Here is a 72,089-nt window from a genome sequence, read left to right on the forward strand (position 1 = left end):
CACCAGAAGGAGAGCTTCCTCCATCAGCTGCAGTGGGGCAGCTTTGACTGAATGAGGAAAAAAGAGGAGTGAATCCTTTCTGAAAATCTCATCTTCCAAAAGGAGAGACATTGGGATAGTTAAACTTGATTAGGTGAAAGCCAAGGACAGCATGAAGAAATCTTTCTGCAATGCACCATGCTCAAAATTTGGTAGGTGTGAATAAGCTAGCAGTGAATAATTTTATGGGGAGGCCAATAAAGGTGTGTGTGTGTGTGTGTGTGTGAATGAGAACATAGTTAGTGATCTGTGTGTAAGAAAAGGTCAGGGAGAAATGCATTCCTTTGTATGTTAATAATAGCATTATGAAGACGTAAAGAATATGCAGGAGACAGTGTGGCCTTGCATTCTTTCCAGCTCCCATCCTGGTCACCCCACAGTCCACTGTGCTTTCCACAAATTCACTCAAGCCTCATACCAGATTTCATTCTTCTGTTTTCTAATTGTTTGACACCAGGAATCACTCCAAAAGGAGATGCAACACAGCCTTAGCTATGACTTTCCCTTTTTAATGGTGGGGAAATGAGAGCCCAGAAGCAGAAAAAGTGGAGTGAACAGGACAGACAAAGGTTCAAGGCCTTTAGCCTGAGGGTCTCTAAGTCATGTGCCCCCTTTCACCCTCTCTGTCCTGTCTGTAGTGTCCCCATAGGGGAATGGATGCCTTGATAACACAACAGCTACTGAAATTGTCCAAGGAAGGACAAGCCTCTGTTCAGGGCGTAAACAGTACAGTGGTGGCAGTGGAGGTTGGGTGGGGTTTGATAAATTAGAAGCCACTTCTGAGACTCTCAAACTAGTTTTGGTTTTTATTTCCCTGTTGGTGTAGGATGCCAAATTCTTTCTTTTTTAAAAAGTTTCTTTTCTTTTCTTTTATGTATTGACTCTACATTCTGCTCACTGTTCCGTCCTGGTCCTGGTCACCCCTCCCACAATCCTTCCTCTATTTCCCCTCCCCTTCTCCTTTGAGGGCCAGGGTCCCTCTGTGTCTCCCTTCACCCTGGCACTTCAAGTCTTTGAAAGGCTGTGCACATCCTCTCCCACTGGGGACGGACAAGGCAGCCCAGCTGGTAGAACACATCCCACGTGCAGGCAACAGCTGTTGGGATAGCATCTGCTCCAGATGTTCAGAACTCACATGAAAACCAAGTGCACATGTGCTACCTATGTGCAGGGAGGCCTAGGTTCAGCCCCTGTAAGTTCTGCTTATTAGATACTTGTTTTTTCTTTCCTTTTTTTTTGAGAACTGTCTATTCAGTTCATTTATCTATTTATTGTTTGACAAATTCTTTTCCCACCCATTATACATATCTGCTCTTCACTTTGCCAACTGTGCTTCATGCTAGGCAGAAGCTCTCTGAACTTCATATAATCTTATTTTTCATTTCTGGACATTATTTCTCTCTCTATCTCTGAATTCATTACACTGAATTTAATATGTATATATCTATATGTAATAATTATATTATAGCGAGTTCTTGGATATATTGATAATTCAGTGTCCTCTCCCTACATTTTCTTTTAGAAGTCCAGAATTTGTTATTAAAAATATTGTATTACAGTTTTGAACTTGTGCATGTGTGTGTGTGTGTGTGTGTGTGTGTGTGTTTGTGTTAAAAAGACCCGGTTTATGTGTGTGTGTGTGTGTGTGTGTGTGTGTGTAAACTCTAGGAAAGCTGTGGAAGTCAGTTCTTTCCTCCTGAGGACTAACGCACCATCATGCCTGCTGCAAGCTTCTTTACCCACTGTGCCATTCCATTGGAGTTTACAAATATGCTGAGTCCTACCATAAGGATATTTAGACATCCATATTTATTTTATACATGATCCTCATGGAGACAACCTACGTGTCCCCCCAGAAGAAGAAAATGAATCCATGGCAACGATAGGAACATGGAAGAACCTAGACACTACTAAGTTTAAGCAAAGTGTCGCAGACTCACAAAGACCAGAGTTGTGCCCCTTGTATGAAGAAACTCTAGACTTGTGTGCACATATAGGGTTGTAGATCTTGGAAGTAGAAAGAAGAGACACAGCTGTCGTGAGAGAACATTGGCAATGGGGGAGAAAGACTAAGAGAATGTGTGTTCTGTACCAGGAGTGGGGAAGGACGGAGCAGGAAGATAGAGGGGATGGGTAGAAGAGTGGAGAGGGAGACCAGTGAGCGCAAGCTGTGTGTGGCTGTGCCATAGTGAAGCTCGTTATTTTGTGTGCTCAGTTTTTAGTTACACTCTTCTTTATTCTTGAGAGGGAATGTATACATGTGTAATGAAATATGATCACAACAACTCATTTTCTTCTTCCAAATCTTACCAAATTTCCTTTCCCAACTTCATGTCTTCTTTTTTGATAACCCATTAAATTAGAGCTGCTCATGTGTGACTGGGTGAGGAGGGGGCCATTCACTAGAACATGGGAATCCCACCAGTGGGAACACCCCTCCCCAAAGAATGGTTAGCTCTCTCCATCAGCTCTCAATTGCCAATAGCTCTTCATTAAGTCATAGGGTTTGGGGTGCACTTTCACCATTTATGCCAGAGTTGGCTGAGTTGACCTTGTCCAGGTCTTCTGTAAGTGACCCAGCTTTTGTGAGTTTATGAATGCAGCCACTGTGTCACATCTAGAAGACAGCACTCCACAGTCCTCCTTCTCATCCTCCAGCTCCCACGTTCTTCCTGCCTCTTGTGCAAGATTTGCTGAGCCATTGTGGTGGTGGGAGGTCATTGGTTAAGACTTTCCAATTATTTAGGGCTGACCCTCCATCTCCTGTTCCTAGCACTGTGACCAATTGTGCGTTTCTGCACTGATTTCTGTCTATTGCCTAAGGAGATTTCTCTGACTAAGGCTGAGAGCTGCCAGGGCTCCAAATATAAACCTAAATCCTTCAAAGGAAATTTGACAATGTGACCATTGTGTAAGCAATTTTAAGATCTAAGTTAACTTACAACTAATTAGGAAGTTTTGGGCCAGTTGGGGTTTTCCTCTGTGTTGGTGGTTGGTATTACTGCTTTATAAAACCAGCTCAGGCCTTCTGACAACTGAGATTTCCCCTGCTTTTCTCCTCATCCTAAGCAATGTCCCAGGGACATGAGGACCTGGCTGTTTTCCCCTTTTCCATGCCACATGTGGGAATGGAATGTCTTGCTTATATGGTTATATGGTATCAGTCCTGGTCTCACTTTGAGGCTTCCTTAAGAATTCTTGGTATTGGGAGACAGCATAGGGTCAAAGAAAATGCAAAAGCTGGAATCCAGTGCTGGCTGCAGGATCCTACTGGACATTCAATACACTTCCCCTGCCAGGAACTCCAAATCCACAGGTCTGGATCCTCCATTAACCCCACATCTTCAGATCACAACTCCAGAATCTCCCCTCTAAGGTACTAACTTTCTATGCATTCTCACTAGAGGGTCCTGAATCCACAGCAACATGTCCTGTGCAATCAAATAAAAGTCCCAAGCCCCTGGATTATTTTTAAAACCATAAATCCATGTCCCCGTGATGTTCTTTCTCTGTCTGAGACCCTCTACCTTGTATCTGCATGCTTCCTTCACATGCAGATGTTACCATGTCTTCAATTATAGAAATGTCCTAATCCATACTCTCATCTCATTATGCAAACTTGGTACACTTTTCTTCTGTCCTAACATCCACTACATGTGAACCCCCTTCCTCTTCTCTTGTGCCAGTTTCATAACCAAGGCAATGTCACCATGGGCAATAGCTGGGAGGAAAAAATGAGATAATTATTAAACAGGAGCTAGAGCCATCCTTCCAGCCTAGAGTATAAAGATACACCATCCCAGAGATAACCACCTGCATGTCCATCCCACTGCCTCCATGTTGGCCTCTGGGATGCTCCTGGTGACTGTGCTGACCTGCTTCAGTGTCATAATCATAACATCTGAGTGGAGGCAGAGGAAAATCTTGAGGAAGATGCCTCAAGGACCTACCCCATTACCCTTCCTTGGCAACTTTCTGGACACAAAGAAGTTTTATGATTCCCTCTTAAAGGTAGTACTGGGCAGAGAGATGGTGCATTTGAGCTGTGGAGCATGCCCAGTGTGGCTCAGATTCTGAGGCAGAAGACTGACTAGGCCAGGATGCAGACATAGTTTAGAGGTTTGATACATCACCGCAATGCATCTATGTACCTGACATCAGGACATGGGATGTTGCAGGAATGGCCTCTCTAACTTGACCCTTTACCTGATCAAGGAGCAGTATGTTCCTGTGTTCAACACTCCTCTGGGGCCTCGTCCTGCTGTGGTGCCATGGGGAAATGATGCCATGAGGGAGGCTCTGGAGAACTAGGCTGAGGAAGTCAGTGGTCGTGGAGAGCAAGCTTTCTTCACCTGGTTCTTCAAAGGCTATGGCGAGAATCACAGCACATGGGGAACTAGGCCTGACAGATGTGTAGTGGCAGGTTCCATGGCCTTCCCTGAGTGCCCTTTCGAAGCCCTTTCTGCCCTGGATCCACTTTCCTGTTTACTGTTAATTTTCTCTTTGGCCTTTTTGAGATTGTTTTAGAATTCTGTTCTCCCTGGATTTCTGTGGTTCTCTAACTGTCCCCCAGGTATCCTGCTTGGTATCCCTTTCTATTAGTTTCAGTGTGTCTGGTTTTATGTGGAGGTCCTTGATCCACTTGGAGTTGAGCTTAGTACAATGAGATAAGAATGGATCAGTTGGCATTCTTCTGCATGCTGACCTCCAGTTGAAGCAGCACCATTTGTTGAAAAGGCTATCTTTTTTCCACTGGATGTTTTTGGCTCCTTTGTCGAAGATCAAGTGACCCTAGGTGTGTGGATTCATTTCTCGGTCTTCAATTCTATTCCATTGGTCCACTTGCCTGTCACTGTGCCATTGCCATGCAGTTTTTTAACACTATTGCTCTGTAGTATTGCTTGAGGTCTGGGATACTAATTTCCCCAGAAGTTCTTTTACAGCTAGGTTCGAGAGCAGACCCTGCCTCAAATGAATAGGGCAGTGACTGATAAAAGATATGCAATGTTCTCTTCTGGCTGCCTCATATATACTTATGGGTGTGGACACCCACAGGCGCACTTGTACCCAGAAATAATCAGCACACAGATGTGCATGCACACACACACAGACACACACAGACACACACACACACACACACACACACACACGCGCGCGCGCGCGCACACACACACACACACACACATACACACAGTGAGAGAGATGCACTCTGGCACTCATGCTCATTTAGGCACATACATGTGTTCAAAAACACATGCAGGCACCTTCACAAATGCACACCTGCAGGGGAAGAATTTCCTCCAAGGGCATCTTCAAATTGTGAAAAAGTAGGCTGTTCTCATTGCCAATTCTGATTCTCCATCTTGCAGAAACTCCTCCCTTTGTCATCTCTTCATTTCTATCTTCTCTACTTCTCTCCCCTTTCTTACCCTCTCCACCATCTCTCCTCTTTTTAAAAATATCATTACTATTTTAAATAAATTCCAACCAGGTTGATAGCAAAAGTACAGAGATTCACCAAGGGAAAGACCAAGGAAGAAGGATTTTATGTTTGTTTCTTGCAGGGTATGAGGGAAGCCAGCACTTGGGGAGGGCCTTGATTGGTTAGACTCTCCCTTCCCACCTTCAATCTGAACCCAAGAAAAGTGAATCCTGGGAAAACTCCCAGTAGTGTCTAAAAGAGTGCTAAGTGGAATTAAGATAAATGTCCCTCTCCCTGTAGGAGAAGAACCCCCAAATTCATTTTCCCAAGAGGAATCTGTTGATGACCACACTGAACCTTTTCTTCGTGGGCACAGAGATGGACAGCACAGCCATGAGCTTCAACTTCTTGCTCCTCATGAAGCACCTGCCGTTGCAGGTAAAGTTGAGGGAGACAGGGACGGTAGAGGCCACAGACCACTACACCTTGCTGGACATTGGCTATCCCTACCCCAGTTCTCCCAGATATCAGGGATTTAAGATAGTCTCTGAAGGAAGCTGATCTGATAGGCACCCATGTGAATGCTGGTCACCATCTGACTGGTTTCTCCAGGTTCTTAGCATATTTTTAAGCTACTTTCAGAATTCTGAAGAAATGCAACAAGTGGAAAAGCTGTGGGGTATTTTTCCTAATCAAGGAGAAAGTAAGGAATAGCTACAGTGTAAAGGAGTGGAGGGTTGAGCAGGATTTGCTGAGGAGCCCAGGCGATTGTCCAGGGTTTCCTTTTATGAGTTCAGAAAGACAAAGGGTTGATTGCTAAAGGCAGGGTGTGTGTGGTTTTGGGTTTTGATTGACAGGCTTGAGTTATGTAAGCCTTTGCTAACTGGGCATGCCATTTCCCACAATGCAAGTACTTATATAATCATGAGCATGTCTAATTTCAGGCAGACATAAGATGGCAAATGGTTGATTGCTCAAAATTACAATTTGCCTTATTCAGCATGCACCTAAGACCTGCTTAGGCTAGAATGGTCCAATGTCTCTAGTTCTGAGATATATTCAATGGTATTGCTATGGTGATGTTCCATATGGTAGTGTGCCTTGTCTAGTGTGTCTGGGGCTCAGTGTTGGAGGGAATCCTGGCTTACTAATTTATCGCTGAAAACTTCCGATCTCATGCTGAGCCTCACTTGTATTTAAAAAATGAAAAGGCCTGAACGTATTTGGAAACTGCTCCTCTCAATCATAGAATGTACTTTGCTTTTTTTTCTCTTACCAATCTGTAAATGTCTCCTGCTAATGCCTCTGATTCTAGCCCAAGAAGGTTAATGGGATCCTTTTCCAGCACCATATATAGCTAGCATCTACTGCAAATGGTCTATAACATTTCACCCATAATTCCACAACACCATATTTTTGCATATTTAATGCATCTTCCCTTTCTAAATGTATAAACACATCTTTTCTTCTCAGCTATAGTGCATGAGGAGATTGACCAGGTGATTGGCAGGAACCAACAGCCTCAATATGAGGATAGAATGCAGACACCTTACACCAAGGCTGTGATCCATGAGATCCCAGAGATATGGAGACATAATTCCTCTTGGTGTGGCTTGTAGAACTACCAAGGACATCAAGTTTTGGGGCATCCTCATCCCCAAGGTACTTCCCTGCCGAGCCTAAGAGTCTTCATTCCAGTCCTCTTGACTCAGCAGGCCGTCCCCAGTCAGAGGTTTACACACTTCCTTCTCAATGAAAATTTTGCTCCTTCACCATGGTGTTTAAGCTGTCCTCAATCCTGGGTCTCCCACTTTTTCAGGCATCAACCCCATGTTTAGCAAACTCTCATGGTAAGGACCATGACTCTGTTTCTTTAGAATTTGTTACTTATGTTGAAGAGGCTCACTTCCTCCATACAGCCTGCTGAGGCACACAAACCCCAAATTGCTGTACCAGGGAGTGTGAACTTCTTCCTGGGCCCACAACCTCCTGAATTGACAGGCATGGGCTTGCTCATTCCCTAACATTCTGTTCCAAGAGATTGTGAGTCTCTCAAGAGACCTTCCTCAGAGAACTCGAACCACCACTGCTCCAAGAGAACCTGTCACATTGGCCAACACTTCCCCCTTAGCTCAGCCCCTCTCCTTTTCTCCTCTTCCTTCCAATCTTGTGAGCCCTGAGGATGCTCATCTATCACCTTGCCTAATTAGTCCCATGGCTCCTGTCTTCCAGGGCACTGATGTATTGCCTATACTGGGCTCTTTGCTGAAAGATCCCAAGTACTTCTCCAATCCCAATGACTTTAACCCTCAGCAGTTTCAGCACAACAGGGGGCAGTTTAAGAAGAGCAATCCATTTATGCTCTTTTCTGTTGGTAAGAGGCCCCTCCTCACACACACAGGACTAACACTTCCTGGCTCCCCTTCTGAAGAGTAGTCTTATATCTTTCTCCCCCTTTGATCTTACTGTTGGAGTCTCCCTTCCAGACAACCAAGTGGACTGGGGTCAAAGGAAAGGCATGGTCAAACTCCTTTCAGAGATGGGAAAAATCATGGCTCAGGCTGAATCTGAATTGTTCCCAGGTCACACAAACAGGTCTTCTCACTCTTTGGATGTAGAAACAGAGCAGCCACATTTGAGAGCCTATTTGTTAGAGGAGGATGTAGAGTTCCCATTGTGCCAGCCAATCATGTGTCCCCTTATCTCACATACAAGGGCAATGGAGAATCAGAAAGTTTATTCAGATTACAGTGCTGTGCAGGGGGCCAGACCAAGCAGGAAGTGATTGTCTATCTTGTAAGTTCTTCTTGAGGCAGAGGAGGGGGAAGAGTGTTGGAGGGTGGGTAAGACTCGGTCTTATGACATATTTAGAGTTGCTGTATAATAAAAAGTTTACTTATCTACATTTAATTTGCTATGCTATTATAATTGAACTGCCTTCTGTGTTCCTCTGAGGTCAGAGACTGCAGTCTCAGGTACTTAGCACCTCATCCTAAAACAACAGGAGATTAAGAAAATCACCTTTGCTTGGGTTCTAACTTTCAACCTGCTACTTGGAAGTAGCAGGAAGAAAAAGGGACACTTAAAAGAGTTATAATATCATTTATTATTAAGTTGTAATAAGTTTCCTATAAACATAGTGGAGCATCAGAAACAATGAATTCATGAAATTCTTAGACAAATGGATGGAGCTGGAGAACATCATACTAAGTGAGGCAACCCAGTCTCAAAAGAGCAATCATGATATGCACTCACTGCAAAGTGGATATAAGCCTAGAAACGTGGAATACCCAAGACATAATCCACATATTAAATGATGTCCAAGAGGAACTGTGGAGTGGCCCCTGGTTCTGGAAAGGCTCAGTGCAGCAGTATAGGGGAATACCAGAACAGGGAATTTGGAAGTGGTGGATTTGGGAATAGGGGGAGGGAAGAGGGCTTATGGGACTTTCAGGGAGTGGGGAGCCAGAAAAGAGGAAATCATTTGAAATGTAAATAAAGAATATATCGAATAAATAAAAATAAAAAAGTTTCCTATAAAAGCTATCTATGGGGAAGAGCAGGAAGATCCTATGTGAAGGGAAAAGGAAAAATTCTTCTAAGTGGGAAAGGATAAAAAGTTCCCGTTCAAAGTGGGGAAAGGCAAAAAGAGAAAGTCCTTTCTTCTTTGTCTTCAGTACATCTTTCAGAATACATGATACCGTGGTATGATGTTCATCACAAGTTCACAGAAAATATCAAATCATAAATTGAGATAGAAGTAGGCAACAGAGAATGTTTACATGCATATCCATTAGGAGTAATTATCTAGCTAAGATTTATTACTTGTCTCTGCTCCACAGGTTCACTGAAGGTTTAAAACCATAAGTAAGTGAATGTTTGCATAGATAAACCCAGTCAACATTTTATCTGCTGTCCTAGCATCTATGATAAATCTTTAGTTCCCTTTTCATGACCTCTGGTTAATTGTTTAACAACCTCTTGGCATGTGCTCTGAGTAGGAGAAGGTCTGGTTCCCATCTAAGAGCAATTAACTTGTGACACTTGGAAGACTGACAGAGTTCTCATTGCAGTTTTGACTATCAGAAAAAGGGCCCAATTGCATTCCTATTACAAAAGAGCTTCATAATTACAGATATAATTTTAGGAATTCTTATAGATCATCATTAAAAGTTAAGTCATCTGTTTGTCTATGTAGCGTCACTATAAGACAGTGCGTCTTCATGGATCTGCAGCAATCTGCTCCAAAGGAGTGTGCTATTATTTATTGATTATTATATATGTTTAAGAATAACAAGAGGATAAGCATATTAATAGCAGGAATCTTTCCTAAAATGAGTCCCTTCCAGCCTTGCTTCATAAGGGCTCACCTATTGCAGATTGCAGATTATATAATAATCTGAAGCAGGTCAGGAACCACCTATTCCATCCCCCTCCGCCTACTTCTTTGAAGGTGTTTTTCTATCCATCCACTCCCACCTCTCCTACCTTGCATTCCCCTACACTGGGGTATCGAGCCTTCACAGGACCAAGGGCCTCTCATACTATTCATGCCCATCCTTTGCCATCCTCTTCTACATATGCAGCTGGAGTTGTGGGTCCCTGCATGTATACTCTTTGGATGGTGGTTTAGTCCCAGGAGCTCTGTGGTTGGTCTGGTTGGTTGATATTATTATTCTTCCTAGGGGGTTGCAAAACTTTAAGGTCCTTCAGTCCTTTTTCTCACTCCTCCATTGGGGACGCCATGCTCAATCCAATGGTTGGCTGAAGCATTTGCCTCTGTTTATGTCAGGCTCTGACAGAGCCTCTCACCATACAGCTATATCAGGTTCCCTGATCTACAGAGCCATCTCGGTCTACAGAGCTAGGTTCAGAACAGACAGGGCTACACACACATTCTCCCTTTGTGTCTGTGTCTGTGTGTGTGTCTGTGTCTGTGTGTGTGTCTGTGTCTGTGTCCGTGTCCATGTCCGTGTCCATGTCCATGCCTATGCTCATGCCTGTGCCCGTGCCCATGCCTGTGCCTGTACCCGAGCCTGTGTGCCTGTGCATGTATCTTTGTGTGTCTGTGAATCTCTCTTTCTCTCTCTTTCTTCCTCCCTCCCTCCCTCTCTCAAATTAATCAATAAATCAAACAAAAACACCCAAATCCCCAAAACTAAAAATGAAACAACAGCAGCAGTAGCCACTAACACAACAATACCCAATAGAATGAGAACTGAAAAGCAGAAGTTGGAGTGGGACTTAGAAACCCCCACATATCATGGGTTATTGAGAAGGCTATTGTATTGATGCTCTATACAACCAGAATTAAAGTTCCTATTTTAGGAGGTAACACTTCTGTCATCAAAGAGGGATGTGTTGAGCTGGTACCTAACAATCTGATAGGTGGTAGGCTCTGGAGGAGTAAAGAGTAACTTCTAATGGCCACAGGATTTCTTCTCAAAGATAAAAATGTTTTTAAAACAAATAGGGTGATGGGTGCACAATTTTAATGACATACTAAGAAAACACTACTAGATTGTGTACTTTCAAAGAATGAGCTTAGTACATAAGTGTATTAGATACCTGGCCTCCAACCACTGAAGAATGGAGCATGTGTGCATAGAACATTAACATAGCACCATTGTGACCTCACAGCATGTAACAGTGGTGGTTCTAGCATAGCAGTACTGCTGTATACTGAAGTATAGTTCAGTTGATACTGAACGTGCTGGACTGTTTAGTGTTTTGTTTGCAAGAGTTTTAAATCTGTTTTGTTTTATTATAGAATTTGGGAAGCAGTGATCAGCTAAAGGGAAGGGAAGAGAGGGAAAGTAGATCTTGGGTGGCCCTCAGGGGGCCCTGAGGCCCTAGGCCTCAATAATGGAGGAAGATCTTAGATATGATGTCCAGACAAGAAACGTCCCCCAAAGGAGACGCTGGTACACCCGTCTGTGGCATTCATGTTTGGGCTGTACATGCATAAATCGTCAGAGAAGGCACAAATTTACCCTCTTCTATATCGGATATGACCCTACGGGTCCTTTGCAGCGAGCAGCCAGTGTGGGTGACCTGGACAAAACTGAACGATTAATACATTCCAGTCGACATCATGTGGATGAATCTGATAGGAGGAACAGGTAATGGGCATTGGAGTTGGTGAGGGGGAGGGGGTGGACAGTAGAGTAGGACCTGTCAGGCATACTCAGAGCCAAGCAGGGAGAAAATCAGCTTCCAGGGCTCCATCCTAATGGAGGAGAGATGGTGTACTTAGGTTCATTTCCATTGGGTCCCTGCATGGTCACTTGTTTAGTGCTCTGAGGCATAGGAGACCTGCACACCCTGGAACAGCAGCTCCTAGGCCTTAACCAAACTGCATCATTTTATTTTTATGTTTACACTTAAATTTTGTAGACAAACACACACAGCAAAACACATACCCCCTCTCTCTTTCACACACACACACACACACACACACACACACACACACACACACACACACAGAGAGAGAGAGAGAGAGAGAAATAAACACACACAGGTGTTGTGCCTATGTGCATTTTTGAAGCAACATGTGTGATGGAATCAAGTGCTTGATCCCCTGGAACTGGAGCTACACACAGTGCTGAAATGTGTGTGCTAGCAACAAAAACTGAGTATCTGAGAAAACACAACTAGAGCTGTTAACTAACAAGCCACCCGTCTAGATTTGTCTTAATATATAAGTCATTAATAAATACTATTATTCAACAATGGAAAATTTATCATAAGATAAATCATCCACTTTAATGCAAAAAATCACTGAGAAATCTTAGGTCAATATGACCTGTGTTTGCGAATGGATCATACAAAGACATTTTGAACTCTGACCCTGTACCCCCATACTCACCCTAGGTACATGTTGTGCATGCATTGATACACATGTGAAGGAAAGAGATGGGCATTGTCTTCCTCTCACTCTCCCTTGTCCCACACATGTGGAGCTAAGTGTGTGATGGTCCGAGGACTCGCCACTGGACACTTGTCTTCTGCCCCACTGTGTGTTCTAGGGACTGACCTCAGGCCATCAGGCCTCCCTATGGGTTCCAGCATGTGGTCCCTCAGTTTTAGAGAGACATGGTCATTCAGCCAAATCCCTGGAATGTTTAAATTACTCTCTTGGAACACATTGATTCTCAGACTTTGGGTAAGTAAGTAGCTTTGGGGATCCCCTTATCCACATATCTGCACTCAGGTTTTCAGGGAAAGTGATTTACCAATTGAGTTCTTCCAATCACCCCAGCCCCTCATTCTTTTTTTTTATTCGATATAATTTATTTACATTTCAAATGATTTCCTTTTTTCTAGCCCCCCACTCCCCGTAAGTCCCTTAAGTCCCCTTCTCTTTCCCTGTCCTCCCACCCACCCCTTCCCACTTCCCTGTTCTGGTTTTGCCCAATACTGTTTCACTGAGTCTCTCCAGAACCAGGGGCCAGTCCTCCATTCTCCTTGTACCTCATTTGATGTGTGGATTATGTTTTGGGTATTCCAGTTTTCTAGGTTAATAACCACTTATTAGTGAGTGCATACCATGATTCACCTTTTGAGTCCTGGTTACCTCACTTAGTATGATGTTCTCTAGCTCCATCCATTTGCCTAAGAATTTCATGAATTCATTGTTTCTAATGGCTGAATAGTACTCCATTGTGTAGATATACCACATTTTTTGTATCCACTCTTCTGTTGAGGGATACCTGGGTTCTTTCCAGCATCTGGAAATTATAAATAGGGCTGCTATGAACATAGTAGAGCATGTATCCTTATTACATGGTTGGGAATCCTCTGGGTATATGCCCAGGAGTGGTATAGCAGGATCTTCTGGAAGTGAGGTGCCCAGTTTTCGGAGGAACCGCCAGATTGATTTCCAGAGTGGTTGTACCAATTTGCAGCCTCACCAGCAGTGGAGGAGTGTTCCTCTTTCTCTACACCCTCTCCAACACCTGCTGTCTCCTGAATTTTTAATCTTAGCCATTCTGACTGGTGTAAGATGAAATCTCAGGGTTGTTTTGATTTGCATTTCCCTAATGACTAATGAAGTTGAGCATTTTTTAAGATGCTTCTCCGCCATCCGAAGTTCTTCATGTGTGAATTCTTTGTTTAACTCTGTACTCCATTTTTTAATACGGTTGTTCGGTTTTCTGGAGTCTAACTTCTTGAGTTCTTTATATATATTGGATATTAGCCCTCTATCTGATGTAGGATTGGTGAAGATCTTTTCCCAATTTGTTGGTTGCTGATTTGTCCTCTTGATGGTGTACTTTGCCTTACAGAAACTTTGTAATTTTATGAGGTCCCATTTGTCAATTCTTGCTCTTAGAGCATACACTATTGGTGTTCTGTTCAGAAACTTTCTCCCTGTACCGATGTCCTCAAGGGTCTTCCCCAGTTTCTTTTCTATTAGCTTCAGAGCCCAGCCCCTCATTCTTATTTCCTATTTTTACTCCGTTCTAGTTTATGAAGGGGAACCAATGACACAACAGAAGATTTTCTGTCGTCTACCTGATTCTTGATCATTTTGTAATTGTATTTTTTTATTCCATATATTTTTATTTACATTTCAAATGATTTCCCCTTTTCTAGTCCCCCACTCCCCGAAAGTCCCATAAGCCCTCTTCTATCCCCCTGTCCTCTCACCCAACCCTTCCCATTTTCCCGTTCTGTTTTTCCCAAATACTGTTTCACTGAGTCTTTCCAGTACAAGGGGCCACTCCTCCGTACTTCTTGTACCTCATTTGATGTGTGGATTATGTTTTGGGTATTCCAGTGTTCTAGGTTAATATCCACTTATTAGTAAGTGCATACCATGATTCACCTTTTGAGTCTGGGTTACCTCAGTATGATGTTCTCTAGCTCCATCCATTTGCCTAAGAATTTCATGAATTCATTGTTTCTAATGGCTGAATAGTACTCCATTGTGTAGATATACCACATTTTTGCATCCACTCTTCTGTTGAGGGATACCTGGGTTCTTTCCAGCTTCTGGCAATTATAAATAGGGCTGCTATGAACATAGTAGAGCATGTATCCTTATTACATGGTTGGGAATCCTCTGGGTATATGCCCAGGAGTGGTATAGCAGGATCTTCTGGAAGTGAGGTGCCCAGTTTTCGGAGGAACTGTCAGACTTATTTCCGGAGTGGTTGTACCAATTTGCAACCCCACTAGCAAAGAAGGAATGTTCCTCTTTCTCTACATCCTCTCCAACACCTGCTGTCTCCTGAATTTTTAATCTTAGCCATTCTGACTGGTGTAGGGTGAAATCTCAGGGTTGTTTTGATTTGCATTTCCCTAATAACTAATGAAGTTGAGCATTTTTATAGCTGCTTCTCTGCCATTTAAAGTTCTTCAGGTGAGAATTCTTTGTTTAACTGTGTACCGCATTTTTTAATAAGGTTGTTTAGTTTTCTGGAGTCTAACTTCTTGAGTTCTTTATATATATTCGATATTAGCCCTCTATCTGATGTAGGATGGGTGAAGATCTTTTCCCAATTTGTTGGTTGCCGATTTGTCCTTTTGATGGTGTCCTTTGCCTTACAGAAACTTTGTAATTTTATGAGGTCCCATTTGTCAGTTCTTGATCTTAGAGCATAAGCTATTGGTGTTCTGTTCAGAAACTTTCTCCCTGTACCGATGTCCTCAAGGGTCTTCCCCAGTTTCTTTTCTATTAGCTTCAGAGTGTGTGGCTTTATGTGGAGGTCCTTGATCCATTTGGATTTGAGCTTAGTACAAGGAGACAAGGATAGATCAATTCTCATTCTTCTGCATGCTGACCTCCAGTTGAACCAGCACCATTTGTTGAAAAGGCTATCTTTTTTCCATTGAATGTTTTCAGCCCCTTTGTCAAGGATCAAGTGGCCCTAGGTGTGTGGGTTCATTTCTGGATCTTCAATCCTGTTCCATTGATCTGCCTGCCTGTCACTGTACCAATACCATGCAGTTTTAAACACTATTGCTCGGTAGTATTGCTTGAGGTCAGGGATACTGATTCCCCCAGAATTTCTTTTGTTGCTGAGAATAGTTTTAGCTATCCTTGGTTTTTTGTTATTCCAGATGAATTTGATAATTCCTCTTTCTAACTCTGTGAAGAATTGAGTTGGGATTTTGATGGGTATTGCATTGAATCTGTACATTGCTTTTGGCAAAATGGCCATTTTAACTATATTGATTCTACCGATCCCTGAGCATGGGAGGTTTTCCCATTTTTTGAGATCTTCTTCCATTTCCTTCTTCAGAGTCTAGTAGTTCTAAGGGGTTAATTAGTCTTCAAGTTCAAGGTTCATGAAGAATAAATTATAAATTATAGTTTCAAGATATTCTCTTGCTTACTGATTGTTTTCTTTAAAAAGATTGAATTGTCCAATTGTAGATTTTCAGTTGGGCCATTTATTCCCCACACATATATTAGATATCTACTGTATAAAATACACATTCTACTCTCTTAACAGATCTTCCCATTTTTAAACGATTATGTTTTTCTGCCCAAAATTTCCTTATATTCTAAAATTTAAATATGAAATGAAATGAACCATACTGTTTGAAACCCTAGTTTTTTTAATATTTTTATTTTCTATATTCTTTGTTTACATTCCAAATGATTTCCCCTTTCCAAGATCTCACCTCCCCATATGTATCATAAACCTTCTCCTCTCCATCCATTCTCCAATCACCTCCCTCCTTTTTCTCTGTCCTTATATTCCCCACCAATACTAGATCAGTCCTTTCCAGGATCAGGACCCTCTCCATACTTCTTCATGGGAGTCAGTTATTATGAAATGGAGTCATGGGCTTCTTAGAAATCCCAGATAGTAGAGTAGGATTTAAATTCAAGCTGAGATAATTTAGTGGGAGCTTTTCTATGATCCAGACAGGCTGCTTTGTGCAGGATGAGAGCCTTGATAGAACTCCTGCCTTACGCAGATCAGCCGTGCATTATATCCCTAGCACAGCAAATGAACACCTGGGTAGACTTAACTAAGTAAGGAAACTCCAGTTCCTTGCTTACATCAGATGGAAATTACCTCCATACTATGTAGCACTTAAAGGTGATGGGGCTCTTATTTAGCATTCAGAAATGTTCCTAAATGTCCTTTCCTTTTGCAGGACATCACTGCATTATGCATGTGCCCACAACCATCCAGACGTGGTATTACTATTATTAGAAAATAACTCCAGCGTTAACATCCGGGATGATGAAGGCTGCACACCCTTGATTAAGGTAGCTATTGGACATATGTTGCGGTATGAAATGGATTAGAGGTTGTCCTTGTTTGGTTTCTGTGGCAGTAATAAAACACTGACCAAAAACAAGTCAGGAAAGGAAATGGTTATTTGGTTTATATATACATGTCACAGTTCATTCTCAAGGGGAACCAGGGCAGGAGCTCATAATCAGGAACTGGAGGGAAGAGCTAAACTAGAGATCATGCTCGAATGCAGCTTTTCCATGACTTTTACCAGGGCTTGCACAGATTATTTTCATACATCTGAGAATATTCTCCCAGCTGTGCCTCCAACCCTAAGACCCTGGGCTTTCCTACTTCCATCAAAATCAAAAATATATTACACATAGTCGCCCAGAGGGAACTCTGATAGGGGAAGTTCCTCAAGTGACAATCTTTCCAGGTGTGTTAGCCTATGTCAAACTGGCAAAGAGAACAAAAACTAACCAAACAACTAATCTCTGCACTGTAACAGCAAACCAGCACAGACCAGAATTCTTAGAAAATCTGGGTGCATTCTACCTTTAAATTCTACCGCTTGTAAAAAGATGTTGTGGGGAGATTCTAAAATCAGGTGAGTCTGGAGTACTTAAGACTTTGTGTCAAAATAGATAATATGCATAACTGAAACTCTGTGTTTGCTTTAAGGGGAACTATTCAGTGTGATGGTAGAAATGTCTCTCTTGGATTCCTTGAATTGAAGATGTATTTTTTTTTTTTGTCCAATTTCTACAGGCTGCCCAGCGAGGCAATATACATTGTGTTTCTGTATTGCTCGACTACAATGCTGATCCAAATGTGATGGATTTTATTGGGAATACAGCCTTACACCATGCTGTATCCACGGGTAACCTACCCATTGTAAAACTTCTTCTAAAGCACAATGTAGATATTGAAGCCAAAACAAAGGTAAAGATCACTCAACTTCTTTCCCAGTGCACTTCTAGCAGTGACACTCACATCTGTTATCTATGTGCAGAAGTTCAAGCATTCTCAATATATCTGTTTACAGGAACGCTGCTTTCTCCAAACATGTTTTTCATATTTTTGGTAGTTAGTTCAGAAGAACACAGCATAGCATATTTTGTCTCAGAATTGGCCTTGATTTTAACATTCAAAAATAAAGGATTTAGGACTACACATACACATCACATATACACAGACAATAAAAATAAATTCATTTCACGTTATATGATTATAGAATAGATAGAAGTGTGTTGTTGCAAAGAAGGTACTGATGTGGGTTTGACTCGAGTATGAGAGTGCACTGGAAAGTGAGAGAGGTGACAGAAAAATTAGGAAATTTGATCATTGGAGAAAAATAAAAAAAATTATTTAATTTTTAAGAACTTTGATATACATAGGAAATGCTGTTGAGCTTGCAAGGTAATTCTTAGTTTAGCAAATAAATGTATTTCACACACAGATTGAGAAACGCTGCTCCACACCTTTCTGGAGCCCAGTTCTTCAACAGGGACATACCAAACTTTATGTATCAGGGCTGTGTCAATGGAGGGCCTACTCCATGGAGCTAAGTAGACTGGAAACATTGAGTGTTTGGGGAGAGTTCTGGAAGGGAGTGTTGTTCACAGATAATGTTGGGCAGGGAAAAGGTGTGTCATAGGGAAAAAGCTGTGTGTGGGAAAGGGCAACTGGTGTTGTAGGATAAATGAACCCTTGTAACACTTTACAGTATATTTATGCTTACAAAATCTGTGATGAATTTTCATTGAGAAACAATTCATTTTGTAAAATGCAATATTCTTTCCTTTACAGTATGGCTTGACCCCCTTACTGCTTGCTACATATGAACGGAAACCTGAAATGGTAGAATTTTTAGAAGCAATGTGTGCTAAAGCACATGCACCGGTAGAGATAAATGGGTACAGTTTCTTCTTTTCTTCAATCTTAGTGCTGTTATTGAGAGTGACAATTGCTTAGGTCAGGAATATTAAAATGACAGGAAGATTTTGAGAAACTCAGAGGCACATAGTTAGAAACCTTAGCACACATGAAGTGGGAGCTAGAAAAGAGACTGTTTCAACACAACACAAGAACAGCACACACCAGGGATCACTACCTAGTTCAGGAGTTCAACTCATGAGCCTTCAACCAAACCAAAGGATAAGGTAGAACAATTGTTGCTCGACCATCATATTTTTGCTTTTGACAGTGTTTGTCACTGAATTAAGGTCCATAGGTGTCATTGGCAAGTGTTTTATCATGGATAAACACCGATAGTCCCTAAGCCTGAAATTTTATATTCTATGACCCTAAAGATGACATCATAATCACAGGTAACAAATAGTGTTTCCTAATGATCTGTTTAAGTTTGAAATGTCCAACTCAGCAGGAAACGAACTTTCGCTAGAAGATGTACTTTAAGAGACATAGTACAAGTACCCAGCTAGTTTGGTAATTCCACAGGTCAAGACATTTTTCTTCCCCATTTCAGATGGAGCTTTCAAAGTGGATATATAAGTAGTTCATTTCTTTCCACAGAGTCTGGTACTTTAGCATTTTCAATCTTGTCCTGAATTCTGTGAATGTTTAGCTCTGAAACAGCTTGTTCTTACAATGCTATATGCCCTTTCCATATGAAATACACTTATGTATGCTTGAATTTTCTGTTTAGACCATATGTATACCTGTTTATTTTGAGCCATTATTCCCACATAATAGCTCTGTGTTTTACGATGAGCCTTGGTAGAGGTAGCTTACTCTCCTTTCAAATCTTTAATGCCTTTTGTAAAAACTTATTTTATTTTATTCTATTTTATTTTATTCACATTACATCTAGCTTAACTGACTCCCTCCTGGTCATCCATCCTACATTTCCTGTTCCTACATTTCTTTCTCTGTTCCATCCCATATTTCTTTCTCTGTTCCTCCTCCACTTCACCTCTGATCAGTTGGGGATCCCCTGTATGTCCCTACCATGGCAGTTCATTTCTGCAACGGTAGGCACTTCCTCTCTCTCTGAGTCCAGACAAAACAGCGCAGCTAGAAGGATATACCCCATGTACAGGCAACAGCCTTATGGGTAGACCGAGTCCCAGTTGATTGGTATCTGTGTGAAGACTTAGCTGTATATCTGCTACATATGTGTCAGGAGGTGTCCGTCCAGTGCATGTTTGTTTTAGGACAGGTGGTTCAGTCTCTGAGAACCCTAAGTGTCCAGTTTATCTGCTTCTGTTTGTCGACCTCTGGGGTTCCTATCTCCCTCAGGCCTCGATTCCTTCCTCCTAGTCTTCCATAACTGTCAACAGACATATTATATCAAGCACGTCTAATTTTGTCTTTAATGCTTTTGAAAAGTGTATTTGTGTGTGGTGGGGGTTTGTCTGAGCACTTTTGTTTGTGTTTGATTAAGTGCTTAGTATTCCTCATGTTTTCTCTTGAGAAAAGCTGGAAAGGATAGCAGTCAGCAATCACAGTCAATTGCTGAAAAGCAAATTCAACAGTGTTTGTCTATTCCTGTTGGCCCATGCATTTTATCCCGGAACTGTGGAAGTAGAAGATACACAGATCTCTGTGAGTTAAGGCCATCATGGTCCATAGAGCAGATTTCAGAGGAGCATGCCTACATAGTGAGATCCTGTTCCAAAAAATACTGTTAGTAACCCTCTAGAGTAAGATAGAGTAGAGACTCAAATATAAAGTGCTTAATACACTTGCCAAATGTTTTTATGAATAGCACAATAATTATAACTTTTAAACCTATGTCACAGGACAGAGACACCAGCCCAGAAAACCGGAGTGAAGCATGTCAGCTTCAATGAAAGTAAGGTTTTTATAATGATTATTAATATAGCATATAGTAGCTGGTCCTATTACCTTAAATAAGAGTAGAGATTTTAGCTCCTTCTCCACTGAGACCAGAGAAAGCAGCTCTACTAGCAGAAAGGAATCCAAATGCATCCAACAGTGTGAAACAGTCCTCACTTCAGGTTTTAGAGAACCCACATAAAGACCAAGATGCACATCTGCTCCTTATGGGGAGGATGCCTATGTGTACCCCATTTGTGCTCTTTCATGGGTGGTTCAATCTCTGTGAGCCCTCATGGGCCCAGTTTAGTTGATTCTTTAGGTTTTCTTGTCCCAGAGCCCTCAATCACACTGTTGGCCTTTGTGTTCAATGTCCTTCCCCAATTCTTCCACAAGACCGTCCAAACTCTACTTGATGTTTGGATGTGGGTACATACATCTCTTTCCATTCTGTGCTGGATGTATCCTCTCATAAGAGTTATCCTTGGATCCTGTGTGCAAGAATAGCAGAATATTATTAATGGTTTCAGTTTGAGCCAGATAATGGGTGGCTATTCCCTTAATCTATGTTCCATTTTAATCCCTGAATATCTTGTAGGTAGGATGAATTTTGGGCTGATGTTTTTGTGAGTGCATTGGTATTCTCCTCCTTTCCCTGGAGGATACCTCCAGGTATCTCTTGTCCCTGATACTACCTACACTTGCTCCCACATCAGTTCCCTTCCCCATCTCCCAAAATTTTCCCTGCCTAAATGGAAACCTGATTTCTATGTTTTCGCCTCTGAGTGAGATTAAAGCTTCTACCCTGGGGCCCTCATGTTTTAGCCTTTAGGTCTGTGGATTTTAGCATGATTATTCTGTACTATATGGGTAAAGAAGTACTCACTTCTAAGTGAGTACATACTACATCTGCATTTCTGGGTTTGGATTGCCACACTTACGATGAAATTTTTAAATCCCATTCATTTGATTTCAAATTTCATTAATTCCTTGTTTTTAAATAAATGAATGGCATTTCATTTTGTAAATATATCAAATTTTCCTGAACCATTTTTCAGTTGAAGTCCATCCTGGTTGTTTTCTGTTTCTGGCTTTTACAAATCAAGGTTTTATGAACATAGTTGAACAAGTTTCCTTGAGGTGGCATGGTGAAGCATCTTTTGGATATATGCCCAGGAGTGGTATAGCTGCGTCTTTGCTTTTGTGATGTTTGTAGAATGGAATCTCAGAGTTGATTAAGCAGCTCTTGGTTTTGTTGATTCTTTGTATTGTTTTCTTTGTTTCTCTGTTGACTATTTCGTGCCATCTACTCCTCTGGAGTGTGCTTGCTTCTGTTTCTTCTTCAGGTTGCAGATGTGTGCTGTTAAGTTAGTAGTGTGAAATCTCTCCAATTTTTTGAATAGACAAAGTTCTATGAACATTTTGTTGTGCATTGCTTTGATTGTGTCCCATAAATTTGGATACTTTGTGCCTTCATTTTCATTGAATTCTAGAAACTCTGATTTCTTCTTTCTCCGGAGGTCACTGAGCATATAGCATAGAACACAGAGAGCATAGGATTATTATTTTTTGGGAACACCAATCAACTTGGTTGATAGGCATTTTTTCTTTAGGTTGGGTGAATTTTTTCTATGTTTTTTCTTTCAAATATTTTCTTGTCCTTGCAGCTGGAACTGTCTTCACTCTTGTTCATTCCCATTACTCTTAGTAGGATTTTACAGTGACTCAGAATTTCTGTATACTTTGAGTCAGTAATTTTTTTAGGTTTAACATTTTCTTTGGTTGATGTGTTAGGTTCTTTTTTCATATCATCTATACCCGAGATCGACTCTTCCATTATTTTCATTCTGTTGTCTGTGCTTCTGTTCCTGTTGTCTTTCTTAGATTTTCCATCTCCATGGTTCCCTCTGTGTTTTCTTTACCACTTCTTTGACCATTTGCAGGTATTGAATTGTTTTATTCATTTTCTTCACTTGCTTGATTGTATTTTCCAGTTTAATTAAGGCATTTGTTAATTTTTCCTTTAAATTTGTTTACCATCTTCTTAAGATTGGATTTAATGACATTTTATTGTGCTTGGATCATGATAGGATATCCAGAGATTGCTATAGTAGGATACCTGGGCTCTGGATGTGTCATATTGAATTAGCACTTGTGGTTAGTGTTTTCATTGTGACCTTTAGGCAACTGGTTATCCATGGGTGTTTCTGGTGCAGGAGTCCTGAGGTTGGCTGCCTTTGCCTGGACATTGGAAATCAGGGCATGGTGTATGTCTTCTGGAAAATGGGCAGAGCATTCAATGAGAAGAGGTCAAACTTTTAAGTTCCTGGTACAGCAGGCCTGCTTATGTTGGGTTAAATTGTGGCCAGAGAATGGCACTCAAGGGACAGCTTTCAGCTCAGTTCTGGGTTTAACTCTTTTAACAGTGGGGTTGAGACATGGTCTCACTAAATGTAGCTCTGTTTGTCTAGGAAATCACAGCAATCCATCTGCTTTTGCCTCCTAAGTTTTGATATTCATATGATATGCGGCCAGACTCAATCTATAATTCTTCCCAGAACCATCAGCCTAGGTTTAAAAAGAATCATAAGAATTCATTTTCAAAACAATTGACTTTTTTCTGATCAGTTTTGTGCTCTCTATCAGTATGAGAGAGTTCATTTTACACACAATTATGTGTGTGAATTTATATTTAGGCATTAATGTTTGATAAACTATTGTCATCTTTGATTTAAAATATAACAGTTCTTCATGAAGTCATTTGCTACAAATGAATATTTCTTCTAGAATAGTCTCTAGAATTGTCTCATAGAAATTGATACTAACATTGAATCTGATCATTTTTATAGGTAAGGTTTTTCTCTAGTTGTAATAAAATATATTTTGTTTTTATTTTCAGAAGTCTTTTATTTTAACGATGAAAGACCTTTGTCCTGGTAAGGTTTATTAACTATACAGTAATAGTAGATAAGTTCAAAGAGAGGAAGCAAATTCTTGTTGGGAGTACTTTGAGACCTTTGTCTTACAAGTTTCACAGTATAATGCATGCTTATTCACTTGAGAACGTTCTCAGTGTGGTTCCTATGAACATGCCCATCACATTCCCCCACCATTTCCAAGAACCAACTCTGCAGTTTGGAAAAAGAGCCTGCTGGGATTAGCTAGGAACATGGCTGTCCATCTAAGCTTCCTTGACTTTCCAAGCCTTACTGAATTCAATTTGTGAACTAAGACCCACACTAGTAGCTGTCATTTCAGGCATTTCTCTTGTCAGTACGTTTACATAAATTGGGGTGGTTCTCCATTTTCAGTCATTACTACAGGATGCCAATGCATTTCTTTCCTCCTCTGACAACCAGCTTTACATGCAAAGGACCATTTTGTCAGGTGTAGCGTCTTTCGTAGTTGTTGGAAGGCACCCATGTCTTCCAGAATGCTCCATCCATCAATGATCTGTTCACATCTGTTTTCCACAGAAATGAATCCTTTCACTCTCAATCGATTATCTGAATGATAGTGTAACTAATATTTACCTCTCTACAACGGGGGCTTTTGTCTTCCACCTCATTTGGACATGAACATAAAGGCCAAGGCCTATCCATTCCTGTTTAGAAAATGGTTTGGTAGAAAATTTAAAGTTGTATTTCAAGCCAATTCTGTGCTCATTACGATTAATTACTTCCACAAGAGAGGAAAATAATATTGAAAATGTTTGAAAATTTCCCAAATCATCAAAGCTAATGTTGAAAATGAATATTCAAAACTTTTCAGTACTCAAAACTATTCAGACTCCTTTCAAATTACACATGTTAACTTCTATTTGGAATTCTGAACAGTTCCACAGTAAAACCACAAGTGCCCACTAGGTTTTATTGTCCTTTGCTCTTGTCATTATCTTACTAAATCATAGAAATGCTTGTTTGTCACAGAAACAGGAAGATTGTGATTTCAGGATTCATCCATGAATGAGTTATGAAGGAATGGCTTGAATAATGTGAAAGCTGTGGTGGGATTTTAAGAGTTCTAGAAATCTATTTGATGGTCCAGAAATCAACCTTTTGGGTGCTAACATCATAGTCAGTGAAACATGCACAAGGTACCATGAGAGAAGGTGCTGTGCTGCTCCAGGGCCAAAGACTGACATTGAGTCTATAGAGTAAAAATACCAGTCAGTACAACTATCAAAACAAAGGCTGAAGAGGTACTAGTAATTGTGTGTGTGTGTGTGTGTGTGTGTGTGTGTTCATGAGTGTGTGTGCATTTTTCTGTATCTGTGTATGTTTTTTTGGGGGGGGGGCTAATTTTTGTGGGCTAAATTCTCCCCTATATTCCACATTAGGAAAAGTTGTAAAGAAAATGTCTCCAAATGTAATCAACTGGTTGAAGAACAAATTAATAGTTTTTTAATTTGTAATGTAATATAAATTAGGAAATCAAACAACAAAGAAATCAAAGCCTTTCATTAATGTTTTATATGACTATTAAAATAACACTCTTAAAATATACCTCAGTGGAGTAAGACCACGAGGACAGCCGAAATCCATCCTGAAAAAGTCTTCCCAGGATAATATAGGTAAGAATATTGGCAAGTATTAATACTGATTCTATCCTAATTAGAAAAAGAGTTTTGTTCCTGCTAGAATAGTAAGGTAATCAAGATTTCCAGTATTTATATCCTTTCTTAATTTGCTGCCAAACACTTTTTTTTCTTTTTTTTTCTTCGATATATTTTTTATTTACATTTCAAATGATTTCCCCTTTTCTAGCCCCCCACTCCCCAAAAGTCCCATAAGCCCCCTTTTCTCCCCCTGTCCTCCCACCCACCCCTTCCCACCTCCCCGTTCTGGTTTTGCCCTATACTTCTTCACTGAGTCTTTCTAGAACAAGGGGCCACTCCTCCTTTCTTATTGTACCTCATTTGATGTATGTATTATGTTTGGGGTATTCCAGTTTTCTAGGTTAATATCCACTTATTAGTGAGTGCATACCATGAGTCATCTTTTGAGTCTGGGTTACCTCACTTAGTATGATGTTTTCTAGCTCCATCCATTTGCCTAAGAATTTCATGAATTCATTGTTTCTAAGATGCCAAACACTTTTAAGAAGCAGATTTATTTAAGAAATTGTTTCTAAGAAATTTTAAATACAATTATATCTGTATTTGTAATGATATTACAATTACATACAATTATTATATGTTTGTCTATTTAAAACAATGTACTGATGTATCAACTTTTTATAAGTTAAAAGATTTTTTTTCACCTATTCCATGAGGTGGGTCCTCTCTAGTCACATAACAGCAAGTTGATTTTTACAGAATGGATGTTATTTTATTTTATTTTTTTTATTTTTTAAAGGGAAGTAAAAACACTTTATGATCAAATTAAAGATTTACATGGAAAATATTTCAGAAAAACATGTTAAGATTGGCAATTTTCATGGAAAATTAAGGAGTAAAGAGGTAGATATGTAAACATTGCTAAATTAATTGAAATATGGGAAAGAAACATTTTATGACAGAATTGAAGATTTACATGGAAAATATTTCTGGTAAATTTGTAGAAAAATGTAGAAAGACATGTCAGATTTGAAGATTATCATGGAAAATTTTATATAGATACAATTATGGTAGGTATAAAAGTATTCCTATGTTGATTAAAAGTGGAATTATAAACATTTTCTGATAAACTTGAAGATTTACCAAATTCCATTACAGCCATCTAGATTTTTTCCTTGTTAGAATTTCTCAGTCTCAAGTTATTTGATAATTCATATATTATCTTCGGTTATTTTTAATTTTCTTCAGTTTGAATGTGAAGAACTTAACATTATAAATAACTGGCTCACTCAGGAATATTTTAATTTTTTTTTTTTAGTTTTTTTTATTTACATTTCAAATGATTTCCCCTTTTCTAGACCCCTACTCCCTGAAAGTCCCATCATCCCCCTTACATCCCCGTTTTCCCACCCAACCCTTCCCATTTCCCTGTTCTGGTTTTGCCCTATACTGCTTCGCTGAGTCTTTCCATAACAAGGGGCCACTCCTCTGTTCTTCTTGTACCTCATTTGATGTGTGGATTATGTTTTGGGTATTCCAGTTTTCTAGGTTAATATCCATTTATTAGTGAGTGCATACCATGATTCATCTTTTGAGTCTGTGTTACCTCACTTAGTATGATGCTCTTCAGCTCCATATGCCTAAGAATTTCATGAATTCCTTGTTTTTAATGGCTGAATAGTACTCCATTGTATATATATATATACCACATTGTTTGCATCCACTCTTCTGTTGAGGGATACCTGGGTTCTTTCCAGCATCTGGCAATTATAGATAGGGCTGCTATGAACATAGTGGAACTTGTATACTTATTACATGCTGGGGAATCTTCTGGGTATATGCCCAGGAGTGGTATAGCAGGATCTTCTAGAAGTGAGGTGCCCAGGTTTTGAGGAACCGCCAGACTGATTTCCAGAGTGGTTGTACCAATTTGCAATCCCACCAGCAGTGGAGGAGTGTTCCTCTTTCTTCACATGCTCGCCAACATCTGCTGTCTCCTGAATTTTTATTCTAAGCCATTCTGACTTGTGTAAGGTAAAATCTCAGGGTTGTTTTTATTTGCATTTCACTAATGACTAATTAAGTTGAGCATTTTTTAAGGTGATTGAAGTTTTATTTTTATTTTTTTATTCGATATATTTTTTATTTATATTTCAAATGATTTCCCCTTTTCTAGCCCCCCACTCCCCAAAAGTCCCATAAGCCCCCTTCCCTCCACCTGTCCTCCCACCCACCCCTTCCCACTTCCCATTCTGGTTTTGCTGAATACTGCTTCACTGAGTCTTTCCAGAACAAGGGGCCACTCCTCCTTTCTTCTTGTACTTCATTTGATGGGTGGATTATGTTTTGGGTATTCCAGTTTTCTAGGTTAATATCCAATTATTAGTGAGTGCATACCATGATTCACCTTTTGAGTCTGGGTTACCTCACTTAGTATGATGTTCTCTAGCTCCATCCATTTGCCTAAGAATTTCATGAATTCATTGTTTCTAATGGCTGAATAGTACTCCATTGTGTATATATACCAATTTTTTTTGCATCCATTCTTCTGTTGACGGATACCTGGGTTCTTTCCAGTTTCTGGCTATTATAAATGGGGCTGCTATGAACATAGTGGAGCACGTATCCTTATTATCTGCTGGGGAATCCTCTGGGTATATGCCCAGGAGTGTAAATATGATTCTCACAATGAGAGAAACACCACAGAGTTCATGCTTTCAGCAGCTGTCACCACAGCATCTCTCACACCTACATTTGCCTTTGGCAAGCACCAGCTAGAGAATAGTGTAGAGGAATCTAAATGACTCTTCACATAAGCACGATGTGAAATAGCATTAGTGTAATGTGGGTGAGTTTCTTTTAAGTTATTTCAGCAATGGAGCTTTCTTTGTGGTGATAAGGATTGACAGAGACCCCTCACATGCCAAGCATAAGGTCCACCAAAGAGCCACTTTCTCAGCCCATTTCTTGGTGGGACAAATGCTCTGCTCTGGCCATGGGTAATGCATAGGAAGGTAGAGTGGAGTCTTACATACTATAAAGGAAGTAAACAAGAATTGTTCATGTGTTAGCTTGTTTGGAGGGCAGGCTTTTTACATAGAGTGATACTTGAGTCCATCAGTGTTTTATATGTGGAAGTAAATTTAAAAATGTTTCATGTGAGGCATTAATCCCTTCGAATTGCTTCTTTGTGCCCAGGTTTCTTCCACGTGTCTCCCTGTGGAGTAATAGTTCATTTCATATAACCACTAAGGTGGTCTTCCCATGGGAGGCAATGGAAGTTGATGCTGAACTTTTTTTGCACTGCACATGAGGTGGGACCAATGCTAGAACTGAGGGCCTCTAGCATCTTCCTCAGAAGAATTTGCAAAGAGTAATGCACTGATCTCTCTGGAGCTGTGTCACACTTGCAGCTGGAATTGCTTTGTAAAGGTCTTGGGTCTCCTGTGTTTAGCTATGTTGCAATGACAGTCACCATAGACTGAGATTCCCTGTACTTTGGAGTGAATATTCCTCCCCAGTGAAGGAAGTTCAAGTCAATACTTGGAGATGCCCCTTTCACTTCTGCACAAGCTGGGTATGCTCACTAAGAATTCTACCAGCATCCCAAGACTAGAGACAAAAAGCAGCAAAGGCAACACGAAGCTATCCTTTTCACAGTTCACTATGGGATAACAATACAGACTAAGGTGACACTTCTTGTGTCTGATAGTGCTCACCATCTTAAGTAGTTTGCACAACAATTTATCATAAGTAGTAACTGTTGATAAGGTTTTCTCTTTGTATTTTAAAAATAGAAGGAAGAGGAAAGGTAGATTTCCCCATATATTTAGTGCTTACAAATAAATATTCACTTTAAAGGCTTTTCATAAATGGTTTCAAAGCATATAGGGATAGCCTTGGCACATGATAGTCATATTTCCTACAGTTGTTTAATGACAAATTTTGCCTCTCTCTTTTGTAGTCAGTGATGAAGTGGCAAGAAAATCACTGCGGTAAGAATATGTGCATTTTACAATATATTAATCTGTTGAAAACACAACATTCAGAACCTGACTGTCTTTTTCTCTGTGTAAGACAGTTGCAGCTTCTTTATTTCTTCTGAAATCACATGCTGAATTACTATTTATAGAGCAAAGCATGTTGAAATTAGTGATTATATCTCTCACACAGCATGAAATGCTGACAAGAATTCATAGCTAGGGAGAAGATCCAGTAGTTGAAGTGTTTGCCATGCATGTGTTAGAATGGGAGTTTGGATGCCAGAATCCACATGAGGTCTGATAGTCTCATGAGCTACTGTATCCTGGGGCCCTTATGGTGAGACAGGAGGTGATGACAGAGAATCCCCTAAAGTTTACTTGATAGTTACCCTAGGGTTTCCATTAAAGAACAAGAGATCCAGCCACAAAACTAAGGTTGAAAGAAGGTTGCATGTTTTTGTTCTAAAGGCTCCCTGACAAACCTCCCATTGTTGTTCCTAGGTGTATAAAAGGAGACAAGGTCAGGTATACTTCCTCGAACAAGGTAAAATGCTTCTTTGTGAAATTAATTTTCCTATGAATTGTGTCTTCATTCAGCAGTAGTCTAACTATCCCAGTTTTATATGGAAAGGTGCTTCAGAGGAAACCATATTGAGGATGTGGAAGTCTATAAATTTCAAGTGAGCAGTAAGTCCTTATGGGTAATGGTGGCCCAATGTGTGAATGGACTCAAAAGACAGTGAGTAGAAGACTGAGTGCAGTTTTCACGTAGTAGAAGATGTTTGATGTTTGACAAAGTATGGTTTGCAGAAAGAAATACACCTTAGACTGATTTAACTATGTGACTGTGATAATAGTCCAGAATACATTTTTAAGATCTCCAGATATTTAAATAATCCAGGAATCTCCAAAGTGCTTTTATCCTCAGCAAAATGCCCATAAGTTTTATCTGTCCTTGTACACTCCTATTTCAGGATCATATGTGAGAGCATCTCTAGTTTCTCCCTTTCATCTATATTTAGACTGAGAAGTAATTGTAGATATTTAGCAATATGTAATATGTTCATGAAGTTTTCCTTATGAAGAGATTAGAGCATTTTCTATTTGATTCTTATAAGGGTATGTCGAAAGGTCTTCATATAGTTAAACAATAAGTGTCTTTCCCCAATTAGCCAGCATTTCTAGAAGCAGAGAGTCAAGCGCTATATAGTTCCATTTAATTTCTTCTTTTTGTGTTTGAAAATAATATACACTTATATTCTTTGTGTCACATTCAAATGTACAAAATGTTGTAGTGTTTTACTGAGATATTTCCATATTCAGTTTGAAGCCTCTTCATCACTATTAGTTGCTGGAGGTTGGGAAACCTGGTTCTGTATTACCTGTAACCCTAGAGGGAGGGGCTGTATAAATGATACATGACATTTGAATGTAACTCAGTAGACCAATAGGTTTCTGTCAAGCAGTTCCACAGGTACTATGATATGGATAGCACTGGCAATTTAATTGGCATTTATTTATAAATGGAGAATGTGCATTTTGTGCCCTCCAAAAATGGAAGAAAGAGACTGTCAAAAGAGGTTTTATTAATATTAATGATAATCTTATACAATAGGTAGAAAATTTGACACATGATGAAGTGAGCCTAGTTCACCAGAAGAACAAGTTCCTGTTTCTCATGTCATGATTTTCTCTTCACTAGCATAAATATTTTTACATCTTGAGGATATCCTAGCAATTTGTAAAAAGATCAACATATTAGGAGACATTTCACATTTAATGGTTTTTACTTTTCATGTGTCAATACCCTGTGATTACTAAGGAATAAACTTGATTTGAAAGCATGCATACAAAAGCAAGTGTTAATTCAAGAACCAAACAAAAAGTTAACTTTCTTATTTTGCCCTGCAGGAAGCATCTAGCAAACCTGTACCTAGACCCCAGAAGCGGATGCAGAAGGTTTTTACAAAATCTGAAGTTTATTTATGTTCTCAGGGAGAGCCAATACCTGACAATTACGAAGAAAAAGCATCCGTAATGGTAATTCTCCCTAATTCAATAAGTAATAGATTTGCTTGTTGGGAAGGGGAAGGATGTGTGTGTGTGTGTGTGTGTGTGTGTGTGTGCCTGTGCCTTGACTACTGCCAGTGTTATCAGAGAAGAGAAAACTAGCCTTGAACGTTCCCTTCAACTCCTTCATATCCTCACTCCTTGCCAGTCACTGTGTTAGGCAGGGCTTCTCAATTTCATTAATGCTGTGACCCTGGCATAGAGTTCGTCATGATGTGGTGACTCCCAACCATAAAATTGTTTTTGTTGCTACTCCTAACTGTAGGTTTGATAATGTTATCAGTTGTAATGTCATATTTGTGTTTGCAGAAGGTCTTAAGGTAACTTGTGAGAGTCTGTTCTATGCCCCTCCTCCAGTTGTTTATGACAGACAGGTTGAGAACCAATGTTCTAAAGTGTAAGTGATAGGAATTTAGACTATGGAAGCAAAAGAAAAAAACAGAAAATGAGCATGTTTGTAACACAGTGAGGAGAACTCATATAATTGCAGAAAATAGGCAATACAGGCTCCTGGAAGTAGGTAGAGTCAACATGAAAGCAACCAATGTATTTGTGTTTCCTTTCTTAGATCGACTGACTTTAAGTTTGTGAATGTTTGGCATGTGTATTCTGTCTGTGTAGCATGTGTGTGTGCTTCCCGCAGACATCAGTAGAGGTCATTTCATCCCCTGGACTTGGTGTTCCAGAATTTTGTTAGCCAACGTTTGTGTATTACAAATCAAACTAAGATGCTGGGCTAGAGCTATACTGCAAGACTTTTCCAGCACACAGAGTGAATATGTTTGATATGCAAATGATTTAAAGTATCATCAGGGGAAACAAGTAGTCAGTCTTAGAATATTTGTTAAACCAGTTTCTTTTTGGAGGCAGTCAGGTCTATGAGTTTTCCTCTTAGCACTGCTTTCATTGTGTCCCATAGATTTGGGTATGTTGTGTCTTCATTTTCATTATATTCTAAAAATGTCTTTGATTTCTTTATTTCTTCCTTGACCAAGGTATCATTGAGTAGAGTATTGTTCAGTTTCCATGTGTATGTGGGCTTTCTGTTGTTTTTCGTTGCTACTGAAGACAACTTTTCTCTATTGTGATCTGATAGGAGGCATGGGATTAATTCGATCTTCTTATATTTGTTGAGTTCTGTCTTGTGACCAATTATATGATCGATTTTGGAGAAGGTACCATGATGTGCTGGGAGAAAGCTTTATTTTTTGCTTTAGGATGAAATGTCCTATATATATCTCCATTAAATCCAAGTTATCCAAAGCTTCAATTAGTTTCACTGGGTTGCTGTTTAGTTTCTGTTTTCCTGATCGGTCCATTGTGGAGATTGGAGTGTTGAAGTCACCCACAATTATTATGTTAGGTGCAATGTGTTCTTTGAGCTTTAGTAAAGTTTATTTTATGAATGAGGGTGCCCTTGCATTTGGAGCATAGATGTTCAGGATTGAAAGTTGTTCTTGGTGTATTTTTTTTTTTTGACCCGTAAGAAGTGTTCTTCCGTGTCTCTTTTGATGACTTTATGTTGAAAGTCAATTTTATCTGATATTAGAATGGCTATTCCAGCTTGTTTCCTGAGACCATTTGCTTGTAAAATTGTCTTCTGGCCTTTTACTCTTAGGTAGTTTTTGTCTTTGACACTGAGGTGTGTTTCCTGTATGCAGCAAAATGTAGGGTCCTGTTTTTGTATCCAGTCTGTTTGTCTATGTGTTTTTATTGGGGAATTGAGTCCATTCATGTTAAGAGATATTAAGGAATAGTGATTATTACTTCCTGTCATTTTTGATGTTATCTTTTAAATTTGATTGGTTATCTTCTTTTGGGTTTGATGAAAGAAGGTTACTATCTTGCTTTTTCCAGGGTGTAGTTTCCCTCTTTGTATGTGTGTTTTTCCCCTATTATTCTTTGTAGGGCTGTGTTTGTGGAAAGATATTGTGTAAATTTGGCTTTGTCATGGAATATCTTGGTTTCTCCATCTATGGTTATTGAGAGTTTAGCAGCCTTCTTTATAATTGCCAGAAACTGGAAAGAACCCAGATGTCCCTCAATGGAGGAATGGATACAGAAAATGTGGTATATTTATACAATGGAATACTACTCAGCAATTAAAAACAATGATTTCATGCAATTTTTAGGCAAATGGTTGGAACTGGAAAATATCATCCTAAGTGAGGTAACCCAATCACAAAAGAATACCCATGGAATGCAATCACTGATAAGTGGATATTAATTAGCCCAGAAGCTCTGAATACTCAATACCCAATTAGCATATCTAATGATTCCCAAGAAGGAAGGAAGGAGAGGGCCCTGGTCTTGGAAAGGCTTGATCCAGCATCTTAGGGGAGTACCAGGACAGAGAAATGGGAGGGGGGTGATTGGGGAATGGGCAGAAAGAAGAGGGCTTATGGGACATATGGGGAGGGGAGAACTGGGAAAGAGGAAAGCATTTGGAATGTAAACAGAGAATATAGAAAAAAAGAAAAAAGATGTCTTTCATAATTATCAGTTCATGTGCCTAGATGGTCCAACTATGGAAAAGGAAGATATAGGTTGAGATTGTTTTCTGCTGATAGTGCATCAAATAAACAACTCTGGGATCTGACTTGTTCTTTGTATAAGGGAAACTTATCATCATGATGAGCACTATCACTTCTATTCCATGTCTACATAACATGTGTGTATAAACTTGTTGAAGAGGAATTTCAGTTGTCTTCTATAGTCTCTAGCTAAGGTAATACATGACTTGCTAACTGCCCTTTGTAAGGCTGTTAGAAATGATCAGCATTAATTACTCCTCTGCGGTTTGAGTCATAACCTCACCTGTGCTAAGGACTTTAGGGGCTTGGGTTTGAATGGAAAATGTAAACGACCTTATGATTATTAGGTCTGTAGAGGATTTCTACCAAACAACAAAGAAAATTGAAAAAATCTTTTACCTACAGTTTTGATAATTTATAAAATGTTTTGTCAAATAAAAAGTCATGACTCTCACAGCTCATTTCACATTAATGAGGCCCTGTACTGTGACCATCCCCCAAACTGGTTGGCTCATGACCCTCAGGTCTGTAATTTGGAGTGTTATATAAATAAATATGGTTTTATAATGTCCGTTTGATGGTATTGATAATAATTGCTTGTGGAGCATTAAGTTTCTCCATTGCTATTTGCAGCATATTCTGGATGCTGTGGTTTAAAGTCACCGTGTTCCTGACATCATGTCCAGCATATGCATGTCTGAGTTTCATTTAATAATTTTGAGAAATAGTGGAGTCACTAGGCTCCTGGGCAGGTGTCTAGAAATAAAAGTTGCCTACTGTTCTTGCTAAAAGAAAAAGAATATTTGTTAATTTCCTGGACCCCTGGTTTCAGCCTTCATATTTTACCCATTGAAGTCCTAAGGACTCATAGGCAGGGTGTACACAATAGGATACTGTGTGCATGGGTGCACAACTTTAATATATGAACTCATAAAGCAGACAGGCTATTCTCTTCCAGTTTAAGGACAATGTGTTCTTAATATCTTTGGGGAGTAGGGGAAGGGAAGGTGAATTTAGAATATCAAATGAAAACTAATAGGAGTCAGTCTTCTCCTCCCACTATTTTAGTCTCAGGTATGAAATTCCAGTTGTCAGTAATGCTGGCAAATACCTTTATCTACTTAGCCATCTCACTGGCACTCTGATTTACACTTTGACTGAAAATACATTAGTATTCACACACACACACACACACACACACACACACACACACACACACACACCTGTATTATAAAAAGTGTGTGTGTTATTTAACATTAACATGCTTCCTAACTGGTACATGGAATGATCAGACAGAGAGACATGGATTCTCCTGTGTTAGAACACTTGGCCACACTTTGGAGGTTTACCTTTCAGGTTATGGCCTAGGTAGCACAAGGTTGTCAGTGGTAGATTTCAATGGTTATGACTACTTGTGGTACCGGTTCTGTGATATCTATTTCCTGGTCTACCGGCATGTGAGAAACAACAGACTACTTCCACAAACCAGGGCACCGTGTTGCCTTCCTTGAAGTAACTGACTGATGTTCTCCATCAGATATTTTGTCACAGCAACTACAGAAGCAAGGAAAAAGTAATAGCCCTCCATTCTGTTTTAATCCCCATTCAGAAGGCACAAAGGCAGAAGAAGGGTCTGTTTGCAGATCTTACTTGCACCACTTACTCCATTACATACTGTTAACAACTAGCTCAGCACCTTAATCTGAAACTTCTGAAGTCACCATTTTTAAAGTGGCAGAGTAGACAAAATTATTCCACCTAGTGAAATCATTAGAAACTGTAAATTTACTATTGTCACAAACCAAACTCAAAAGTTCTTCATGTGAAAATTCTTTGTTTAGCTCCGTACCCCACTTTTTTTTAATTATTTTTATTCGATATATTTTTTATTTACGTTTCAAATGATTTCCCCTTTTCTAGCCCCCCACTCCCCGAAAGTCCCATAAGCCCCCTTCTCTCCCCCTGTCCTCCCACCCACCCCTTCCCACTTCCCCGTTCTGGTTTTGGGTTAGTTGGTTCTCTAGGTTCTACTTTCTTGAGTTCTTTGTATATATTAGATATTAGCCCTCTGTTGGATTTAGGGTTGGTGAAGATCCTTTCCCAATCTGTTTGTTGACGTTTTATCCTTTTGACAGTGTCCTTTGCCTTACAGAAACTTTGTAGTTTTATGAGGTCCCATTTGTCAATTCTTGATCTTAGAGCATAAGCTATTGGTGTTCTATTCAGGAACTTTTCCCCTGTGCCCATACCCTCCAGGGTCTTCCCCAGTTTCTTTTCGATTAGTTTCAGTGTGTCAGGTTTTATGTGGAGGTCCTTGATCCATTTGGAGTTGAGCTTAGTACAAGGATATAAGAGTGGATCGATTCACATTCTTCTGCATGCTGAACTTCAATTGAACCAGCACCATTTGTTGAAAAGACTATCTTTTTTCCACTGGATGCTTTCAGCTCCTTTGTCGAAGATCAAGTGACCATAGGTGTGCTGGTTCATTTCTGGGTCTTCAATCCTATTCCATTGATCTGCACGCCTGATATTGTACCAATACCATGCAGTTTTTATCACTATTGCTCTGTAGTAAAGTTTAAAGGCTGGGATACTGAATCCCCCTGAAGTTCTTTTACTGTTGAGAATAGTTTTAGCTATCCTGGGTTTTTTGTTATTCCAGATGAATTTAAGAATTGCTCTTTCTAGCTCTATGAAGATTTACACTTCAAGTGATTTCCCCTTTTTTGGCCCCCCACTCCCCAAAAGTCCCATAAGTCCCCTTCCCTCACCCTGTTCTCCCACCCAACCGTTCCCACTTCCCTGTTCTGGGTTTGCCCTATACTGCTACACTGAGTCTTTCCAGAACAAGGGGCCACTCCTCTGTTCTTCTTGTACCTCATTTGATGTGTGGATTAGGTTTTCGGTATTCCAATTTTCAAGGCTAATATCCACTTATTAGTGAGTGTATATCATGATTGATCTTTTGACACTGGGTTACCTCACTTAGTATGATGTTCTCCAGCTCTATCCATTTGTCTAAGAATTTTATGAATTGATCATTTCTAATGGCTGAATAGTACTCCATTGTGTATATATACCACATTTTTTTTTGCATCCATTCTTCTGTTGAGGTATACCTGAGTTCTTTCCAGCTTCTGGCTATTATAAATAGGGCTGCTATGAACATACTGAGAACATATCCTTATTACATGCTGGGAATCCTCTTGGTATATGCCCAGGAGTGGTGTAGCAGCATCCTCCAGAATTGACCTGCCCAATTTTCTGAGGAAACGCCAGACTGATTTTCAGAGTAATTGCATCAATTTGCAAACCCACCAGCAGTGGAGGAGTGTTCCTCTTTCTCCACATCTTCACCAACACCTGCTGTCTCCTGAATTTTTTTAATTGATATATTTTTTATTTACATTTCAAATGATTTCCCCTTTTCTAGCCCCCCACTCCCCGAAAGTCCCGCAAGCCCCCTTCTGTCCCCCTGTCCTCCCACCCACCCCTCCCCACTTCCCCGTTCTGGTTTTGCTGAATACTGCTTCACTGAGTCTTTCCAGAAGCCACTCTTCCTTTCTTCTTGTACCTCATTTGATGTGTGGATTATGTTTTGGGTATTCCATTTTCTAAGTTAATATCCACTTATTAGTGAGTGCATACCATGATTCACCTTTTGAGTCTGGGTTACCTCACTTAGTATGATGTTCTCTAGCTCCATCCATTTGCCTAAGAATTTCATGAATTCACTGTTTCTAAAGGCTGAATAGTACTCCATTGTGTAGATATACCACATTTTTTGTATCCACTCTTCTGTTGAGGGATACCTGGGTTCTTTCCAGCGTCTGGCAATTATAAATTGGGCTGCTATGAACATAGTAGAGCATGTATCCTTAGTACATGGTGGGGAATCCTCTGGGTATATGCCCAGGAGTGGTATAGCAGGATCTTCTGGAAGTGAGGTGCACAGTTTTCGGAGGAACCACCAGACTGATTTCCAGAGTGGTTGTACCAATTTGCAACCCCACCAGCAGTGGAGGAGTGTTCCTCTTTCTCCACACCCTCTCCAACACTTGCTGTCTCCTGAATTTTTAATCTTAGCCATTCTGACTGGTGTAAGGTGAAATCTCAGGGTTGTTTTGATTTGCACTTCCCTAATGACTAATGAAGTTGAGCATTTTTTAAGATGCTTCTCTGCCATCCGATATTCTTCAGGTGAGAATTCTTTGTTTAACTCTGTACCCCATTTTTTAATAGGGTTGTTTGGTTTTCTGGAGTCTAACTTCTTGAGTTCTTTATATATATTCGATATTAGCCCTCTATCTGATGTAGGATTGGTGAAGATCCTTTCCCAATTTGTTGGTTACTGATTTGTCCTCTTGATGGTGTCCTTTGCCTTACAGAAACTTTGTAATTTTATGAGGTCCCATTTGTCAATTCTTGATCTTAGAGCATACGCTATTGGTGTTCTGTTCATAAACTTTCTCCCTGTACCGATGTCCTCAAGGGTCTTCCCCAGTTTCTTTTCTATTAGCTTCAGAGTGTCTGGCTTTATGTGGAGGTCCTTGATCCATTTGGATTTGAGCTTAGTACAAGGAGACAAGGATGGATCAATTCACATTCTTCTGCATGCTGACCTCCAGTTGAACCAGCACAATTTGTTGAAAAGGCTATCTTTTTTCCTTTGGATGTTTTCAGCTCCTTTATCGAGGATTAAGTGTCCATAGGTGTGTGGGTTCATTTCTGGACCTTCAATCCTGTTCCACTGGTCCACCTGGCTGTCACTGTACCAATACCATGCAGTTTTTAACGCTATTTCTCTGTAGGATTGCTTGAGGTCAGGGATACTGATTCCCCCAGAATTTCTTTTGTTGTTGAGTATAGTTTTAGCTATCCTGGGTTTTTTGTTATTCCAGATGAATTTGAGAATTGCTCTTTCTAGCTCTGTGAAGAACTGACTTGGGATTTTGATGGGTATTGCATTGAATCTGTATATTGCTTTTGGAAAAATGGCCATTTTAACTGTATTAATCCTTCCGATTCATGAGCATGGGAGATTTTTCCACTTTTTGAGGTCTTCCATTTCCTTCCTCAGAGTGTTGAAGTTCTTGTCATACAGATCTTTCACATATTTAGTAAGAGTCACCCCCAGGTACTTTATACTGTTTGTGTCTATTGTAAAGGGTGTCATTTCCCTAATTTCTTTCTCAGCCTGCTTATCCTTTGAGTATAGGAAAGCTACTGATTTGCTTGACTTGATGTTATAACCTGCCACTTTGCTGAAGCTGTTTATTAGCTGTAGGATTTCTCTAATGGAGTTTTTGGGTCACTTAGGTAGACTATCATATCATCTGCAAATAATGATAGTTTGACTTCTTCCTTTCCAATTTGTATCCCTTTGACCTCCTTATGTTGTCTAATTGCCTGAGCTAGTACCTCAAATACAATATTGAAAAGATAAGGAGACAGGGAGCAGCCCTGTCTAGTCCCTGATTTTAGTGGGATTGCTTCAAGTTTCTCTCCATTTAGTTTGATGCTGGCTACCGGTTTGCTGTATATTGCTTTAACTATGTTTAGGTATGGGCCTTGGATTCCTGTTCTTTCCAAGACTTTAAGCAGGAAAGGATGCTAAATTTTATCAAATGCTTTTTCAGCATCCAATGAAATGACCATGTGTTTTTTTTTCCTTGAGTTTGTTTATGTAGTGGATTGCATTGAGGGATTTCCGTATATTGAACCAACCCTGCATCCCTGGGATAAAGCCTACTTGATCATGGTGGATGATCATTTTTTGATGTGTTCTTGGATTCGGTTGGCAAGATTTTTATTGAGTATTGATTTTTTTGCATTAAAGTTGATGATTTATCTTATGATAAATTTTCTATGTTCGAGGCCAGCCTGATCTATAGAGTGAATTCCAGGACAGCCAGGAATACACAGAGAAACCCTGTCTTGAAAAACCAAAAACAAATAAAAAACAAAACAAAAGAATGTGAGCCTGAACTACATTACCCAGAAAAAGGGCAAAGGAAAAAACCACACACCATTCTTTTATTCATAACTGGCTCAAACATATTTACAGAATGAGGAGGAATTAATGAATCAGGTAACACAGGTCATATGAAAACGTGCCTCTGTCCAAAAACTACCACATTTCTGCTGTGTTCATGTCCATCGTTCTCAGGAATCCACTGAACTGAATTTCTCACATGATCCATTTGAATAGTGTGAACACACATGTAACATGTCTGCTTCCTCATCCTCTTTCTTTGATCAACAGTGCTTCTTTTTTTATTTCATTAGATATGTGCTTTATTTATATTTCAAATGGTATCCCATTTCCTTGTTACCCTTCCAAAAGCCCCTATCCCATCCCCCTCCCCCTGCTTACCAAACCCTACCTCCACTTTCCTGACCTGGCATTCCCCTACACTGTGGGATCGAGCCTTCACAGGACCAATGGCCTCTCCTCTCATTGATGACTGAAAAGGCCAGCCTCTGCTACATATGAAGCTGGAGGCATGGGTCCCTCCATGTGTACTCTCTGGTTGGTGGTTTTGTACCTGTCAGTTTTGGGAGTACTGTTGGTTCATATTATTGTTCCTCCTATGGGGCTGCAAAATTCTTCAGTTCCTTGGAGCCTTATTCTAGCTACTCCACTGGGGACTCTATGTTCAGTCTATTGGTGGCCTGTGAGCCATGGGTATTTTGATCCACCTTCTAAGAAGGATCAAAGTATGCACACTGTGGCTTTATTTCTCCTCTTGAGTTTCATGTGGGTTGTGAGTTGTATCTTGGGTATTCAAACTTTTGGGCTAAAATCCACTTATCAGCAAGTGCATACCTTGTTTGTTCTTTTGTGATTGGGTTACCTCGCTCAGGATGATACTTTCTAGTTCCATTCGTTTGCCTAAGAATTTCATACATGCATTGCTTTTCATAGTTGAGTAGACCTCCATTGTGTAAATGTACCACATTTTCTGTGTCCATTCCTCTATTGAAGAACATATGGGTTCTTTCCTGCTTACGGTTATTAGAAATAAGGCTTATATGAACATAGTGGATCACGTGTCCTTATTGCATGTTGGAGCATCTTTTGTGTATATGCCCAGGAGTGTTATAGCTAGATCTTCAGGCAGTACTATGTCCAGTTTTCTGAGGAACTGCCAAACTGATTTCCAGAGTGGTTTTACCATGATCAACAGTGTTTCTTACCTTATTTTTTGAATCTTCTCTGTGTTATATTGCTTGACAATTCAGAGTATATTTTTGAGTATGAGTTTTTCATGTAAGTAGCATATACCAAGTCTGGTACTGAAAGGCTAAAGTAGACTGCTAAGCTTTGAGTTTCATGGAGACATAAGCAATAACAAATGTATGGAGACCTTATTTGTTATCTTATAAATGTCCATGAGGCTTCCCATTTGCCATGCAGAATCAAATTCACTTTCAACACTCACATTTTCTAAATTTATCTGGTTGAATCAATGGGTTTTCTGAGTATCCTAACTAAGCTAGCCTTAGGGAATTTAATCACTTGTATTGTGTCCCAATCCCCCAATCCACTGGGTAAAACCCCTTCACAGCTTGGAATGAATCCTTCAGACTTTTCAAGTCACTCCTACTGCAACTACATGATGGTTATGTTAGTTACTGGCTATTGCTGCGACAAAATATCATGGGAAAGACAACTTCTAGAAGAAAGGGTGCATTTCAAGTACGGTTCCTGGTTCCAGTTGGATACACACCTCACCATCACAGTTCAGGCAGAGAGGCATGATACTGAAGGAGCAGATGAGAGATCACATCTTGACCTACACAGGAAAGAGAGAACTTTGTGGAAATGGCACCAGTCTACTGAAATCTTAAATGCCATTCCAGTGACATAAATCCTATAAAAAGTCCAGAACTCATCATCATTTCCAAAAGAGTTCAGCCATCTGGAGAGAGCAAGCATTATATGATCCCATGGGACTGTTGACATCCAAGCAGGCACAGCAGTGGGGATCAGGTCATTATGTACATCCTCTTGGTGTACTAAAGTCCATGGTGTTGCAGGATATTTGATCATGCTGTACTTGTGCTTTATTGTGTTGTTTACTCAATAAACCCATTTCTAGTTATTGTGTGGCTCAGCTTTTGGACAGAACTTTAATCTCTCTAGCCCGAATACAGACACTTCCTTAGTAAACACCTTAATCCTGAACAATCAAGGTCAAATTAGTTTGTGGAATTAAGTGCCTTGTTTGAGAAAGATATGTAATTGCATGGCAGAGAAAATGATGAATCAGAGAAGGATTTGACAGAACAAGGCATTCCCAAGTCTCTCAAGAAGAAAGAGGAAGTGGAAGCTACTTGAAGGGTAGTGTAGAGATAGAGAGGAAATAAAGAGAAGGTGGGAGAGAGGGGGGGGAGTTAAGGGGAGAGGAGCCAAAATGAGAGGAGAGGAGGGGAGAGGAGGGGAGAGAGGAGGAGAGGAAGAGAGGAGGCACTTTTTAATTTTATATATTTTGTATTTACATTTCAAATGATTTCCCCTTTTCTGGCTCCCCACTCCCTGAAAGTCTCATAAGCCCTCTTCTCTCCCCCTGCTCCCCCATCCCCCCTCCCATTTCCCTGTTCTGGTATTGCCCAATACTGCTGTACTGAGCCTTTCCAGAACCAGGGGACACTGAGAGGAGGCATTTTTTTACCTGGAGCCTTTTAGAGAGACATATTGAAGAGAGAAACAACAAGGCCCAAGTGAAGGCAAAATGAACCTGAGATTATGAAAGAATCAGAAGATTAGAAAAATTGCTAGTTTGAGGCCAAGCAGAGCAAAATATCACAGGCCCAGAGAGAATCCAAACTGAATCAGTTACCATAGAGAGGAGCTTTGAGCTAGAACAGCTGAGTTGAATCTGTTAGAAAGAGATGAAGAACCAGAAACAATGGCATATTAATTCAGCAGTAAGTATGAGAGAATAAAAATATTCTAGCCTAAGCTAAATTTTACAGAAGCTATAACCTTCCAGGATTTGGTCTAGGTTAGGACTTGGAGGCAGTAAACCTCAGAGATTACAATTTCACCTAGTGAATAAAAGTTATAGAATCCACACCTGGAACTCAGCAATTGCCTTCTGGTGTACGTGGTGACATACTTTGTTCATGCATTTCAAAATTCCTTTCCTTTGTTCTGGTATCCCAGGATCCTAATGGGCAACAGAAAGGCAGTACATTGGGGAAGGGTTAATATGGTGCAGAAGAGAGAGGTTAATTTTGTTCCCAAAGCAGCTCACTGTCCCATTCTCTTAGTCTGGCGGAACTCAAAATTCAGGACCTAAAGAGAGGAGAAGAAACCTTCTGTGCTTTCTTTTTATATTTTTCCATTTTACAGAGAATGATGTTATGTAGCAAAAAGCAGGAGAAAGGAAAGCATAAGTCTGAGCAGGTCCCTTACAAAGATTTCTAGAAACTCTGGGCCTTTTACTCAAGCATAAAGGAAGCAGAGGTTGCTGAATATCAGTGAGTGTAGTTAGTGATGAAGTTGGTGTGAATATAGAGACATTTTGGGGACTATAAATCAAGATTCTTACGTTAGCAGACCAATGCTCAAATAAATAAAATCAGTAAAAATTTTAAATCAAAAGTAACATTGCCAATTTTCCTAATAGGTTGAAGGATGTAAACCAGAAAATTGCCATCAAATACATCAGGAGCACAGAATTTCTGTGCCCGAGGCTCCTGTTGCTGTTGAACCAACGCCTTCCACCAGTGCTGCTGATATTGGGGCAACTATGGATATTGAGCTAACACCTTCCACCAGTGCTGTTGTCATTGGGGCAACAGTTGGCATTGAGTCAACTCCTTCCCCCAGTGCTATTGACAGGGAGTTTTCTGGCAGGAGGAGATTTTCTGTCACTCCCAGAGAAAACCTTGAGTTTGTTGAATGGCTAGACAGAGGAATTATGCAGTTGAACATAGAAAGTGAGGCAATTTCTCCCCAAAGTAATGCTGACAGGGGTGCTCCTGCTGATACTGAGAAAATTCCTTCCACCAGTGCTGCCAGCAGCAGAGCTCCTGCTGACATTGAAATAACTCCTTCCCAATGTGCTGCTGACAGTGTGGCTATTGCTGAAGTTGAAGCAACTTTTGCCCCAGGTCCTGCTGACATTGCTGAGTCAGATGAGAAACATGACTCAGAAACAGCTAGTGACATCGAGTTAGATTCCATAAGTGATTTAGCCGTTTACATGGAGCATGCAAGGGACGTGCCCTGGGCTGACCCAGAGCCTACTCCTGGTCCCCACACTTGTTATTCCATAGACTCCACTGAAAGAGCTGACCTGAACAATTTGACCTTGCTCAAAGCACAAGACAAGTATGATAGCTTTTCTTTAGATGAGGAACCTACTCAAGTTCCTGACCTAGATGAACATCTGGCCCCTACTCGGGATGCTAACGTTTTTTATGATGATTTACTGTCAGCTGACCACACTGGCCATAGCAAGACCACTGTCAGGGAGCCTGGGTATCTCCTGGAGCAAGAGAACCTACTGATGATGTTAATGCCCTTCCTGTGGCTCCTGGCATACCTCTTATCAATAATTGCAGGGATGAGTAATCTCTTTCAACAAGTGTGGCATGATGAAAATGGCCAAGGACCTCCCACTAACAGAAAAGAAGGGTCAGGTAAGTTAGAGCACAGTAGTTGCTAAAATAGATGAACTTTTATATGGTATTATTATTATTACATTTCATGCTTCTATCTGGCTATTTAAGCATTACCTAGACCCAGAAAAAAGGGTTTCCTTTTCCCAATTTACTGAAAATACTTCACATTGTGTAACAAAACCAGTTTAGACCAACACAACTGACCATGTCAAGTTTATTGGTACTTTGTTGTCTCCCATTCTGGAATGAGGACATTTTTTTTTTCACTCCCAGGGAAAACCCTGTGCTTTCTGAATGGCTAAGCAGAGAAATCTTCCTCTTAAACATTAGAATATATTTGTCTCTGTTTTCTGAACTCTGACTTGTAAGGATAGCATCAGCCTGGAAACAAGCATTCCAGAAGAAGCAACATCTGAGAATAAATTTAACAAAATAAGCCTCCACCATCTCAGTTTCTCATGTAGTTGATTCTGATGATACTGACACTGATGTTACTGATGCTGATGGTGACAATACCACCAATGATGTGCCTGATGATACTATTGATGCTTTTTGCTTTCCTTCTAGTTACTGCTGCAGCTGATCATCAGTCCCTTGAAGCAGGGGACAGAACACACTAAATACATCAAGATGCAGTGTGTAAAGAAAAACTGTATAATATATGTATATATTGAAATATTAAATTAAAATGATTTAACTTAAAGTAGACTGAAGTCAAAATTTATTGTTTTATTGGAGTCTCACTTGAGCCATGTGATGTTTTCTGGAAAAAATTTCATTTATTTTTATTTTTTACTTGTTTACTTTACATCCTGATAACTGCCCCTCCCAGTCTGCATCTCCTGCAATCTTTGCCCTTTCTTACCCTCCCCTCGTCCCCTGAGAGGGTGGTGGTTGCCTGGTTATATCCCAACCCTGGAACATGGAGTCTCTGTGAGGCTCTGTGCTTTCACTTCCACTGAATCCATTCAAGGCAGTCAAGCTAGAAGAACATATCTCACATACATGCAACAGCCTCTGAGATAGCCCCCCCTCTACTTGTTTGGGGCCCACATGAAGACCAAGCTGCACATCTGCTATCTATGTGCATGGAGGCTTAGGGCCAGACGGTGTATGTTCTTTGGTTGGTGGTTCAGGCTCTGAGAGCCCAAAGAGTCCATGTTAGCTGATTCTGTTGTTCTTCATGTGAAATTCCTATCTCCATATGGACTGCCATCCCTCCTCCTCCTCCTCTTCTTCCTCCTTTTCCTTCTTCTCCTCCTCCTCATTGTCCTTCCTCTTCCTCCTCTTCCTCTTCCTCTTCCTCTTCCTCTTCTTCTTCCTCTTCTTCTTCTTCTTCTTCTTCTTCTTCTTCTTCTTCTTCTTCTTCTTCTTCTTCTTCTTCTTCTTCTTCTTCTTCTTCTTCCTCTTCTTCTTCTTCAATAACAGTCAATGTTCACTCACCCAAATCCTAGATGTGATAGATTTACTCTCTTGGAGTACACTGATTCTCAGACTTCCAGGCAAGTATGCTTTGGGGATCCCATTATCCACATATCTGCACTCAGCCACCCCAGTCCCTCATTCTTATTTGCTATTATTCTCTGCTAGGTTACAGAGGGGAACCAAAGACACAACAGTAGATTTTCTGTTTTCCACATGATTCTGGAACATTTTGTAGTTCTAAACAGCTAATCATTTTTTATGTTGGAGTTTCATAGAAATAATAGAAGAATAGACTGTAAAGGATAGTTCCAAGATATTCTTTTGTTTATTGAATGTTTTCTTTAAAAACAGTGAATTGTCCAACTGTAATTTTTATCTGTCAGTCCATTTTTTCCCCACACATAACTTAGATATCCACTATGTAGAATATATATTCTACTTCTCTCCAGCTCTTTCTGTTCTTACACATTTATGTTCTTCTGCCCAGTCTAGTTTTCTTTTTTTTAATTCGATATATTTTTTATTTACTTTTCAAATGATTTTCCCTTTTCTGGGTCCCCACTCCCCGAAAGCCACATAAGCCCCCTTCCCTCCCCCTGTTCTCCCACCCACCCCTTCTCACTTCCCTGTTCTGGTTTTGCCTTATAGTGCTACACGGACTCTTTCTAGAACCAGGGGCCACTCCTCCGTTCTTCTTGTACCTCATTTGATGTGTGGATTATGTTTTGTGTATTCCAGTTTTCCAGGCTAATATCCACTTATTAGTGAGTGCATACCATGATTGATCTTTTGAGACTCGTTTACCTCACTTAGCATGATGTTCTCCAACTCCATCCACTTGCCTAAGAATTTCATGAATTCCTTGTTTTTAATGGCTGAATAGTACTCCATTGTGTATATATACCACATTTTTGCATCCATTCTTCTGTCGAGGGATACCTGGGTTCTTTCCAGCCTCTAGCTATTATAAATAGGGCTGCTATGAACATAGTGGAGCATATATCCATATTACATGCTGGGAAATCGCTGGGTAAATGCCCAGTAGTTGTATAGAAGGATCTTTCGGAAGTGAGGTGCCAAGTTTTCTGAGGAACTGCCAGACTGATTTCCAGAGTGGTAGTACCAATTTGCAGCCCCACCAGCAGTGGAGAAGTGTTCCTCTTTCTCCACATCCTCGCCAACACCTGTTGTCTCCTGAGTCTTTAATCTTAGCCATTCTGCCAGTCTAGTTTTCTTTACACTCTATAAATATAAATGTTACATGAAATGAACCATACTCTTTGGAACCCTAGTTTCATTTTGCCTAAAGCTTTTGAATATCAAGCATGAGATCTTCGATAGCATAGATATTTTCCCAAATTTGGTGTGAGTTTAGGTGAACATTGACCTTTTTATGTCAAAGCATGTGGTCCTGCTTTGGTACCATTTACCACCTGGATTACCATGGATGCTTTACTTATTACCTTCGGATATGCTGTGCTTTTGCTGGCTGCAAATATAGAGACACTACTCATGAGCATTAAAAAATGAAATGTGGAAATGAAAAGAATCAAAGTGTTCATGACTAGCAATATAGATTTCCATTTGTTGTTAAAAATTTGCACAGATACAAGTGATCTGTAGAATTGCATCTGTTGGTCTATATTTTGTCAATCATCCAACCTGACCCACAGCCTGACAGTCTTGCACAAGACACACACAGCTTACCAAAACTCTGTCCAACAGCCCCCACAGCCTGTTAATTATCCAGAGGAAAAATCATCAACCTGGCTATCACCCATAAGGAATGCCCAAGTCCTGTCAATCATCTACTGGAAACATCCCTGGCCTGTCAATCATCTACAGGCAACTTACAAAGCCTGGGAGTCAACCAGAAGAAATTATCACAGCCTGTCACTCATCGACAGGAAACTCCCACAGCTTGTCCTTAATTCACAAGCCATGCCCCTTGTCTGTCAATCAGCCACAGAAAGCAGTCACAACCTGTCAGTCATGTATAAAATATGGCCATAGTCTGTTAATCATTCACAGGATATGGCTATAACCTATCAGTCTTACATACAAAGCACTCAAAGATTGTCGCTTATTCATTGGAAACTCCTATACCCTGTCAATTATCCCATGGAAACACTCACAGCCGGTCAATCTTTCATAGGATATCTGAGACCCTGTCAACCATTCATAGGTAAGGCCAACAGCCTGTCAATCAACCACAGGAAACACACACCAACCCTGTGACTCCTCCAAAGGACAAGATCACACTCTGTTAATCATCCATAGAAAATGCCTATGCCCTGTCAATCATTCACAGGAAACCTCCAAAGCCTGTCACACATACATACTACGTATCTTCAACTTTTCTATATGCATTGCCAACATGCACAGCCTTTCTGTCATCCCCAGGATATGTCCACAGCTTGTCAGTCATCCACAGAAAATGACCACCATGTGCAAATCATCCATAGGAAAAGTCTACAGGCTATCAATCATGCCTAAGAAATGCCCAAAGCTGTCATTTACCCACAACATATAACCATAGCTTGCTAATCATCTACAGAAAATGCCCACAGACTTTCAGTCATTAATAGGATATACCCATATCGTGTCAATGTTTTTAGGACATTTTCACAACCTGTCAGACATAGGTAGCAAGTACAGATTGTCAACTATCCATAGAAAGTACCCACAACTTGTCAGTCATTCATAGGAAATGCCCACAATCCCTCAATCACCCATAGGAAATAGCGACAGCCATGCACATGGCATACCCCCAGCATGGCAATCATTTGGAGAAAAAAGCTGCATGCTATCACTAATCCATTGGAATTGCCCACAACCTGAGAATTATCCAGAAGAAATGCACATAGCCAAAACCCAAATACTGCCAGGATTTTGGGGATCACCAAGGAGTGCACACATGCCCGTGAGCAAAGGTAAGACCACTGATTCTGCTCAGAGGGACTCACAAGGAACCCTCAGGACAAAGGCACCAAGGCACACATGGGCAAATGATGCTTTGGGATTCTGTCTGCACCCCAGAGATGACCCAGGGCCATAAAGCCGCATACCAAAATTCCTCCCAGAGAGAGCTGGTCTCACAGGAGCACCGACACACAGGCTCCCAAAAGGGACAAGCCACAGTGAAACAGCAAGAACAGCCAACACCAGACGTAATGAGATGGCAAACATAAGAACAGAACATAAGACACAGAAACCAAGGCTACTTGGCATCATCAGAACCCAGCTCTCCCACCACAGTGAGCCCTGGATAATTCAACATACCAGAAAAGCAAGACTCTGATGTAAAATCACATCTCATGATGATGATAGAGAACTTTAAGTAGGACATAAACAACTCCCTTAAAGAAATACAGGAGAAGGCAGGCAAACAACTAGAAGCTCTTAAAGAGGAAACACATGAATCTTTTAAAGAACTACAGGAAAAAAACAAACAGGTAAAGAAATTGAGCAAAACCATACAGGATCTAAAAATGAAAATAGAAACAATTAAGAAATCACAAAAGGAGAGAACCCTGGAGATAGAAAACTGAGGAAAGAGTTCAGGGGTTCATCCATCCCCAGCAGAATACCAGAGATAGAAGAAAGAACCTCAAGTTCAGGGATGGTGAGCTGGAACAGTGGTTAAGAGCATTGACTTCTCTTCTGAAGGTCCTGAGTACAAATCCCAGCAACTACATGGTGGCTCACATTCATCTGTAATGAGATGAGAAGCCCTCTTCTGGTGTGTCTAAAGACAGCTACAGTGTACTTACATGTAATAATAAATCTTAAAAAAAAGAATCTCAGGTGCAGAATATACTATAGAAAATACTGAAACAAGAGTCAAAGAAAATGAAAAAATGCAAAATGCTGCTAATGAGAAACATCTAGAAATTCCAGGGCACAATAAACATACAAGAATCCTACAGAACTCCAAATAGATTGGACCAGAAAAAATCCTTCTGCCATATAATAGTCAAAACACCACGTGCACAAAACAAAGAAAGAATATTAAAAGCAGACAGGGGAAAAGGTCAAGTAACATAAAAAGGCAGATCTATCAGAATTACACCAGACTTCTCACCAGAGAAAGCCAGAAATCCTGGGTATAGGCTAAGTTATCTTCTTTAAGGAAAAAAAAAGCAAGAAAGTTATCTTCTTTAAGGAAACCCAAAAGAAGATAGCCACACAAACATAAAAATAAGATAAAAAATAACAGAAGCAACAATCACTACTTTTTAATACCTTTTAACATCACCTTTTTCATTTTTATTTTTTTAATTTTAATCAATTAATTAATTTATTTCATTCGATACACTTTTTATTTACATTTCAAATGATTTCCCCTTTTCTGTCCCCCCACTCCCTGAAAGTCCAATAAGCCCCCTTCCCTCCCCCTGTTCTCCCACCCACCCCTTCCCACTTCCCTGTTCTGGTTTTGCCCTATACTGCTTCACTGAGTCTTTCCAGAACAAGGGGCCACTCCTCCATTCTTTTTTTTTTTTTTAAGTAACACTTTTTTTTTCTTCGATACAATTTATTTACATTTCAAATGATTTCCCCTTTTCTAGCCCCCCACTCCCTGAAAGTCCCGTAACCCCCCTTCTCTTCCCCTGTCCTCCCACCCACCCCTTCCCACTTCCCCGTTCTGGTTTTGCAGAATACTGCTTCACTGAGTCTTTCCAGAACCAGGGGCCACTCCTCTTCTCTTCTTGTACCTCATTTGATGTGTGGATTATGTTTTGGGTATTCCAGTTTTCTAGGTTAATATCCACTTATTAGTGATTGCATACCATGACTGATTTTTGAGACTGGGTTACCTCACTTAGTATGATGTTCTCCAGCTCCATCCATTTGCCTAAGAATTTCATGAATTCATTGTTTCTAATGGCTGAATAGTACTCCATTGTGTATAAATACCACATTTTTTGCATCCATTCTTCTACACCTTTTAACATCACAAATATTATTAGACATATTTTATGTATATATTCGATTTTTTATTTACATTTTCTTGTTTCCACCTCCCTGAAAGTCTCATAAGCCCTCTCCCCTCCCCCTGTTCTCCAATCACCCCCCTCCTGCTTTCCTGTCCTGGTATTACCCTACACTGCTGCATAGAGCCTTTGCAGGACCAGCGGCCTCTCCTTGCTTCGTTCCTGGGCATCATTTGATATGTGAATTGTGTCTTGGGTGTTCTGAGCTTCTGGGCTGAGAAACACCTAAAGAAATGTTCAACATCCATAGTTATCAGGGAAATGCAAATCAAAGCAACCCTGAGATTTCACCTCACACCAGTCAGAATGGCTAACATCAAAATAACAGGAGACAGCAGGTGTTGGCAAGGATGTGGAGAAAGAGGAACACTCCTCCACTGCTGGTGGGATTGCAAGATGGTGCAACCACTTTGGAAATCAGTCTGGCGGTTTCTCAGAAAACTGGACATGACATTTCTGGAGGACCCTGCTTGTACTGGCTAGTTTTATGTGTCAACTTGACACAGACTGGAGTTATCACAAAGAAAGGAGCTTCAGTTGGAGAACTGACTCCATGAGATCCAGCTGTGGGGCATTTTCTCAATTAGTGATCAAGTGGGGAGGGCCCCTTGTGGGTGGTACCACCTTTGGATTGGTGCTCTTGGGTTTTATAAGAGAGCAGGCTGAGCAAGCCAGGGGAAGCAAGCCAGTAAGAAACATCCCTCCATGGCCTCTGCATCAGCTCCTGCTTCCTGACCTGCTTGAGTTCCAGTCCTGACTTCCTTTAGTGATGAACTTCAACGTGGATGTGTAAGCTCAATAAACCCTTTCCTCCCCAACTTGATTCTTGGTCATGATCTTTGTGCAGGAATAGAAACCCTGACTAAGACAAATTGGTACCAGCATAGTGGAGTATTCCTGTGACAACCTGACCATGTTTGGGGGAGGACTGTGGAAGGACTTTGGAACTTTGAGCTAGAAAAGCCATTAGAATATTTAGAGCTCAGTGGAAAGTTCTGAAGGAGCTTGGAAGACAATGTTAAGAACAGTGCAAAAGATGGAGGCCTGGCTTGTGAAATTTCGGAGGGAAGATTAAAGACTCTTATAGTGGCCATGTTTTGATTGTGAAGATTCTGTGGTTTTGGTTAGCTGGGGCTGACGAATCAGCTGTGAGTAACAAGATACCAGAACCACTAAAGCAAACCTTTGTGTTATTGGGACTATAGATGCTGGTTAGCTGGGGCTAAGAGATTAGCGGTGATTAAGAAGAGACCAGCATCACTGAGATGAAATCTTCTTGAAAATGTTTTCTGAGAGCACAGAGAGTGTGTTCCAGAGATAGCCACAGTTGTATTTTGTGCTGTGGCTGGACTTGGTACTGTGTAAGAGTCACCCAGATGGTACTGGTTTTGAAGGCATGAAGGGATCATGAAGAGCAGCTGAGGCTCTTGGCACAGTAAGAGGTCACAGAAGGCCATTGGTGAAGGTGCAGCCTCAGTTGCAATTGATGGCCCAGGACTTGAAGGGGTCATGCATAGGAGCAGAGGCTTGTCACCATGAAGAGAGCCTATGAGAGGCTATTGTTGAGGCCTAATTACAGTAGAAGTCAGCAGTGTTTTGGAGATGCCAGTGCCATGAGATGACCACCAAGAACAGCAGCAGCAGTGGAGTATAGGCAGCTGGAGCCTAGAAGACAAGCTGTGTGCTACAATGGGCAGAGATGGAGAAGTGACCCACGCCCTTGGAGGAGCACGGAAGATTGTGAGTTGGATCCCAGACCTTGAATCATTGGAGTTTGAGTTTTGCTTTTGGTTGTGATTGTGCCCTGATGTGTTTCCCTCTCGAAGGAAGAAAGTATTTTAGTGGAGCCCACAGTTAAAAGACTGAATTTTAAAAGACTTTGAATTTTAAAGATATTGGACATTTTAAGGTGATTGAACTTTTAATGTGTAAAGACTGTGGGACTTTTAATGTAATTTAGATCTTGGGGATGAATAAAAAAGTAAGGGTTGAGGCTCAATAGTGATGTGTTTGTGTGTCAAGTTGACAAGGGGTCAATTGTACTGGCTAGTTTTGTGTGTCTACTTGACACAGGCTGGAGTTATCACAAAGAAAGGAGCTTCCTGACCTGCGTGAGTTCCAGTCCTGACTTCCTTTAGTGATGAACTTCAATGTGGAAGTGTAAGCTCAATAAACCCTTTCCTCCAAGTTGCTTCTTGGTCATGATGTTTGTGCAGGAATAGAAACCCTGACTAAGATACTGCTATACCACTCCTGGGCATATACCCAGAGGATTCCCCAGCATGCAATAAGGACCCATGCTCCACTATGTTCATAGCAGCCCTATTTGTAGTAGCCAGAAGCTGAAAAGAACCCAGGTGACTCTGAACAGAGGAATGGATACGAAAAAAAATGTGGTATATATATACAATGGAGTACTATTCAGCCATTAGAAACAATGAATTCATGAAATTCTTAGACAAATGGATGGAGCTGGAGAACATCATACTAAGTGAGGTAACCCAGTCTCAAAAGATCAATCTTGGTATGCACTCACTGATAAGTAGATATTAGCCTAGAACCTTTGAATACCCAAGACATAATCCACATATTATATGATGTCCAGAAGAATGGCGGAGTGGCCTCTGGTTCTGGAAAGACTCAGTGCAGCAGTATAGGGGAATACCAGAACAGGGAAATGGGAAGGAGTAGATGGGGGAACAGGGGAAGAAGGCTTATGGGACTTTCGGGGAGTGGGGAGTCAGAAAAGGAGAAATTATTTGAAACGTAAATAGAATATACAGAATAAAAAAAAATAGAAATACATTTTTAAAAGAAATTAAAAAAAAAAACATCAGGAGACAGCGGATGCTGGCTCCACTGCTGGTGGGAATGCAAGCTGGTACAACCCTTGTGTACAATCAGACCAACATGGACAAAGGATGGTCTTCAATAGAAGCAAATAGAACAGAAAGCTCACAGACATATGGAAGCTGAACAGCGCCCTACACAATGATAACTTGGTCAAGGAAGAAACAGAGAAGTTGAAGACATTTGAGAATTAAAAGAAAGGCTCAACATACCCAAACTTATGGGACACAATGAAAGTACTAAGAAGAGAGCTCATAGCTCTGAGTGCCTCCAAAAAGAAACTGGAGAGATTTTCCCTTTCCTGGATCCCCCCTCCCCAAAAGTCCCATAAGCCCTCTTCCCTCCCCCTGTTCCCCAATCCACCCCTTCCCACTTCCCTGTCCTGGTATTCCCCTACACTGCTGCACTGAGCTTTTCCAGTGTAAATAAAGAATGTAAATGAAATGTAAATATAGAATATATCGAATAAAAAAAAAAGAAACTGGAGAGAGCATACACTAACACATTGACAACAGACCTCAAAACTTTAGAACAAAAAGAAGCAAATACACTCAAGAGGAGAAGATGACAGGAAATAATCAAACTCAGGGCAGAAATCAACCAAGTAGAAACAAAAAGAAGTATAGGAAATAATAAACAAATCTAGGAGATGGTTCTTTGAGAAAATCAACTAGACAGACAAACCCTTAGCCAGAGTAACCAAAGTGCGCAGAGGCAGAATCCAAATTAACAAAATCAGAAATGAAAAGGGAGATACAGAAACTAAAGAAAATTTTTAAAAAAATCATCAAATCCTACTTCAAAAGTCTATATTCAGCTAAACTGGAAAAGCAAGTTGAAGTAGAAATTTTCTAGACAAATACTAAATACCAAAGTTAAATCAGAATCAGATAAAACATCCAAACTCTCCCATAACCTTTATATGAATAGAAGCAGTTGTTAAAAGTCTCCCAACCAAAAATGCCCAGGATCAAATGGGTTTAGTGCAGAATTCTATCAGAACTTCAAAGACGACCTAATACCAATACTCTTCAAATTATTCCACAAAATAGAAACAGAAGGAACACTACCCAATTCATTCTATGAATCAACAGTTAAGCTGATACCAAAACTGCACAAAGAGCCAACAAAGAGAATGTCAGACCAATTTCCCTTGTGAATATCGATGCAAAAATACTCAATAAAATTTTCAAAAACTGAATCCAAGAACACTTCCAAATGATCATCGTGATCAAGCAGGCTTCATCCCAGGGATGCAGGGATGGTTCAATATACTGAAGTCCATCAATGTAATCCACTACATAAACTCAAAGAAAAGAAGCACATGATCATTTCATTAGATGCTGCAAAAGCATTTGACAACATGTAGCATCCCTTCATGTTGAAAATCTTGGAGAAGTGTTCCTGTTTCTCCACATCCTCGCCAACACCTGCTGTCTCCTGAATTTTTAATCTTAGCCATTCTGATTGGTGTAAGGTGAAGTCTCAGGGTTGTTTTGATTTGCATTTCCCTAATGACTAATAAAGTTGAGCATTTTTTAAGGTGTTTCTCTGCCATCCTAACTTCTTCAGGTGAGAATTCTTTGTTTAACTCTGTACCCCATTTTTTAATACAGTTGTTTGGTTTTCTGGAGTCTAACTTCTTAAGTTCTTTATATATATTCGATATTAGCCCTCTATCTGATGTAGGATTGGTGAAGATCTTTTCCCAATTTGTTGGTTGCCGATTTGTTCTCTTGATGGTGTCGTATGCAGTACAGAAACTTTGTAATTTTATGAGGTCCCATTTGTCAATTCTTGATCTTAGAGCATGTGCTATTGGTATTCTGTTCAGAAACTTTCTCCCTGTACCGATGTCCTCAAGGGTCTTCCCCAGTTTCTTTTCTATTAGCTTCAGGGTGTCTGGCTTTATGTGGAGGTCCTTTATCCATTTGGATTTGAGCTTAGTACAAGGAGATAAGAATGGATCAATTCGAATTCTTCTGCATGCTGACCTCCAGTTGAACCAGCACCATTTGTTGAAAAGGCTATCTTTTTTCCATTGGATGTTTTCAGCCCCTTTTTCGAGGATCCAGTGGCCATAGGTGTGTGGGTTCATTTCTGGATCTTCAATCCTGTTCCATTGATCTGCCTGCCTGTCACTGTACCAATATGGTACAACCACTCTGGAAATCAGTCTGGTGGTTCCTCTGAAAACTGAGCACCTCACTTCCAGAAGATCCTGCTATACCACTCCTGGGCATATACCCAAAAGATTCCCCAGCATGTAATAAGGATACATGTTCCACTATGTTCATAGCAGCCCTATTTATAATTGCCAGAATTTGGAAAGAACCCAGGTATCCCTCAAAAGAAGAGTGGATGCACAAAATGTGGTATATATACACAATGGATTACTATTCAGCCATCAGAAACAACGAATTCATAAAATTCTTAGGCAAATGGATGGAGCTGGAGAATATCATACTAAGTGAGGTAACCCAGACTCAAAAGATAAATCATGGTATGCACTCACTAATAAGTGGATATTAACCTAGAAAACTGGAATACCCAAAACATAATCCACACATCAAATGAGGTACAAGAAGAAAAGAGGAGTGGCCCCTTATTCTGAAAGACTCAGTTAAGCAGTATAGAGCAAAATCAGAACAGGGAAGTGGGAAGGGTTGGGTGGGAAAACAGGGGGAGGGAAAGGGACTGATGGGACTTTCCGGGAGTGGGGGTCCAGAAAAGGGGAAATCATTTGAAATGTAAATAAATATATCAATAAATTTAAAAATAAAATGTCTTGGAGAGATCAGAAATGTAAAGCCCATACCGAAACTTAGTGAAAGCAACATACATACACCAAATCAGTAGCCAACATCAAACTAAATGAAGAGAAACTTGAAGCAATCCCACTAACATCAGGGACTAGACAAGGCTGCCCACTCTCTCCCTATCTACTCAATATAGTACTTGAAGGTCTAGCTAGATCAATTACACCACAAAAGGAAGTCAAAAGGATACATTCAAAATATCACTAATTGCAGATATGATAGTATACTTAAGTGGCCCCAAAAATTTCACCAGAGAACTTCTACAGCTGACAACTTCAACAAAGTAGCTGGATATACAATAAACTCAAACAAATCAGTAGCCTTCCTATACTCAAAGGATAAACAGGCTGAGAAAGAAATTAGGAAAATACCACCCTTCACAATAGTCACAAACAATATAAAATATCTTTGTTTGACTCTAACCCATTAAGTGAAATATATAAAATACCTTTCTGTGACTCAAACCTAATAAGTGAAAGATCATTATGACACAAACTTTAAGTTTTTGTCGAAAGAAATCGAAGAAGCCCTCAGAATGAGGAAGTTCTCCTATGCTTGTGTATTGGCAGGATTATTATAGTAAAAATGACCACTCTGCCAAAAGCAGTCTCCAGATTCAACGCAATCCCCATCAAAATTTCCACTCAATTTTTCATAGTCTTAGAATGAACAATTCTCAAAATCATTTGAATTAAGAAAAAATCCAGGATAGTGAAAACAATTTTCAACAATAAAAGAAATTCTGGGGGAGTCATCATTCCTGACTTCAAGCTGTAGGGCAGAGCAATAGTGATAAAAACTGCATGGCATTGGTACAGTGTTAGGCAGGAAGATCCAGAAATGAACCCACACAACCATGGTCACTTGATTTTTCATAAAGGAGCTAAAACCAGCCAGTAGAAAGAAGGTAGCATTTTCAACAAATTGTGGTCATTCAACTGTTAGTCAACATGTAGAAGAATGCAAATTGTTCCTTTCTTATCTCCCTGTAGGGGAATACCAGGGCAGGAAGAAGGGAGTATGTGGGTGGATGGGGGAGCACTGTCATAGAATCAGCAGGAGGGGATGGGATAGGAGGTTTCCTTAGGGGGAACTGGAAAGGTGAAAACATGTGATGTGTAAATAAGAAAATATCCAAGAAAAAAGAAAAAAGGGCAATTACAAAAATGGAATAACAAATAAAAAACATATAGCCTATCAATCATCCACAGGGACACCAACAACCTTTCAGTCAGGGAACAGTCTGTCATTCCCAGGACAAAGATATTGCTTGTCAGTCATTCCTAGGAAGAGCTAAGAACTTGTCATGTATGTATAGGAAATGACCTCAGCCTATCAATAATGTGTAGGAATCTGGCTCAGTCTGTCAGTTTTCAAGAGAAAACTCACACAGACAGGCAATGATCCAAAGTAAAGACCAAGAGCAGGCCTATCTTGGAGACAAAATTCATTCATTCAGTCAGTCATCTATAGGAAATATCTAAAAAGTATCAAGCTCAGAAAACAACCTTATTCTATTACCTATAGGAAGGAAACACCCATACCCTGTCAATCACCCATAGTAAACAGCCACAATCTGTCACTCATACATGGTAGTGAAACACAGGCTATTAATCATCTATAGGAAATGCCCTCAGTGTGTCAATCCTCCAGAGGACACACCTACAGATGATCAGATTTCAAGGGCAAGGCTACAGCTGTGTTTGTCTTCCAGAGGAGAAGGCCACAGCCTGTGATTTGTTCACAGGACAAGGCTCAAGCCTGTCAGTCATCCATATTAAACAACCACAGTCTGTCAATCATCCATAGGATGTGCCCACATTTACCTATGTGTGGACCTCATACACCAAAGTGGAAACTTCTAGTTCGTCGACATTCAGCTATGTCGAATGATGTTTTGCTGCTGCACACAGATTAAAGGATGTCTTGCTAAAGCAAACATGCGGGAGAATGTTTACCTGAAGCAGACACAGGAGAAAAGATGTTTTGCTGCAACAGACACAGGAAAGAATGCTTACCTGAAGCAAACACAGATGACGGATGTTTTGATATAGCAGATATGTGAAAGGACCTGTGATAGAGTATAAATATGACCCCCACACAGAGTGGGGCATGAGCACTGACCTTGGTTTGGGTTGCTCTGCCTGGCTATAGCTTTGTTTGAGTCACAGACGTTTCAAAGAAGGCTGAGCACACTCAGCTAGGTCCAACAATGACTCTTTACTACAATGGGTGTATCTTGAATGTGGCTTCACAAAGTGCATTCAGGGGACAAACAGGATCACATTAGGAGACAGTGTCCCTACTACAGCTTTTCACAGGTGCATTGCCAGGCAGACTTTCTTCTTCAAGTTAACTTCAATGGGCTACATTCATTTTCCTACCTGAGGTTTTGATGTTCTTTGCCTGGAACTTACTCTTCTGTCTCTTTTCCCTGATTCACACAAGTTTCCTTTAAAATGTTACTCCTTCAAAAATGCATTCCCTGGATCTACCTATTCCTCTCACACCAAAAGCCACTGACTTCAGGCTGCCTGGCCAGCTTTCCTTTATAAAACTTCCTGGGATACTTATCATGACTGTAATTAAATTTAATTGCAATGGATTTGTAATAGACTGTTTACAATCATAATGATGTTATCCCTTTCTGATGGATATCTGAGCAGGCCCACTGATGTCCACATCCTAAAATTTCCTAATGGAACTAAATTCCAGCATGCTTGTTGAAGTTGACTGTACAGTGGAAACTCTTTAAAAAGTAGAGGGCTATTCCCATAAAAACTGAAAATCAAGGGGACTAAGTCATTTTCTAAAAGCAATTAACATAAGTAAATGGCTGCAGAAAGTTTAGGAGATGCTGAGGGATCTCAGAACATACCATTTTTTATATTGAACCGAGTTTTGTCTTATGAATTCTGAAGGTCACTTTTTACCTGGAAGTAGAAAATTCACTTGACTTCATTATACAGAATAGTACTTCCTGAGAAGTACTCCAAAAGTATAGAGAATAAAAACAAAAACTCATAAATCAGACATCATGAAATTCAAAAGTTTAAATCAAAGAACACCATTATTTGAAAGAAACAGACGCCTCTATCATGTGTATTTTTCTTTCTATTTAATAAGAACCTTTCTATTTTTTCACTACTACAAACATACATATTCATATACATATATAAAATCCAAAAATATAAAATCTTACTAATGCCTTATAAAAAAAGTATATTTACAATATAAACACAAGTAAAACATTATGTATTAAGCTTCACTCTCCTAAGTAGCATTCAAGATATGCAAGGTACTCTGCATGCTACCAGAACAGAAACGTAAGCATGGCTATCTCAAAGTTACAAACATTGCAAACTAAAATAGTGACTGGCCTGTAAGCTATTCTGGTGCAGTAGTGGAACAAATGTTATGGATATAATTATATCTCCTGATTATATTTAAAACCCAATCCATGTTACAGAAAGTGTTGTACTTTGAGGCAATGGAGTACTACTCAGCTATTAAAACAATGACTTGCTGAAATTCTTAGGCAAATGGACGGAAGTAGAAAATATCATCCTGAGTGAGGTAAGCCAGTCACATACAATGCACATGGTATGCACTCACTGATAAGTGGATATTAGCCCCAAAGCTTGGAATACCCAAGATACAATTCATAGACCACATGAAGCTCAAGAAGAAGGAAGACCAAAGTATGGATACTTCTGTCCTTCTTAGAAGGGGGAATAAAATACCCACGGGAGGAGATACAAAGTGTGGAGCAGAGACTGAGGAAAAGTCCATCCAGAGACTGCCCCACCTGGGAATCTATATCATACACAGTTATCAAGCCCAGCCACTATTATGAATTCCAAGAAGTACTTTCAGACAGGAGCCTGATGTAGCTGTCTCTTGATAGCCTCTGTCAGAATCTGACAAATACAGAGGCTTGCAGCCAACCATTGGATTGAATACAGGGTCCCCAGTGGAAGATGTAGAGAAAGGTCTGTAGGAGCTGAAGGTGTTTGCAACCCCATAGTAGGAACAATAATATCAACCAACCAAACCCTCCCAGAGCTCACAGGGACTAAACCACCAACCAAAGAGTATATATGTAGTAACCCATGGCTCCACCTTATTTGTAGCAGAGGATGGACTTGTTGGACATCAATGGGAGGAGGGGCCTTTGGTTTTGTGAAGGTTTGATGCCCCAATGTAGGGGAATGGCAAGGCGGGGGAAGTGGGAGTGGTTGGGTGGGTGGAGGAACACACTCATAGAAGCAGGAACAGGGGCGATGGGATAGGAGTTTTGTGGGTTGGACTTGGAAAGGGGATAATATTTGAAATGTAAATAAAGAAAATATCCTATAAAAAGATAAAAGTATATTTCTTTCTATTTAATAACAACCTTTCTATTTTTCCAATGTATTACAAGCATACATAAATATTCATATACATATATAAAATCTAAAATTATAAAATTATGTCAATCTAAAAAACAATTCAAAAAGACAGAAAATGTCTACCGTGATTTTACAACCACATTAATTAGTCACAGATTATGAAAATGTGTGCATAAGATGCTGCCTGCTAGCCGGGCGGTGGTGGCGTATGCCTGTAATCCTAGCACTCTGGGAGGCAGAGGCAGGTGGATTTCTGAGTTCGAGGCCAGCCAGGTCTACAGAGTGAGTTCCAGGACAGCCAGGGCTATACAGAGAAACCCTGCCTCAAAAAAACAAAACAAACAAACAAAAAACCCAAAAAATCAAATCAAAGAATGCTGCCTGCTACTATGTTGTTAATTACAATGATACAACAGCAGGTTCCATTACAGATATAAGATTATCAAATAATTTGTAGGTGATATGTCTTTTGAAATATCAACTAATATAGTATAGTAAAAATTTCATTTGAGTTCTAAAATACTGCAATCTCCTATTGCACAGAAAAATATGCATCAGATTATAAAATCTGAACATAGAAATTTACACACGAAAATATTTTCCATGACGTAATACACATTTTATCCCCCTGAATTTAGGGGAATTAAAATCTACAATGAAGTCCCTATATTTACTTTTGAGTCAATATATGACTACTCAGATATGAAAGGCTCATAAAATTTCAACCATGTTCACTTCAGATACTGAAGCTTCCAGCACAGAAATCTGAATAGAGCTATTTGCTGAGGAACATTTAATCCTTGAGATGATGAGAATGGAGAACCCAAGATAAATAGAATTATAGAACTGCAGGTGAATTCAACTTCACTTTTTATTTAAACAGAAACTCAAAGCCTCAGATCCTGGTAGAGCATGCTGAAACTGTACTTTAAACAAGCATTTTTCTCTTGTTCAAATTTTGAGGGCTCTCATAGTTTTCCTCATGTAGGAATCATCTTTTAAGATTCAGGCTAAGTTTTAGTGTAAATCACACTACATCAATATAGCCATTTTAGATATGTAATCACTCTCCTATCCCAAACTTCCTCAGTTTCCGATATGCCCAAAAGTATTTTTGATCACACAAACCAGTTTTCCATTAAAACACTTCAACTCATTCTCATCAAAATCTTCGGTCAGTATTCAGATTGTTACTACTAATGCTCTTGTCTTCTGACAGACACCAACTCTAAAATCAATTTGTCACTTTGGATTATATCTACATATGGCATATTTAGAACTTAACCCAAACATCCAAACAGGAAACTCAATATGAGTTCCTTTACCTGTGTGGATTTTCCTTTGGATTGGTTTTTATTGTCACCTATAAAAACTGTTATTGATAAAAATTCTCTCTACATACACCAAGAGGAAGAGGCAAGAAATACTTAAATGCATACCAAATTCAGTAGAATTGCTACACATATCAATTAGTGGCACCAATTGGAAGAGCTGAATTTATGATGTATATTTTGTATAGATATATTCATAAATGTAAGAATAATGGAATACATGTAGACTAAGAGTTAAATGTTTTAAAAGATATAAACAGTCAATTAATAAAAAGAAAAGACAGAGACATCTTCCACAATGGCAACACTGGTAACAACACTGAACCAGTGTGTAATTCTTCTTTTTGCCTCTTAAATATTCACAGCTAACAGAGGAAAAATCTTTTATGATAACCCGTGACAGAGGATTTAAGAAATAGTTGTGGTCAATATCACCTCATACTCTCAAAGAAGTACACATATTCTAATGAATGCATTAACCTAACTGCCTGTTTTATTCATTTATTATCTAGAATATCGAGCATATGACTGTCATCAATAAAATTCCCAATTTGGGCTGTCCACATGTCCTAATGAACAGAGTAATATGGGAAAACATCAAACTCTCAAAGGCCACTGATCATTGTGCTTTGTCCTCACAGTTCCTGCAGGAAGAGATCTTATAGAGAGTATGTGAATGTTACTGAAAGCCTCATGAGAAGTCTATTTGTGGAAGTCACACTGAGCAGGAAGGAATAGGATCATGGCAGAAATGCTGTGAGAACCTGAGGGACAGCTCTGCTGACATCTCTAAATGCCCAATTCATAACAGCAGCTTTGATCATGGTTCACCATGAGATAACTGTAGCCATGGGAAAGCAATGGTCAGGAAGAGGTAGGTCTGTTATGACAATGGACAGAGTGCTGCATATTTCAGTCTTTATCACTGAAACAAGTCGCAAGGACAAAGTACTTTTTCTTTCATTGTAGCATCTTTTTTTTCGTTTTCTTTTTTTCTTTTCCTTTTTTTTCAATTTTCTATATTCTTTGTTTAAATTCCAAATGATTTCCCCTTTCTTGATTTCCTGCTCCCCATAAGTACCATAAGCCTTCTTTCCTCTGCCCATTCCCCTCCTACTTCTCTGTCCTGACAATCCCCTACATTGTTGCACAAAGCCTTTCCAGGAAGAGGGCACTCTCCTTCCCTCTTGGGAATCATTTGCTATGTTAATTGTGTCTTGAGTATTCAAAGTTTCTGGGCTAATTAACATCCACTTATCAGTGACTACATTCTATGTGTATTATTTTGTGATTGGGTTACCTCACTTAGGATGATATTTTCCAGTTCCAACTATTTGCCTAAAAATTTAATGAATTCATTGTTTTTAATTGCTGAGTAGTATTCCATTGTGTAAATATACCACATTTTCTGTATCCATTCCTCCACTGAGGGACATCTGGGTTCTTTCCAGCTTCTGGCTATTATAAATAAGGCCGCTATGAACATAATGGAGCATTTGTCCTTATTGCATGCCAGGGAATCCTCTGGGTAAATGCCCAGGAGAGGTATAACAGGGTCCTCCAGAAGTGTCATGCCCAGTTTTCTTAGGAACCACCAGACTGATTTCCAGAGTGGTTGTACCAGCTTGCAATCCCACCAGCAGTGGAGGACTGTTCCTCTTTCTCTACATCCTTGCCAACACCTGCTGTCTCCTGTTTATTTTTATTCGATATATTCTTTATTTACATTTCAAGTGAGTTTTCCTTTCCTGGATGCCACCCTTCCTGAGAGTCCCATAAGCCCTCTTCCCTACACCTGTTACCAAATCCACCCCTTCCCACTTCCATGTTCTGGTATTCCCTGACACTGTTGTACTGAGCTTTTCCAGGACTGGGGGGCCACTTCTTCCTTCTACTTGGGCATCATTTGATATGTGCATTGTGTCTTGGGTATTCCAAGCTTCTGGTCTAATATCCACTTATCAGTGAGTGCATACCATGAGTGTTCTTTTGAGACTGGGTTACCTCACTTAGGGTGATATTTACCAGTTCCAACCATTTGCCTAAAAATTTAATGAAATCATTGTTTTTAATTGCTGAGTAGTATTCCGTTGTGTAAATATACCACATTTTCTGAATCCGTTCCTCCACTGAGGGACATCTGGGTTCTTTCCAGTTTCTGGCTATTATAAATAAGGCTGCTATGAACATAGTGGAGCATGTGTCTTTGTTGCATGCCAGGGTAATCCTCTGGGTATATGCCCAAGAGTAGTATGGCAGGGTCCTCTGGAATGTCATGCCCAGTTTTCTGAGGAACCGCCAGACTGATTTCCATAGTGGTTGTACCAGCTTGCAATCCCACCAGCAGTGGAGGAGTGTTCCTCTTTCTCCACATCCTCATCAACACCCGCTGTCTCCTGAGTTTTTAACCTTAGCCATTCTGACTGGTGTGAGGTGAAATCTCAGGATTGTTTCAATTTGCATTTCCCTAATGACTAATGATGTTGAACATTTCTTTTATATATATATATTTTTTCTATATTCTTTGTTTACATTCCAAATGATTTCCCCTTTCCCAGTTCTTTTATATATATATATATAATATATATATATATATGTATATATATAAATATATATATATATATAAAAATATATATATGTATATATATAAAATATATATGTATATATATTTTTCTATATTCTTTCTTTACATTCCAAATGATTTCCCCTTTTCTAGTTCCCCCCTCCCCATATGTCCCATAAGCCTTCTTTTCTCCACCCATTCTCCCAATTACCTCCCTCCTTTTTCTCTGTCCTGGTACTCCCCTACAATGCTAGATCAAGCCTTTCCAGGATCAGGACCCTCTCCTTACTTCTTCATGGGAGTCATTTGTTATGCTTATTGTGCCTTGGGTACTCAGAGCTTCTGGGCTAATTAATATCCACTTATCAGGGATTGCATTCCATGTGTATTCTTTTGTGATTGGGTTACCTCACTTAGGATGATATTTTCCATTTCCAACCATTTGCCTAAAAATTTCATGAATTCATTGTTTTTAATTGCTGAGTAGTATTCCATTGTGTAAATATACCACATTTTCTGTATCCATTCCTCCACTGAGGGACATCTGGGTTCTTTCCAGCTTTTGGCTATTATAAATAAGGCTGCTATGAACGTAATGGAGCATGTGTCCTTATTGCATGCCTGGGAATCCTTTGGGTATATGCCCAGGAGAGGTATAGCAGGGTCCTCCAGAAGTGTCATGTCAGTATTCTGAGTAACCACCAGACTGATTTCCATAGTGGTTGTACTAGCTTGCAATCCCACCAGCAGTGGAGGAGTGTTCCTCTTTCTCCACATCCTTGCCAACACCTGCTGTCTCCTGAGTTTTTAACCTTAGCTATTCTGACTGGTGTGAGGTGAAATCTCAGAGTTGTTTTGATTTGCATTTCCCTAATGACCAATGAAGTTGAGCATTTTTAAGATGCTTCTCCACCATCCGAAATTCTTCAGGTGAAAATTCTTTGTTTCACTATGTACTCCATTTTTTTTAATAGGGTTATTTGGTTTTCTGGGGTCTAACTACTAGAGTTTTTGGTATATATTGGATATTAGCCCTCTATCTGATGTAGGGTTGGTGAAGATCTTTTCCCAATTTGTTGGTTGCTGATTTGCCCTTTTGATGGTGTCCTTTGCCTTACAGAAACTTTGTAATTTTATGAAGCCCCGTTTGTCAATTCTTGCTCTTAGAGCATAAGCTATTGGTGTTCTGTTCAGGAACTTTCCCCCTGTACCGATGTCCTCAAGAGTCTTCCCCAGTTTCTTTTCTATTAGCTTCAGAGTGTCTGGCTTTATGTGGAGGTCCATGATCCATTTGGAGTTGAGCTTAGTACAAGGAGACAAGGATGGATCAATTCGCATTCTTCTGCATGCTGACCTATAGTGAACCAGCACCATTGTTGAAAAGGCTATCTTTTTTCCATTGGATATTTTCTGCCCTTTTGTCGAGGATCAAGTGGCCAACACCAATAGCGTATGCTCTAAGATCAATTGACAAATGGGACCTCATAACATTGCCAAGTTTCTGTAAGGCAAAGGACACCATCAAAAGGACAAATTGGCAACCAACAAATTGGGAAAAGATCTTCACCAATCCTACATCAGATAGAGGGCTAATATCCAATATATATAAAGAACTCAAGAAGTTAGACTCCAGAAAACCAAACAACCCTATTAAAAATGGGGTACAGAGTTAAACAAGGAATTCTCACCTGAAGAACTTCAGATGGCAGAGAAAGATCTTAAAAAATGCTCAACTTCATTAGTCATTAGGGAAATCAAATCAAAACAACCCTGAGTTTTCACCTTAAACCAGTCAGAATGGCTAAGATTAAAAATTCAGGAGACATCAGGGGTTGGAAAGGATGTGGAGAAAGAGGAACACTCCCCCACTGCTGGTGGGGTTGCAAATTGTTACAACCACTCTGGAAATCAGTCTGGTGGTTCCTCTGAAAACTGGGCACCTCACTTCCAGAAGATCCAGCTATACCACTCCTGGGCATATACCCAGAAGATTCCCCAGCATGTAATAAGGATCCATATTCCACTATGTTCATAGTAGCCCTATTTATAATTGCCAGAAGCTGGAAACAACCCAGGTATCACTCAACAGAAGAGTGGATGCAAAAAATGTGGTATATATACACAATGGAGTACTATTCTGCCACAATGAAACAATGAATTCATGAAATTTGTAGGCAAATGGATGGAGCTGGAGAACATCATACTAAGTGAGGTAACCCAGACTCAAAAGGTGAATCATGTTATGCACTCACTAATAAGTGGATATTAACCTAGAAAACTGGAATACCCAAAACATAATCCACACATCAAATGAGGTACAAGAAGAAAGGAGGAGTGGCCCCTTGTTCTGGAAAGACTCAGTGAAGCAGTGTAGGGCAAAACCAGAATGGGGAAGTGGGAAGGGTTGGGTGGGAGGACAGGGGGAGAGAAGGGGGCTTATGGGACTTTTGGGGAGTGGGAAGGCTAGAAAAGCAGAAACAATTGGAAATGTAAATAAAAAATATATCGAATTAAAAAAATGGAAAGAAAAAAAAGGATGGGATCCTGTAACCTGGGACGGAGCTGTGTGGCAGGACACCATGAGGCTGGGAACTTTGAACTTTCAGATTCTCAAGGGCTTATATCACCCAAAGTAATAGACTTTCCACCCTCCTTATAAGATGCACCCCTCTCCATACCCCTTGAAGTATTGGCTTTCTACCTCTGACTGAGGAAATTAATCCTTCATTGTCTTCAGTGACTTTAAAATTGTTATTGTTTGTTATCTTCAATGCAGCAAATTTTATCTTGCTCTCCTCTCTTTTACCCTGGAGAACAAGATGTTTTATCCATAGAAGGCTTAGCCTATATTTAATTAAATATCACCACCTCCAAAGATCTGAATTTGTAATGTGTTTTCTCACTTCAAATGTTTAGGTATGGGACTTGAATACCTGAGGTTTCCAAGACTTTTATAATGAAGGAGTGTTGGATTTTGTCAAATGCTTTCTCAGTATCTAATGAGATGATTGTGTGTTTTTTTCCTTGAGTTTGTTTATATGGTGGATTATATAAATGGATTTCCATATATGGAACCATCGTGCATTCCTGGGATGAAGACTACTGGATCATGGTGAATGATCATTTTGATGTGTTCTTGGATTTTTTTGCAAGAATTTTGCATCAATATTCATAAAGGAAATTGCTCTGAAGTTCTCTTTCTATGTTGGGCCTTTGTGTGATTTAGGTATAAGCATAATTGTGGCTTCATAGAACAAATTGGGTAGCATTCCTTTTGTTTCTATTTTGTGGAATAATTTGAAGAGTATTGGAATTAGGTCTTCATTGAAGGTCTGATAAAATTCTGCACCAAACTCACAGAAAAAACCACACAATCATCTCATTAGATACTGAGAAAGCATTTGACAAAATCCAACACTCCTTCAGGGTAAAAGTCTTGGAAACAGCAGGAATTCAAGTCCCATATCTAAACATAGTGAAGGGAATATACAGGAAACCAGTAGCCAACATCAAACTAAATGAAGAGAAATTAGAAGCAATTCCACTAAAATCAGGGAGTTGACAAGGCTGCCTACTCTCCTCCTACCTATTCAATATAGTACTTGAAGTCCTAGCCAGAGCAATTAGACAACAAGGAAGTCAAACGGATAAAAATTGGAAAGGAAGAAGTCAAAATATCACTATTAGCAGACGATATGATAGTCTACTTAAAATTCCACCAGTGAACTCCTAAACCTGATAATGAACTTCATCAAGATGGCTGGATATACAATAAACTCAACCAAATCAATAACCTTCCTCTACTCAAAGGACAAACGGGCTGAGAAAGAAATTAGGGAGTACTGTTGAGTGTGGGTAAGCGGAAGCACCAATTTAGCAGCTGGGACTAAAAAGCAATGGTGGCTATTGATACAGAATGAGATTAGGCCCAGAAAAGACATCACCAGATAGAGAAAAGAAAAAAAGAGTAGTCAAATATATCTATTTTTTCAGTAGCCTCAAAACATCATTTTTCAAAGTTGAGGTCAAGGTCAAGAGAAAGAAAACAAAAATTAGTTAATGATGGAAGCAAGCACAGGAGCCTGAGCAGAAGCAGAGTCAAGAATCCAAAGATAAGGCCTCTAAGAGACACAAGTCTGAGGAGCACAATGACAAAGAACACTCTACTGACAAAGGAAGAGAATGATTAAATTCATCTGGGAATGGTGAGGACAGACACAAACACAAAGAAAGGAAGTCATCATGGGGCAGAAGTTAGATCATGTTAAAGACTCTATAGCAGTAGAAACAGGGAAAGGAAGAAGTGTTGCTCAAGAAGTAGGGATTGGAAAATCAATCCCAACCCAGAAGCAGAGGCAGGAAGATGTCACCATCTAGAAGCAGATATAGAAAAAGAAGGATCAGAACATTCTCCTGATTAAGATCCATACACAGGCATAGGACTAGAACCAGGAGCAGAATATGCAGTTGAAGTCAAGATAGAAGAGCATAAAAAAAAACCAAGAAGATTTAGCAGAAGCCTAAGCCAGACACCTAGTCCAACTCCCTTCGGAGGCAGAAACACAGCAATTTACCCATGAAGATTAGCTAGATGAAAAAGGACAAAGAAACTATAAGAACAAAAAATGAAATGGTCAAAATCAGAAACAACAAGAAATGGCTGCAGTGGCTGCAGCAACTGGAGGCAGTGTTGAAATCAGGAACCCAGGTTACCCAGGTTACTCCTCAGATAGCTATGGCTGCCCAAATAGTGGCCCTGGAAGCTAAAGCCTTGGCAGAGACAGGTATAGCAGCAGAGCCCAGTTACTATAACCCAGCAGCTGTGAATCCAGTGAAATTTGCTGAGCAAGAGAAAGAGAGGAAAATGCTCTGGCAAGGCAAGAAAGAAGGCAACAAATCTCAGTCTGCTGAAATCTTAAAAAAATGAATTTTGGAAACAAGGACCAAAATGTCAAATTTAGGAAGTTAATGGGCATTAAGAGTGAAGATGAAGTTGGCTATAGCTCCATTGATAAAGAAAGTTAAAAGACTTTGAAGCAACAAGAAGTTTTTTTGAAATCTTGATGCTCAGTATGATTGCAAACCCACACACAAAGAGAAACAGGTTTGGGTTTCACATCTTCAATGTGTGAAGTTTGGAAAATATCCATTTGGACTTTATAGACTTGGTCTGATGTTAGGACCTTGTTCACCAAACAGCTAGTATTATAACTGACTTGGGTGTTCCATTGACATTAATTTATTGAAAAATATTACTTTTTTGTAAATATCAGATCAGTGATACTGGTGTCAGTGTTGTAATCAGGTTGAACCCACTTCTATTAAACTTGACAGGACTCTAGAAGGACAATAGTTTTTAGTTCATGAATTCTACTTTTCAAATATATTAAAGCTTTGGGTGGGATAAAATCTCATACATAGATTTTCTCGTGTCCCCTGTCTTCTATACTTTTGACTTAACCTAGCACAGTTATTTCCATTTCTTGAAAAATGAAGCCAACGTTTCTGTAGATGTCCTTTAGAAGGTCTGGCCATGTGGCACATAATCCTGCACACAAGCTGGGCAGTGATGATAAGAAATGGAAAGGGGATAAGACTTGAAATGTGAATAAAGAAAATATGCAATTGAAAAAAGGGAATTAGGGAAGTGACACCCTTCACAATAGTCACAAATAACATAAAATACCTTGGTGTGACTCTAACCAAGCAAGTGAAAGATCTGTGTGATAAGAACTTGGAGTCTCTGGAGAAAGAACTCAAAGTTGGAAAGACCTCACGTGCTTGTGGATTGGCAGGATTAATATAGTAAGACTAGCCATCTTACTGAAAGAGATCTACAGAGTCAGTGCAATCCCCACCAAAACACCAACTCAATTCTTCATAGAGTTAGAAAGAGCAATTAGCAAATTCATTAAGAATAACAAAAAGCCCAGGAGAGTGAAAACTATTTTCAACAATAAAAGAATTTCAGGGGGAATAACCATCCCTGACATCAAGTTGTATTACAAAGCAATAATGACAAAAATTGCATGGTATTGATACAGAGACAGGAAGGTATGATAAGGAACAAAATTGAAGATCCAGAAATGAACCCACACACCTATGGCCACTTGATCTTAGACAAAGGAGCTAAAAAACATCCGGTGGAAAAAAGACAGCATTTTTAACAAATGGTGCTGGGTCAACTGGAGATCTGCATGCAAAAAATGCAAATCAACCTATTCTGATCTCCTTGTACAAAGCTCAAGTCTAAGTGGATCAAGGACCTTCACATGAATCCAGATACATTGAAGCTTATAGAGGAGAAAGTGGGGAAGAGCCTTGAATATGTCAGCACAGGGAAAAATTTCCTGAACAGAAGAGCACCAATGGCTTATCCTCTAAGAACAAGAATCGAAGAAAGTGACCTCATAAAATTGCAAAGCTCCTGTAAGGCAAAGGACACTGTCAACAGGAAAAAATGGAAGCCAACAGATTGGGAAAAGATCTTTACCAATCCTGATACATACATCTGATAGAGGGCTAATATCCAATGTATACAAAGAACCTTAGAAGTGAGACTCTAGAGTCAATTAAAACTGTTAAAAAATGAGGTACACAATGATACAGAGAATTCTCGACTGAGGAAACTTGAATGGCTGTGAAGCACATAAAAAAATGTTCTATATCCTTAGTTATCAGGGAAATGCAAATCAAAACGATCCTGAGATTCCACCTCACACCTGTCACAAAGGCTAAGATGAAAAACTCAGGGGACAGCAGATGTTGTCAAGGATGCAGAGAAAGAGAAACACTCCTCCATTGCTGGTGGTATTGCAAGTTGGGACAACCAATCTGGAAATCAGTTTGGAGCTTCATCAGAAAATTAGACATAGTACTACCTGAGGACCCAGGTATATCATTCCTGGGCATATACCCAGAAGATGCTCCAACATGTAATAAGGACACATGCTCCACTATGTTCATAGAAGCCTAATTTATAATAGCCAGAAGCTGGAAAGAAACCAGATGTCCTTCAACATAGTAGTGGATAAAAAAAAAGGTATATTTACACAATGGAATACTACACAGCTATTAAAAACAACAACTTCATGAAATTCTCAGGTTTTCAAGTTTTCTCTTGAGAAAAGCTGGCATGGATAGCAGTCACACTCAGAATGAAAATTTTAAATCCCATTCATTTTCCTTCAAATTTCATGGTTTCCTTGTTTTTAATAGCTGAATGATATTTCAGTTTGTAAATATGCCACATTTTCCTAATCCATTTTTCAGTTGAAGTCCATCCTGGTTGTTTTCTGTTTATGGCTTTTACAAATAAAGGGTACATCTCCCCACTCTTGGGCATTTTGAATAAGGGTATCCTCAATGAATCCTACAAGCCTCTCACATCCCAGGTCTATGGGAATTTCTAGAGGTTCCCCTTACCCTACCCCACCCCCACAGCTGCATATTTCCATTCAT

At 39.9% G+C, this 72,089-nt stretch overlaps 2 pseudogenes; both read left to right on the forward strand.

Annotated features, from left to right (window-relative positions):
* The first annotated feature begins 692 nt into the window (after window positions 1–692).
* Window positions 693–9,320, forward strand: LOC127697266 (cytochrome P450 2A8-like; annotated as a pseudogene).
* A 59,204-nt stretch (window positions 9,321–68,524) lies between these two features.
* LOC127697339 (arginine/serine-rich coiled-coil protein 2-like) lies at window positions 68,525–69,692 on the forward strand (annotated as a pseudogene).
* Window positions 69,693–72,089: the final 2,397 nt, after the last annotated feature.

This window comes from Apodemus sylvaticus, chromosome 1 (assembly GCF_947179515.1).
Source record: "Apodemus sylvaticus chromosome 1, mApoSyl1.1, whole genome shotgun sequence".
In the NCBI taxonomy this organism is placed as follows: Eukaryota; Metazoa; Chordata; class Mammalia; order Rodentia; family Muridae; genus Apodemus; species Apodemus sylvaticus.